Source organism: Lynx canadensis, chromosome B4 (genome assembly GCF_007474595.2).
Source record: "Lynx canadensis isolate LIC74 chromosome B4, mLynCan4.pri.v2, whole genome shotgun sequence".
NCBI lineage: Eukaryota > Metazoa > Chordata > Mammalia > Carnivora > Felidae > Lynx > Lynx canadensis.
The window spans coordinates 77,330,647-77,400,615 of NC_044309.1; the positions used below are offsets into that span (position 1 = coordinate 77,330,647).

At 48.2% G+C, this 69,969-nt stretch overlaps 3 protein-coding genes across 7 annotated transcripts in view; 1 reads left to right on the plus strand and 2 right to left on the minus strand.

The window, feature by feature from the left end:
• Positions 1-5,347: 5,347 nt before the first annotated feature.
• On the minus strand, positions 5,348-34,233 carry POU6F1 (POU class 6 homeobox 1). 4 transcript variants are annotated; one of them, XM_030322614.1, is made up of 12 exons: positions 33,945-34,233; positions 27,219-27,298; positions 21,816-21,907; positions 19,380-19,575; positions 15,157-15,278; positions 14,023-14,248; positions 13,225-13,478; positions 12,426-12,554; positions 11,605-11,808; positions 8,354-8,495; positions 7,633-7,801; positions 5,348-6,608 (listed from the first exon to the last, which is right to left on the minus strand). In XM_030322614.1, exons 3-12 carry the CDS (start codon positions 21,861-21,863, stop codon positions 6,263-6,265), a joined length of 1,836 nt encoding a protein of 611 aa, XP_030178474.1. In that variant the 5' UTR covers positions 21,864-21,907; positions 27,219-27,298; positions 33,945-34,233; the 3' UTR covers positions 5,348-6,262. The 4 variants fall into 4 exon arrangements, with proteins under 4 accessions (XP_030178474.1, XP_030178477.1, XP_030178475.1 ...); XM_030322617.1 differs by lacking the exon at positions 27,219-27,298; XM_030322615.1 differs by lacking the exon at positions 33,945-34,233 and having other exon boundaries at positions 27,219-28,151.
• Positions 34,234-50,400: 16,167 nt separating this feature from the next.
• Positions 50,401-54,433, plus strand: DAZAP2 (DAZ associated protein 2). 2 transcript variants are annotated; one of them, XM_030322621.1, is made up of 4 exons: positions 50,401-50,511; positions 51,549-51,667; positions 52,060-52,228; positions 52,983-54,433. In XM_030322621.1, the coding sequence occupies exons 1-4, from the start codon at positions 50,499-50,501 to the stop codon at positions 53,303-53,305; spliced, it is 624 nt and encodes a 207-aa protein (XP_030178481.1). In that variant the 5' UTR covers positions 50,401-50,498; the 3' UTR covers positions 53,306-54,433. The 2 variants fall into 2 exon arrangements, with proteins under 2 accessions (XP_030178481.1, XP_030178479.1); XM_030322619.2 differs by having other exon boundaries at positions 50,402-50,511; positions 52,060-52,305.
• Positions 54,434-55,829: 1,396 nt separating this feature from the next.
• LOC115518985 (small cell adhesion glycoprotein) overlaps positions 55,830-69,969 on the minus strand; it is a gene marked incomplete at its 5' end in the record, with an annotated part of 17,686 nt that continues 3,546 nt past the window's right edge. The window contains 2 exons of the mRNA XM_030322622.1: positions 55,830-56,595; positions 57,318-57,398. Coding sequence (XP_030178482.1) covers positions 56,417-56,595; positions 57,318-57,398 — 260 coding nt within the window. The remainder of the gene's footprint in view (positions 56,596-57,317; positions 57,399-69,969) is intronic.

Genomic DNA, 69,969 nt, shown 5'->3' on the forward strand with positions numbered 1-69,969 from the left:
CCCCAGGCAATTATTGGGCATTTTGCTTTAGATAACAGGAAGAAACCCATTATCCGGGCAGGCTTTGTTGAGGGACTGGCCACCTAGGTTTAACTCTTCACATCTTCCCACATCCCACCCGACAAGCCCGTGAGCTCCAGTCTGGCTTCTTGAAGGAGTGTAGTTGAGAGAAAAAGAAATCAAAAGCTTTCACAGCCATTGCAGCTCCCAACAACTTCAGGTTTGTGATCTGTATCCAGAAACCAGCGCAATCCTTCTCCAGTCCATAAAAGACCCAGTTCTCCCTTCACAGCAGTCCTTTAGCACGGTGGACAGCTGCAATATGATGATTTATAAGAAATTTACATATATATATATATATATATATATATATATATAACCAAAATATATTTCTCATACATATTTGGTCTTCATCCATAGTTCCTGGCTCACAGTCCCCAAAACCCTTGGAATTTCCTGAGCAATAGGGCTATGGGAGCACAGCATCTTTTGCGATATTTGGTCTGTCTTCAGTTCCTGAAAATGCTTCAGAGCCATGAAGGTAAAACGGGTGTCTTGTTGTTCATAACAACCTCCTTTCCCCACAACTGGGTTTGTTAACAAGGTGGCTTTGGGGGCGCCTGGGTGGCTCGGTCGGTTAAGTGTCTGACTTCCGCTCAGGTCATGATCTCGCAGTTCGTGAGTTCGAGCCCCGTGTCGGGCTCTGTGCTGACAGCTCAGAGCCTGGAGCTCACTTCAGATTCTGTGGCTCCCTCTCTCTCTGTGCCTCCCCCGCTCACACTCTCTTTCTCTCTCAAAAATAAAATAAACGTTTAAAAAAAATAAATAAATAAAAAACAAAGTTGGCCTTGGGAAAGCACTTACGGATGGGGGCTGCTTCCCAGGGTAATTAACCATGAATAGTGGGTTGGAACTTTCAGTCCACCTCTTGATTTCAGGGAAAGGGAGAGGGGCTACATTTTGAATCAATCACCAATGGCCATTGAGTTAATCAACCATGTCTATGTAATGAAGCCTCCATAAAAACACCAAAGGAAGGAGTTCAGAGAGTTTCCAGGTTGGGGAACAGAACTGTTCCATGTGCCACCATGCCAGGGTCCCAAGCTCCAAGAACACAAAAGCTCCTTTGTTCAGGACATCACCATGTGTATCTCTTCACAGGGCTGTTGATTTGTATCACTTATTCTAGTGAGTAAATGGGTTTCCCTGAGTTCTATGAGCCATTCAAGTAAATTCATTGAACTCAAAGAGAGGGTCATGGGAATGTCTAATTTACAGCCAGTTGGTCAGAAGTGTAGGTAACAACCTATACTCACAGTTGGCATCCTGAGCTGGAAGGGAGTTGTTGGAGCCTCCGATTTATAGCTGGTCATTCAGAAGCACAGGTAACAGCCTGGGCTTGTGATGGTGGTTGAAGTGGAGGGTGGTCTTGTGGAACGGAGCCTTTTACTGTGGAATCTGATGCTATCTTCAGGTGGATGAATTCTTGAGTTGAATTCTCGGATACCTTGTTGGTGTCCGAGAGTGCTCATTGGTGTGGGGAAGCCTCCACACACACATCAGAACTGGGTCCAGGAGGGGCGCCTGGGTGGCTCAGTCGGTTGAGCGACTGACTTCGGTTCAGGTCATGATCTCACGGTCTGTGAGTTTAAGCCCCGCGTCGGGCTCTGTGCTGACAGCTCGGAACCTGGAGCCTGCTTCGGATTCTGTCTCCCTCTCTCTCTGCCCCTTCCCCACTAATGCTCTGTCTCTCTCTGTCTCAGAAATAAATAAACGTATAAAAAAAAAAAAAATTAAAAAAAAAAAAAAAAGAACTGGGTCCAGGAACCCAAAAGAACATCCCAGGAATAGAAACTCCAGTCCCTCCACAAACCCACCCCTCTTCCTTGTAGGCTGTCCTGGGCCAACTGTCCGGAACCACATTCGGCTGGTTTTAAGCCAGAGATATCAGCTCCATTGACTGTTCTGGTGGTAGCTGCCTTTCCCAGGTCAAGGCCAGTTGTTGGCCAGATTCCATTCACTCCCCCATAGCACAGTCTAACCCTGCATGGCTAAGCAGAATCCTCTGTTTCTGTACCTGCTTTCTCCCAGTTGCATGAAGTCAATGACTTAGCTCTTATTATTTTCTTGAAGGAGAGGACAGGAAATACATTCAGTCATCTATCGGACATTTGTCAAGGACCTGTTGTGTGCCCCTGACCTGGATACCGAGGAATCCCAGCCTAGTGTGGACAGCTAATATTAGGGTTATGACATCTATGCAGAAGTAAGTGTTGGCTTCTATTTGACTTTTCTGCCCCATCGTTTCAGAGTGCTGTAAAGCTTCTCTGGCCCCTGAGCCTTACATCAGAGTATTGGACACCTATTGTCCCTTGGGTGGAGGTATGGTGGTAGAACACAATCTAGAATGAAGCACACTGCCTGGCTCGGGGATGTTAATTGGGTGGAATCAAAGGTGATGCTTTGCTCTCACCTGTTTCGATTATGGAGCCCAGACCTTATCCATACCAGGTAGGTGGAAGAGGAAGGAGGGAGGGCTGCAGGGGTGCATGGCATGAAGCCAACTCCTAGGAGGTAGACAAGTAAAGAGGGGAGCCCTTATTATAGCCGTGCTCTCCTTGCTCTAAGCTCAAGTGGCAGGCCCTAACATTTGTAGGCCTGAGCAACAACACAAATGAAGATCCACTTACCATGTAGCTAAATTTGTATTAAGACAAGCTAATTGCGGATGATCTAGCCTTCTATCACGACAAGCATACCTTCATCATCACCTGGAAGGCCAGGTTTGAATTTAGACTTCTAGCACTCCTTGAAGTGCTAGACTTCAAGTTCTGTGCTAGAATGTTCCCTAGTCTTGGTCCCCAGCCCACTACCTGCCTTCTCTCCCCGGGTGGCAGACGCACCTCACACTGTAAAGGGCTTTGTATATACTTATCAACACTCCAGCTTGCATATCCAAACTCCATCCCCCCAGCTCTCCAACAGAGAGCTGTCCTTGGTCATCTCTCGGGCTAGGAATGTGCACAGTCTATCGGCACTCAGAGAAGAGGGGAGGGAAGTGGGCTTTGCAGGGAATTCTGGGGTCCTACGCAGAGAAAGGGCGCATCCCCTTGACCTGCATTCCATGGGGAGGGTCATGGCTGGGCCTTCTGAAGTGATAGTCCCGGGCACTGGGTCTCGCCCTCTTGCAGTGGGATTTTCCAGGCTCTGAGCTCTGATAGCAAAGGCAGCTCCCAGATCCTTCTCTGGCCTCTCCCTATCAGCCCCACCCTGAGAGGTGAAGGATAAACGAACAGACCAGTACAAAAGAAAAATACTGTTTATTCCACACAACTACATCCCCATTTTCCCCTCCCCACCCCTCACTCCAGCCCTCAGCAGGCTTTGCCCCATGTCAGGGAATAGTCAGAACCTCAGTGTCAGAGCCTGGCTTATGAGACAGGAAGCGAATCTAGGCATAGGAAGGTGATTGGGTTTCCAAGGACACAAAAACGTCAGGGACTCTCATTCCAAATTCAAGTGTGTTCCTCAGTCCATTTGGCCAATTCTTTCCCGGGCCCCCACTAGATAAAATGCTATGGATAGTGCAGGGTCACAGACCCCAGCTGACTCACCAGGCCATAGAAATTTTGGTCTTCTCTCATTTTAAAACAAAGCAAACAATGCCACACACAGACAGTTAAATCACTTCTGCCCTTTCTCCTGCCTTTCCATGGCAAAGGAGCCACTAAGCTCTGGGTTATGTCCAGAAAGGTGCTTTCAAAACAAAATTCATATCGACACCCCTCAGAACCTGATGCTATCAGAAGCAAAACAGAAAACCCACCTCTGGTGGAGATAGCTGTTCCCCAAGGGCTCTACAGTGGGGGGGGGCGGGGGAGCGCGAGCAGAGACAGCAGGCCTGTGAGCTCTGCCTTGGGCACTCTTCAGGGACACTCTGCACCCCGTGCCTGGGGACTTCAGCCTGCAAAAATTCTGCCCCTGGTATCCTTCCTCCGAAAGACCTACTCATCCTTCCCGCAGGGGAGAAAATGGTGTCGTTCTAACCCAGCCCCGGGAAGACAGATTTAGACAAGGGAGGAGCTGAGAAAGCGTGGCCAGGCCTGATTTAGACCAGAACTTCATTATCTTCTTTTCACAGACCAGGACAGATGGTATTCTCCTGCGTATCTACTGCCACGGACACACCCTGGATTATATGCTACTCCCAGGGCTCCAGCTGTGACCCACTTGTCTCTCTCAAAAAAAGAAAGCCTATCTGAACACAAGTGTTTGCGGGCGCAAGCCTACCTCTCTCATTTATTGACATGTAAGTCACTGAATCCTTCACAGACGCCAGCAGCCTGGGTCTTCTTACTGAAAACTTGTTTACGACGCCCGTCCCGAGTGAGCCCCTCATCTCGTTGACACAGGCGGATAACCCTAAACTTGAACGTGAAGCCTCCCCCTTGGAGACGTATCCTCTCCCGGGAGGCTTGGGGCAGGCAGGGTGCCCGCCTGCTTCCTCGTTCCCACCACACTCTGGAAAGTTGGGGCGGTCCGAACGCACTGGGGCAGGAGTGTGTGCGTACGTAGGGGGTTTGGGGAAAATCTGACACACAACCGTCCTCTCACTGGCAGGGCCGCCAAGAGGGGGGCCACTCTGGCATTGTAGGGCCTGACAGGGACCAGCTGTAGGCAGGAAAGGGAACACCACAAGCCAGAGGAAGCTCGACCAGGAGGGGACTCTGTGCCGGTGACCAGTGGGGTAGGGCTGTGCCCTCGCCTGGCAGCCATTTTGTCAGGGTAGATCCTGTGAGGTGCCGTGGAGGGCAGCTGCTGATCTGGCTCTGTGACTTGTGGCCCTTGGACACGGTCTACACGGTGAGTCTAGGTTCACCTAAGCACACCTCTTAGTGCTCGCCCGACCTCCTGGAGTAACATACTGAGTTCCAGGGGCCGTCCAGCCACAGCGAGGCTGGGAAACTCACTGAGCAGCTTGGATGGGGTGCCCGCCTTCAGTGTGCCATCTTCGTCCTCTCTGTAGGCAAGACCCGTCCTGCTTCGGGGGTATTCTTGACTCAGAGGAGCTCTGGCAGGCAGGGGTGGGGAGGACTGTTTGCACAAACACGTGGTGTAAGACTCCAGACAAAACAAGATTTCTCCTCCAGTATCCAAGGCTCAAAGTCACCAAGAAAATTAGAGTTAAGTCACCTTCCACAAGAGACTTTCTTGGGCTGCCATCCATTCTTCCTGGATGGTGGCCTTTTCCCCAGGGCCTTGCTGTCTGGTTTAGGGTTTCGTGTGCCCCTCTGACAAGGCCCAGCACTGGGTTAGGGGTGAGTGGGAGGACAAGAGAAAGAGAGAGTCAGCGTTCCTTTCATTTCTCTTCGGGGTGCTGCGAGCTTGGGCAGTGGGATTTTCCAGGCTGCCCGTTCTTTAACCCTCACTGTCTAGTGAGGGAGAGAGCCACGGGCAGAGTTTAGATTAAAATCTGGAAGGATGGGTTCATCTATTAAGTTCCCAACCTGCCGTAGACCCAGGTCAACTCCAGGACGGCCAGAGTTCAAAGCTGCTTCCTTCCAACCTGGGTCACAAATGAACAGGTTCTGCTTTAGTGCAATTTCCCCCCAAAGGAAGCAGGGATCACATGTTCTGGCCCCAGGGCTGCGAGAACCTTCTGACCTCGAGGGCAAGGCAGACACTGAGCCTGACCTGCTGAGCAGCTCGTCACACTTTTCGGAACTGTGCCCCTTGGGTCCTTCCGGGGACAGGGTGCCTGCAGGCAAAGGGTGGGAGTTGAGGCTGTGGTTCCGCTGCGCGAGCTGCTGCACCTGCGACACTCCCACAGAGGAGCACAGGGGAAGGGAGGGTGGAGAGAGAATGCCATCAAAGACAAGAGCTAAGGGTCAGTGGTACTTAGGGGCTGCCGCAGACCTGCCCCAAAGACGGGGAGCTTCTGGTTCCCAACCAGAATTCACCCTTCGAAAACCACCTTCGCAAAGTGCTTCTTTAAGTGACACCACTTAATGGAAGGGTCCCTTGGCATGACTGGCCCGGAGCCTGGAGCTCTCAGGTGGGCCCCCTCTGCCCTCCCCGTGATGTGAGCTACGTGGAGGAGAGGAGGGAGGCAGTGAACGCACATGCACACAGTGGAGTCTCACGACCCCAGGACAAGCGCAGCCGCACGTGGCAGAACGACAGGTGCCGTCACGGCAGTGGCTGCAGCCAGGGGCCAAGGGAAAAGTACAAAGTGCTGGAACACAGGGCCGGGGGCGGAGCCCTAAGGGATCTGAAAGACATTCAGCTTGCTGGTGTTCTTGAGCGTCTGGCGCCGATTGCAGAACCAGACGCGCACGACCTCCCGGTCGTAGTTGAGCTCCTTAGCAATCTCGGTGATCTCCTGGCCTGTGGGCAGCGGGTTCTTCTCGAAGTAGGCATTCAGAGCCTCTATGGCCTGGGGGGTGAAGGAGGTGCGGCGTTTGCGTTTCTTGGAGGGCTCACCTCCCACGAACTCCATCAGGTTCTGCTGCCCTTCCTGGTTCCGGAGTTCGGCTTCATTCAGCCACTTTTCCAGCACTGGCTTCAGCTTCTGGGCACTCTTGGGTGTGATATCCAGCTTCTCAAACCTGTGGGTGACCCAAGCCCGGGAAGGGACAGTGAGAATGCCTTACTCCCCACCCTGGGGTGTGAGTACTCTCCACGAGGGGTTGCCCCTCTGAGGACTGGTGGGACCGTACTAAATGGTCCCCTCACCGCCCCCATCGAGACCACCCTGGCTCAGCCAAGCCCAGACTCCGCAGACTATCCCGTAAGCCAGGTCACAAAAGGGAGACCATTCCCACAGCCTCAGTTCAGTGGCGCAACGATAACAGTGCAGCTGCTGTCTGAACAACTCTTCTAGAACGTTCACACCCAAATGAGTGAGGTCCTTTGAGGAGTTATCCTAAGAGGACTTCAGAGATGGCACATGGATGTCACAAGTGCCATCTCCTCCGATTTCGTCTCACAGTAGTGACACTGAGTCAGACCGCTCTTCCTGGCCGAGCCTGGATGCGACTACAGAACTGCCAGCGTGACACCTGGTCTAGCGGTCACTCTTGTCTAATCTGGGAGCTGGCAGGCACCTTTCGGCCATCCCTGAGCCATGCACTCATTCCTGTTTGCAACGCTTTGCCCTCCTTCGATACTGGCATCAGAACCAGTCTGAACGCCGCACACAGAAAAATCAGCTACATCGCTTTATAGTCATGCCTTGGGAGGAGGGGGGATGGGAGCATAACAGCGGGGAGGGTGGGTTGAGGTGGACGGCTAAGTCAGAACGGAAGTTCCCACTTTTGTGACCAACGGCATAAGCTGTAGCCTTTCCCTGTAGGGTTCCTGAATGGATTAGGGTCTTAGGTTCCCCCCAACGAAAGACCACATACATGCTCAGGATTGAAGAACAAACTTGAGAGGGCCCTCAGACGGACTGGATCGGCCTCTGGCCACTCTAGGTGTTCCCGTCTACCCTTGGAACAACCTTCCTGGTCTGGAAGGAGGCAGGAGCAAGAGAGAATACGGAAAGGAGCCATGCACCTGGGTCCCAATGAGTGCTTAGTGCCATCAAATGCCTGAGCCGGCCTTGACCTTGTCCAGAACAGCCTTACTCACCGGCAGATGGCTGACTGGCTGTAGGCTGGGCCTTCCGTTGCAGTCAGAGCCTGGCCCACCTGAGTCTGTGTGAGGCCCAGGGACAGCCGCCGGATCTTAAAGTTCTTGGCAAACTCCCGGATCTCTTCCAAGTTGATTCCGTCCTCATCCAGACTTGGGGTATGCGGCTCTAGGTCAGAGGAAGGGACCAGGGGTGAGTGTGTAAGATGGATGACAGCCCTCCTTACCTAGCTTATTGGCCTGGCCTGGTGAAGCAGTGAGGGATGAAGACATTTGACAAAAGGCCCATATACCCTTAACACCTTCACCACCCCTGTTCCCAAAGCAAACAAAACTTGAGGAAAAGGGGCCTGGACTAACCTGTCTGGAAATAGGGGTCTCTTTTCTAGTTCTTCCAGCTCCAGTGGCTGACCCTCCCCCATTCTCCCCGCTCCTGGCCCCAAGCAGAGCTGAGCCACCCACATTCCTCAAATACTGGGTGAGAGACCAAATGAGAGACAGCCCATGGATTGGCTTCTTGAGGAAGTGGCCTCCACTGTCATCATGCCTAGAAGCCAGCTCAGCAGGAATGGGAATAAGAAAGCCAATGCCTGGTAGCGGGCCTTTGCCCTTCCCCTTTGGACGCTAGAAAGTTTATTAAGGAGAGCAGCATCTAAAGGGGCTGGGGAGTCCGAATACATGCCTTTCCTCTTCTCTGCAACCTTTTTCAGGAGTCACTTACTGGATACCAACTGGCTGACAGTAGGGGTCTCAGAGCAGGTGATTGGAATGGGAGCAGAGGCAGATGGCTTGGCCGCCGGGGCTGGGCTGGTGATGACCACCGCTGGCTGCGGCACGGCTGGCGTGGGCTGGATGGGCTGGACCTGGGAGAAGAGAGCCAATGAGACGCTACTGCCCACCTGCCTGGCTCAGGGGGTGGGAGTCCCTGCACGGGCCACATGAAAATGGGCATGAAATCCTCACTCCCCCAGCACACTCCTACCCGTGCCCCATCACAAAGCAAGACTAGAAGCTACTTATTACACCCACCCAACGACAGTGACCTCTGAAGTAAGGACAGCAACATGCCCCACCAAGCTGGAGCCTCGCAGCCACCTGTGACACAGGCAGGTCAGAGGCTCGGAAAGGTTCAGTACAGTTGTTCAAAGCCCAACAGGTGTCCACCCTTGAGATAACTGCTCTCAAACCTTTTCCCTCAGAACAGAAACCTACACTTGATTCTAGAGGCTCCCAGGCCCCAAATGTCCATTAACAGGGAACTGGCAAATGACTCTGGGGACCTTTTTACAATGAGATTCTGTGCAGCTACTAAAAAGAATACAGTGGGGCGCCCGGGTGGTTTAGTCGGTTAAGTGTCCGTGATTTCAGCTCAGGTCATGATCTCACGGTCCGTGAGTTCGAGCCCCGTGTCGGGCTCTGTGCTGACAGCTCAGGGCCTGCAGCCTGCTTCAGATTCTGTGTCTCCCTCTCTCTCTGCTCTTCTCTGCTCACGCACTGTCTTTCTCACGTATAATATTAAAAAAAAAAAAGTACACAGTTAATCTCTTAATTAACTGACATGGAAGGAGCTCTAGGTCACAGTGCTAAGTGGAAGAAAAGATAAAGTGAAAACAATTTTTATAGAATAACTCCTATAAAAAATACATATGAATTTCCAGGAAAAACAAAATCTTGAGACATATAAAGCAAGTTGTCTACATCAGCTATCTCTGGGGGTGGACTTGTAAGAGATTCTTGCTTTTTTCCATTACACATAATATTGGAATTTTTATAAAAAGTGTGTGCCAGGGCGCCTGAGTGGTTCAGTCAGTTAAGTGTCCGACTTCGGCTCAGGTCGTGATCTCAAGGCCCGTGAGTTCAAGCCCCACGTTGGGCTCTGTGCTGACAGCTCAGAGCCTGGAGCCTGCCTCGGACTGTGTCTTCCTCTCTCTGCCCCTTTCCTGCTTATGCTCTGTTTCTCAGCCTCTCAAAAATAAATACACATTAAAAAAAATTTAAGTGTGTATCATATTTATCATCAGGAGAAACTATAAATATATCAAATCAGTATTTTTAGTATGAATTTTTAAAGTAAAAACCCACAGCGTGGGGCTAGAACTCAAAACCCCGAGATCAAGAGTTGCATGCTCTACTTACTGACTGAGCCAGCCAGGCACCCCAGGATGATTGTTTTTAAAAGCTTCCTGAGGGGCGCCTGGGTGGCTCAGTCGGTGGAGCGTTTGGCTCTTGGTTTGGGCTCAGGTCATGGTCTCGCAGTTTCGTGAGTTCGAGCCCCGCGGCCAGCTCCATGCTGGCAGTGTGGAGCCTGCTTGGGCTTCTCTCTCTCCCTCTCTCTCTCTTCTCCCTTCTCTCTGCCCCTCCCCCACGCGCACTGTCCCCGTCTCTCTCAAAATAAATAAATAAATGTTAAATAATAACAATAAAAAAACAACTTCCTGGAAAGTGCACATTTCTCTAGGATGGGTCCTATTCCCTGGATTCTACCCTTTGGTAGCTCTCAAGCCCAGTCCCTCTTCCTCCCCAGGGACTTAAGTTCAGGGCTCCTGGTTTCTTGGTAGAACTGTTTCAGCTGCCTCCTAACAGGTGACAAGGACTCAAGTCTCGCCACAGTTCAGTTCTTGGCTCCACCTGGATAACAGGTAATTCTTTTTTTTAAAAAAATTTTTTTTAACGTTTATTTATTTTTGAGACAGAGAGAGACAGAGCATGAACAGGGGAGGGGCAGAGAGAGAGAGGGAGACACAGAATCTGAAACGGGCTCCAGGCTCTGAGCGGTCAGCACAGAGCCCGACGCGGGGCTCGAACTCACGGACCGTGAGGTCATGACCTGAGCCGAAGTCGGACACTTAACCGACCGAGCCACCCAGGCGCCCCGGTAATTTTTTTTTTAATACGCATCTAATTAGCCACTTCCCTTCCATGACTCTCTGCTCCATAATAACAGTGATAAAATAAAAGCACCGTTTTTTTCCAGTGCTCCCTGCGTACCAGAGTGTTACCTGTCTTACGCGTGATATATCCATTAACGTTCATAACCTTCTGAGGTTGGTACTCTGATAATCTCCATTTTACAGATGAGGCTAGGAGGTTATTCACAAGCCTGGAAGCGGCATGCTGCATTTGAGAGCCAAGGCCTCAACCTTGCCAGAGAACTTGCTAGAAATGCAAATTCTGGAGCGCCACTCCAGAACTTCTGAACAAGAAACTCCAAGGGTGGGGGGACGTGTGTGCATTGGGACTCTGCATTCCAGCTGTCCTTCAGGTGCTTCTGACACACAACTCTGGGAACCCCTGCTCTGACACCTTCTAATTCCTGCAATTACAGTAAAGGGGGGGACCCACTCTCCCGCCCATCTCATCCCTTTAGATTAGTGCCGCCTCCCTTCTCTACGAAGCTTTGCTGAATTCCCCAGTCGGTCCAGAACTCCCTTCTCGGGGTCCCTACAGCAGCTTGTCACGTCCCTGTCATAGTCTTTGTCACTCTGGCTTGCAACTGTCTCCAGCAGTGGGCCACCTAAGGCTAGGAAAGGCATCTTACTCGTCCCTAGATCTACAGCACCTGGAGTATACTAGGCACTCAAAAACTGCTCCTGGAATGAACAAATAAAGGAATAATCAAAGCCACAGTGCAAGTGAAGGGGTGAGGCGGAGGGGATGCCGAGTCACCTCCCTGGGCTTTCCTGGCAATCGGTTCACCCTGGAGCCGATCAAGGCTCAGTTTGCTTTGACTACCTCCCTGGCCCTTTCAGCATGGCACTGGCCTCTGAGGGCACATACACTTGTTTTGGGGGTGGGGGGGGGGAGTGCTCTGTCCCTGAACAGAGTATGTGGGGCCTTCTACTCTGGGATTTCCCCTCACTTCAGGGAGGTACTCTGTGTGCCAGGGGCTTCAGAAAATAGTCTTGTCCTGCCCTGCAGTCTTGAGGGAGGCACCCCCCCACCCCTGCCCTCATCCCAGCCCGGCCCTTGTACCTCACTCTTAGCAGGGGACTCAGGCGTGCTTGCCTTCCGGACAGCCACGGGCGGAGGCAGGGGGCTGCTGGCCAGGGTCGCGATCACCTGGCCCTGGGCATTCAACAACAGCTGGGGTGTCACAGCCTGGACCTGCAGGCTTTGGGCTGGTGCTGGGGCTGCCACACTAGCCGAGTTCACTACCCACGGAAGTGCTCCAATAACCTGGAGGAAACAAGGCAGGGACCCCAGGTGTGAGGCCAGCGTCCAGTTCTACCCCCCAACCCAAATCCCCACGTGGGCAGGGGAAGGGACCGCAACAAATCGTTGAACCCTTCCGGACCTCAGTTCCCTCATCGATAAAGCTGTTTCCTTTATTCTATCCCCGGAGCTGAGGTGCAGGAAGAATAGGTCTGCATGTGATTCACACAGCCCTGGATGTGAAGCCCTGCCCTGCCCTGCCACATTTTATTGGGTGGCTTACTTTCTCTGAACCTCGGCCTTCTCCCCCCGGAAAAATGGGAATGAAAATCTCCACCTAACAGACCTGTACTCAAAATGAGGTGAGATAATGTGAGAGAGCACCTAACACAGAGCCTGGTCACAAAGTGGGTGCTCCACGAAGGAAAACCCCAGAGTAGAGTGAGCACCTATAGGCTGGGGTGGAGGTGAGGCCCCTGCCGGTGCTCAGCATCAGCAGAGAGCTGCCACACGAGAGATGAACGGCAGCGTGGCACCCTGTCCGAGTTTCTAGGACCCTCAGCCCAAGTCCCGGCCCCCCCCCCCCCCCCAGGCAGCCTCACCGCAGCCCTCAACCCTCAGCCCTGGCTTCGACCACTTGCCTGTCCCTGAGCGTTGGTGAGGATCTGACTGCTGATCCCTGGCATGCTGGGAATGGCGTTGGCAATGACCGGAGTGGTAGTGAGGGAGCCTAGGATCTGGGTCTGTCCCCCGAGGGAAGCAGCACTGATCTGTGGGTGGAGAAAGAGCCTTGCTCAGAGGCCACGGGGTGAGAAAGAGCCCAAGGCAGAGAGGAAAAGGCTGAGCGCTTTGGGGTGGGGAGATACGGATGCTGGGCAGGTGTGAATGTGGGCTGCAGGCCTATGTCCACCAGCTGAATAGCATCGAGGGCCAGGGGCTGCGGGGAAGGCGGAGGGGCACCACCACGGAAGAGTAACTCCGGCTAATCTTTCAGGCCAGGCCCAGGAGGACAGAAGGCCAGACTGGAGGGGCCGATGTGAATCTAGTCACATCCAACAGCTCCACTGCCCGAGCCGGGAGCCACACCGGACAGACACGGGCACGGGGCTGTGAGCCTCCAGCTCCACCTTAGTTACAGCTCACGAATTTGCAATCCCCAGACATCATCCCACCCTCCAAGGCCGGTCCAGTGGTTCAGGTTCTGGAGAATTTGCCCAGCCCTCTTGGCGGAGATTGTCTGCTCTTGTCTGGGATGGATGGGTTGGCAGATGCAAGGAGAAGGCCTCAGAGGGAGCCATCTCTGCGGATGTGTTGGAAAAGAGCCGTTTTCGGGGGGGCTGGTCCTCCACCTCCTTCCTCCCCTGTGGGAAGGGCCAGTTCCACCCTTGGCCCGAGATTCGGTCCATCCCTGGTCAGCCCTGGGTGAGGGCAGCAGCTTACAATTCCTGGACTCAGTGCGAAGCCTGCAGGCTGGACGGTGATCTGTGGGGGGGTGTCCACTGGCTTGGGGACGGGGGCAGTAGCGGTGGCAGCGGTGGGCTGCGGTAGAATGGCCGGCGTGGTCTGCAGCAGCGGCTGGGTCTGGAACAGCGTCTGGGGCTGGGCCGCTGGCCGGGGCTGCGTGGGCGAGGAGGCCTGTACCGGCGGGACAGCTTGTACGGGTGTCGGGAGAGCGGCGTTCAGCACGGCAGCTGCTACGGAGCAAGGCAGAGACAGAGGCGCTCAAATGCCTAGCCGCAGCCCAGAGCGGCTCCAATCCCAAGGGATCTGGCCCAAGAATGAGAGGGGGGTTGGGACAGCGGGGCAGAGGGGGCAGGCAGCCGTGATTCCCTTGATCCTTGCAGGGGCAGCGCGTGGCAGCATCTCTCATCCCCCCCTCCCTCAGGCCTGCTGGAGACGTGTAGGTTCCAAAGCAGAAGCGGAATCTTCTTGCGGTGGTCCTTCTTAGGAGGCTGGTCGTGGGGCGAACTCTGGCACGGTGGGTGGGGGGGGGGGAGGGGGGCAGTCTCGGTTGGCTGGAGTGAGAGAGGCCCGCTGGGCCGGCTCGGTGTCATGGCCTAGAGTCCCGAGGTGGTGCAGCAGCTCTGTGGCTGGGTGCCTGGGACACCGGATCCGGACTCCAGGGCTGTTGCCCCGGTGGGCCGCGTGTTCTGAGTCCAGCATGGCAAGCACACGTGCAGGGACAGTAGTGTAGGGTGGTGGGGGGCCTGGTGCAGTCCTGGGGAGAGTTGCCGTTACCTTGCAGACCGGCTAAAGGTGGCTTGAAAATTCCCCCCGTAGGAGAAGCAGCTGTCAGTCCTGGGAGGGCAGCCACGGTTGCTGTAGGAATTGTCCACACGGCCAGCCCCTGCTGACCAGCCACTTGACCTGCAATACTGATGGGGATAAGAAGAGGTTGAGTAACTGCCCCTGCTGGAACCATAACTCCTGTCAGAACTGTGGCTAAGTTTTCCTGAGTCAAGACCTGCAAAAGCAAACAAGATTTCAAAAAGAAAAGAAAAAATAAAAAATCAACATTGACAGCGCAAACACCAGGTCTCTCAGACCCAGTTGAGCACAAACAAAGCATTCTGAGGGCGGTGGGGAAAAGGCCGGTGAGGGTGGGGAAGAGACCAGCCCTAGCCGGAGGCCTGACCCCGAGGGGGTGCCTGGACCAGACTATCCTGCCTTCAGAGAAGCTGCCTGAACCGGAGACGGGGCCTGGCCCCACTCAGGGGACAGCAGAGGGTGTGCGGCCTCCTCCACCACAGTCTGCTGCCTCCCAGGCCTTCCCTGGGCCCTGGCCCACACGACCAATGCTTTGTGGCCGTCGGGAAGCAGGGGGCGGGGGCTGGTGGAACCAGGAGATCAAGGGCCTACAGAGGCTTCTGGGAAGCTCTGACTGGAGGATACCCCGCGGGATGCCTTGCAGATCTGTGCATGTAGCAAAAGGTCACAGGGAACTCAGCACAGCCGGGGACCCGGGAGGCAGCTTCTCGAGGCGCTGGGGCGGCCCCCTGGCTCTAAATGAGGACTCTGAACGATCCATTAACTCTTCCAGGCATCTCCTGGAGGGGCTAACAAGGCTATTCACTCATTTAGTCATTAGATAAACAGAGATGCCTGTGGCATGAAAGAGTTAACGTTATCTCTACAATCTTTGCTGGACCCAAGAATATTAGTTGGCAAAGACAGATCTAATCTTCCCAGTGGGCCTGATCTGGGGTAGGGGAGAGGCCAGGGGTGCCCAGGAAGGGATTCCCTCCTTCAAGCCACAGCCCCTTCCCTGTTCTGCCCCGAGAAATCCCCAGATCCCACGGCCACCCCACACTGGCTGTCCCATGCTTTGCTCCCGCCCAGGGCCCTCTGTTCAGCTCCCCGGGGGGCCCTTACCTGGGGGGCAGCTTGTACAGCCAGTGGCGTCAGGGTCTGCGATGCCTGAGGCTGGCTTGGGGCTTGGCTGAAGGTGGCAACCGCAGGGGCAGGGCTCGGAGGGATCCCCGGGAGAGACTTCACTTCATGTGGCATTGAGAGAAAGGACAAGGAGTGAGCCCGGTGTGAGTGGAGGGGTCACTGGAGTAGAACATCTGGTTGCAGTTTGGAGTGCTAAATTCTCAGGCCTACATTGTTTTTCTGCATAACCCAAGGCCAATCACCAGCCTTCCCTGGCCCAGGAGGCAGCTTCCCAAATGCTACCGGTAGTGAGAATGGAAGGATGGGGGACCCTGTGCCAGACCTGAAAGGTGGGCTACCCTCTTCCCACATCTAGTTGAAGAAGATGCAGGCCTATGCACAGTTGCCTATCAAGTCTCCCATTTCCTGGCTCCAGAGGACATGGTGACCTATCACATAATCAGTAAAGGGGCCCTAAGCAAACGTGAGTCAGGGAAGGAAGGAGCTAGAATTGATGGGAGCAACTTCCCTTGACTCATCCAGCAATTGAATCATTGTTACACCACCTGCAGGTGACTTTGTGGATGCAGGTGCTAGCTTGGGGAAGGGGCAAAGATTCCTGTCGGGTGAGGTCCTTGAAGTGACAGTCCCTGAAAACTGGACAGGTCTTTGCCACACTCCAGAACACAGGGGCATTCCAGGCCAGGCAGCTTTTCTCTGCCAGGGCCTGCGGTCCGAAGTCCAGCTGAGAAGCCTCACTGAGCTTCCAAAAGAACTTCTTTCCCGTGAAAGGGTGCTTTTCACCCAGCTGATAGCTTCCTCTTGCTACCTTGATTTAGTCTGGTATTGGAGAACCCCACCAGGAAACCTCTTCAAAGCCACACAACAATGAGGAGAAGGGTTATTATTTAATACACAGTAAAACTTGAAAAGGAATCTACATATTGGGTGATGGACGTTAGACCAGATTGGTGGCCTCTTAATATTGGCTGGGTGTAGATTTCCAGGCCCTAATCTAAGCCTACTTAATTGGATGTCTGGGAATGGAGGTCAGTAACCTCTCCTCTCTCTCTTTTTCCTTTTAAACCCACTTGTGATACATCATGCAGCCAGAGGAGGAACCACGGAATTAGACAGCCTTTCCACCTTGCATTCCCAGCCCACATTTTCATCTGGAAAGGCAGTAACCTAACTCAGGACTATAAAGTTCACAGTATATAATGAAAAAAAAAAAAATCCAACTCTTTAAGGAATCAAAGAGAAAACAGGCAGCAACAAAAGTCTTCTAAAATACAAACAGAAAACAAAACGACAGGTTTATGTCCACTGTGGAGGGGAAATACAGTTCTAACTACTGAAAAAAAAAAATCAGAAACATCACGATACTCTGAACCCACAAAAACTTAAAAAATATTTTGCTTGACAAAATGTTATGAAATATAAAAAAAAAGCAAAGTGGGAAAATGGGAATGTGATAAACATGAATGAGAAAAGCTTATCATCTAAAGAAACGAAATGTTCATTTTATTAGGATTTATTTTCAAAGTAGGACTAAGGGTCCAAGGGTTTGCATACATTTAGGGCTTTTATCACTTCCTGCTAGACTGCTTTTCAGAAAGACTGAACCAATTCACAGAACCATCAATAATGTGCCCATTTCTCCACAGTGCCACCCAACCTAGGTTTTATCACTGTTTATTTATTTTTCTGGCTTAACAGCCATGTGGTACCTTGTAGCCAATTACTGGTCCTCTCATTGATAGATTTTGTACTTTTCCAGGTGATAACTTCCTCCTAGGTACACAACTGATTTCTTTTCGAAAGGAATTTGAGGGGCGCCTGGGTGGCTCAGCCGGTTAGGCGTCCAACTCTTGATTTAGGCTCACGTCATGATCTCACGGTATGTGGGTTTGAGCCCCACCTCCGGTTCTGCATTGATAGCACAGAGCCTGCTTGGGCTTCTCGCTCTCGCTCTTGCTCTCTTTCTGTCCCTCCCCCACTCTCCCTCAAAAAATTAATTAATTTTTTAAAAAAGGAGTTTGAGGGGCGCCTGGGTGGCTCGGTCGGTTGAGCGTCCGACTTCCGCTCAGGTCATGATCTCTCAGTTTGTGAGTTTGAGCCCCACATCGGGCTCTGTGCTGACAGCTCAGAGCCTGGAACCTGCTTCGGATTCTGTGTCTCCCCTCTGTGCCCCTCCCTCACTCAGGCTCGGTCTCTCTCTGTCTCTCAATAATAAATAAACGTCAAAAAATTTTTTAATAAAAAAAATTTTAAAAATACACACATGGACAAGGACTGGGTAGTAATTTAGAGTGATATAAATCACTAGATGTTTCTCATCCTGAAAGTTTCCCATTACTTAGTTTCATTTTAAGAGGAAACTGTTTTTTTGTTTTTTTGTTTTTTTTTACTTTTTTAATGTTGATTCATTTTTGAGAGAGAGACAGAGCATAAGTGGGGGAGGACAGAGAGAGGACGACACAGAATCTGAGGCAGCCTCCAGGCTCTGAGCTGTCAGCACAGAGCCCGACGCGGGGCTCGAACTCACGAGCAGTGAGATCATAACCCGAGCTGAAGTCGTATGCTTAACCGACTGAGCCACCCAGGCGCCCAAGAGGAAACTCTTCTTAGCCTCTGCTCTGCAATAGCATTATCAAGAAAGGTTCCATCAAGGCCACAGTCTAAGTTGGCGGCTTCTTGGGAGGTACCATCAAAATACCTCCCTTACCTACCCGATGATCACTACAATGCCTTTACAGAGAAAAGGACTTTCGTGAAGAGGCTTAAATGTACAAACCCCTGGAAGAAGATGCACAGTACCATAAACACTGATGCTAAGGTATAAAGAGTTGACTTAGCATCCATTTTCGAGAGCAGGTTTGAACAAGAAACAGAATTAAGGCACCAGACAAAATGAGATATGGAAGCTCGTTAAAAGAATAAAAAGGGAAATTGCCGACCCTGTGGGTAAACCTGGGAAATCTCCTGAATTTTCTGGAAAAGAGCCCCATCCCCACCATGGAAAGGAGTGGGAAGATCGGTCAGACGTGGAATCCTGGTCTTTGCTGCCTGCTCTCTGGGGCGCTGCCCTGTGGAGCACGTGACACCCCACCCTGGTCTCAACATGGAGCAGAGCATTTCCAGGCTAGGGGAAAACGGTCAAGCCTCTTGCCGTTCCTTTATTCAAAAGGAGAAAAAATAACCTAGGTCACTAGGGTGCCAACTGAATCTGCGTGCTGATTTGCAGGCAGAGTGAGGGATGTGAGGTCTCACAGTTTTCTTATTAAGGAGTTGCTATTTCCCTAAAGCCTGTCTGTTCTCATTTGCTCTCTTCTTGGCTCCTCTTCTTAGCCCACCCCCACCAGACCAGATCTCCAATCCGGGGAAGGGAAGATATGCAGAAGGCTAGGGGAGATGAATCGTGGAGTTCTGGGGGTACTAACTGGGGATCCCCAGGTTTCCAGCAAAAGATGTCTACTCTGAAAGGTGTCAATGAGGGAAGTCCATGAAAGGGTGCCCCACAACCAGACAGCCATGCCTGGCACCTCAGTCCCAGCCTCTAGAACAGCCCTGGCCGTCTCGCAGCTATACTACAGGGTAATTAGGAGAGATGGTGTGGGTGGATCGTCCCTATCCATTCCCCTTACAGGGGAATCAAGTTCTTGCCCAAAAGTCGTCTTTGGAGACAGCATGAATAAGACACCAGGCTTGACTCACGCCAGCCCAGCTAGGAGTAAGGAGCTGGGATTCTGCAAGGTCCTACCTAACCTACATCTTTAGTGTGGGGTAGGTAACATGCCCTCCTATCCCCAGCCGCTGGAACCTCCCAGATTCACCACAGAAGGTACTGGGTTAGAAAGGCTGTCGGGATCCTGAAGGTCTAGTCCTTTCTGCACTCGGCCTTTCTGGGTTGTACGTACAGCCCTCTCGGAGGTTAATTCGATCCCCTCAACTGAGCCCAGCTGCTCTCCTCCTACCTCACCCGGACCCATCCCAGTTTACATGTGGAAGTGAATGAAACCAGAACTAAAGTTCCAGGGACATGGAGGGCAGGACGGCCCTAGCAGCTGAGCAGAAGTACAGCTGTGGCCAGAGGTCGTCCAGTGGACCGGAAGACAAGACCCCGAGGCCACCCTGGCCCTAGGGACTCACGCTGGCTCTCCAAGGAGCCAGAAAGAGGGACTCGGGTGGACCAATGCCAAATGGGAGCAATGGCCTCGTACCAGTTGCCTCTGCAGAGGAGTCTGGGTTGTCTGGCCCAGCTTCACCAGCAGGTTCACTGGCTTCAGCCGGGCCTCTGCTCTGGGAGCCCTCGGCAGCGACACCCTCCAGTCCTTTGCCCTCCTCCTCAGCAGAGATTTGGGCATCCACTCCAACTTCCAGCACGCGGATGGTCTCGTGGCCTGACATCACGATGACCTGAAAACAGAGGACAGGGGACATTGCTGGTGGGGAGTGGCCAGTAGGCTTCTGGCTGGGGGAGAGAGGAGAGGGCACTTGGAGATGCAGACCGCTTGCCTGAGGGCTGTGTGCTGTGACAATTCCACAGCCTGGGGCAGGCTGTAGCTCCCCATCCCAGGAAAGAAACTAGGGCCTGGTGACACGGGAAGGGCTTGACACACGCTAGTAAAAGCCCCACAGAGCCAAACCACTTGGAGATATTTCTATTTGCTCCCCGTCCTGGACTCAGTTCAGGGAGTGGTTAAGTGGCCTATCCCACAGCCCTGCAAGGGCGTCCTCTTAGCTGCTAGGATACTGGAGGCCCCTAACTAACACAGCATCCAGCCTTAGGCTGGGCCAAGAAGCAGATCCCTCTTCACTTCTCTTGAAACCTTACAGGAGTTTCCTCAAAGACAAAGGGATGGACATGAATGCTCCACAATGCTGAGTAACTTTTTAGGCTCATGATTCCAAAACTCTGGGGTACAGGCCAAGGTTTCCAGGCAAGCTAACTTCCTGAAATGCAGGTCAGGAATACTGTAGAAGCAGCCACTGGCCCCACCTCCCAAGACTAAAGCCCCACCTCTCTGGACTGGAGCCCCACCTCTCCAACTGAAGCCCCACCTCTCCGACTGGAGCCCCACCTCCCCAAGACTGCAGCCCCACCTCTCCGGACTGAAGCCCCACCTCCCAAGACTAAAGCCCCACCTCTCTGGACTGGAGCCCCACCTCTCCGACTGGAGCCCCACCTCTCCGACTGGAGCCCCACCTCCCAAGACTGAAGCCCCACCTCTCCGGACTGGAGCCCCACCTCCCCGGACTGGAGCCTTGCACCCTGTGGAGCGGTGGGGCCAGCCCTGCCATCTGCAGGCATGCTCCGACCTCGAGGGGGCCTTCCATGTCCTCAGAACACTTGGTCTTCTTCCCCTGCTCAAACAGCCAGCCCCTCAGCTCTTCACCTCCAGCACTGGCATGCTTTGAATTAGACCAATCAAGAATCAGGGACACGCTGTATGTTCAAAATCTGTGTCGAGCCTCCCCTGCACTTGGCCTGTACCCGAAGGCACTCCCACAACACAGTCCTCAAAATTGAACCCAGCCAGAGATTGCTGGAAAAAGTGGCAATGTGACCTCTCAGGGGAGTATGAGTGAAATACACCTCCAAAAGCAGTTCCTTTTCAGATTTAAATTTGATATGAGGGACTTCAGTCCAATTACCTTTTAAGAAATGTTAACCTTTTTTTTTTCCTTTAAAAAATTATGTAATGAATGTTCACTGCAAAAAAATTATAAAATATATTTAGGAAAAAATAGAGTAAATTACCTGATGTCCAAATCTTTTCTTTATGTAAACTTATACATATTTGTATATATATTTAAACTTTTTATTATTTTTTTAAGTAGACTCTACCCCCAACGTGGGGCTTGAACTCATGACCCTGATATCAAGTGTCACATGCTCTACTAAGTCAGCTAGGCATCCCATACAATTTTTTATATTTTAATTTCACTTCTTTTTTTAAGTTTATTTATTTTGAGACAGAGAGAGAGAGAGCATGAATAGGGTAGGGGCTGAGAGAGAGAGGGAGAGAGAGAAACCGAAGCAGGCTCTGCACTGTCAGCACAGAGCCCAACAAGGGGCTTGATCTCATGAACTTCGAGATCATGACCTGAGCCAGAACCAAGAGTCAACTGCTGAACCGACTAAGCCACTCAGGTGCCCCTAAGCTGTGACTTTAAAAAGTGAAATTAAGGGGTGCCTGGGTGGCTCAGTCGGTTAAGTATCTGACTCTTGATTTCAGGTCAGGTCATGATCTCGTGGTTTGTGAGTTCGAGCCCCAAGTCAGGGTCTGTGCTGATGGCGTGGAGCCTGCTTGGGATTCACTCTCTCTCTCTCTCTCTCTCTCTCTCTCTCTCTCTCTCTCTCTCTGCCCCTCCCTTGCTTGGGCATGCACGCACATGCACCTCTGTTCTCTCTCTCTCTCTCTAAAAATAAATAAAATAAACTTAAAATAAATAAATAAATAATAAAATCACAGCTTAAATCCCCGATCTCAGCCCCTGAGAAATCCTAGCTGGTAACTACATCTGGATGGGTGAAGTCGGCATGAATTTTGGTTAAGAAACAGATACTGACAGGCTCTGTGGAGGGTTCCTCCTGGCCACGCCCCAGGGTCCATCACCCTCACTCCCCCACCTCGTCCTGCCCCAGAACATACCTGCTCATTGACGGTCAGTGATGACTCTGGGCCGGCTCCAGGATCCATGGTCACTTAGGGTGGGGTGGGGGCCGGCCCACACCTAGCACAGCCTGTGGGATGACATGGGACGGGAAAAGCAAAGGCTGATGTGACACAGTAATACAATTTCTATACCATCTTGGAGAGTCAGGAGTAGAATGGTAGGATGGGAGAAAAATCTAAGTTCTCCCAAGTATCTGTACAAGTAAAGGAAACAGGATTCAAAGGACCTGAAAACGGAAGTGTCTTGCTTCCTACAGCACCCCAAGAGATCCTACACTCAGGAAGAACCAGGGTGACAAGAGGAAAGAGAGGGCCAGGCATCCGTCCCTGGGCGTTCCCCAGTCTGCAGGGAGAGAGCAGACCCAGCAGAACCCAAGCTGACTTTGACCCAGACATTCAGAGCCTCCAGAGCCTCAGACACAGGAAAGGAGCACTCTGGCCATCAGAGGGCTTCTCAGGGGAGGAGTCTGAGCAGACTTCCTGGAAGAGATGGTAAAGCCCCGAATAAATTGAAACAGTAGTCCCAAACCTGAATGTGCGTGATCACCACTTGGAGCGCTTATTAAAAATGCAGACCCCAGGTTCCCCTGAGAGTCTGATTCAGCCGACGGGTCCCACAGAAGCAGCTCTTAAGTGATTCTGTGGCAGTGGCCTAAGGACCATCCTGGCCTTTAACACGGGAGCCAGGACAACATCCCAGATGGTAGAGCAGCCTGCCAAATGCAGGGAGAGGGAGTGGGAGGAGCCCTCGTGAAGAACAGATTCACAGACCATAGAGTCGTAAGAAATAAAGGTATAAAGCGGACAAATAGGTTTCGATACTTATACAGAAAAGAAGGCAATTAACATTGACGTTGAGCGCCTATAGGGCTAAGTATTTCTATAACACTTACTCAAGCTCATTACTCATGCCCGCTGGGGGATGGGAGAATTACCACCACCACGGTCCAGATGAGGGACCTAAGCTCAGAGAAATGCGCTAGCTTCCCCCTCTTTCGCCTTCCTCCTCCTCTTTCAACCCTGGGTTGGCTGACAGGTTCTCCTTCTTCGGTTATTTTATGGATTGAGGTAAAATCCACGTAACATAAAATTCACCATTTTAACCATTTTAAAGCGCAAAACTCCGCGGAATTGAATGCATTTATAATGTTGTGCAACCACCGCCACTGTTTAGTTCCAGAACATTTTCATCATCCCCAAAGGGAACCCCATACCCATTAGCAATTCCTCCCTTTCTCTGCCACCACCGGCCCCTGGCAGCCGCCAGTCGGCCTTTTCTCTATGGATGGGTCTATTCTCCATATTTCATAAAAACGGATGCATACAGTAAGTGGCCTTTGTGTCTGGCTTCTTTTAGCAAAAACGTTGTCAAGGCACGTGTCAGGACTTTGATCCTTTTTATAGCTATGGAATAACGGATAATATCGGGTGGGCTTTCTCTCTGGGGAGGGCTGAGAAAGAGGCAAACTGAGGTTCCATTTCCAAGATGGAAAGCTCATCACGCTCAGCTGTGACTCGACCAGCCCTCCACAGGTGTGTGCCAATCCACCACCTCCCCACACAAGCAGTTCAAGAAAAAACCCTGTATGGGGCGCCTGGGTGGCTCAGTCGGTTAAGCATCTGACTTGGGCTCAGGTCATGATCTCACGGTTCGTGGGTTCGAGCCCCATGTTGGGCTCTGTGCTGACAGCTCGGAGCCCAGAGCCTGTTTCAGACTCTGTGACTGACTCCCTCTCTCTCTGCCTCTCCCTCACTCACGCTCTGTCTCCCTCTGTCTCAAAAATAAACATGAAAAAAAAAATAGGGTGCCTGGGTGACTCAGTCGGTTAAGCGTCCGACTTCGGCTCATGTCATGATCTCTCAGTCCGTGAGTTCGAGCCCCGCATCGGGCTCTGTGCTGACAGCTCAGAGCCTGGAGCCTGTTTCAGATTCTGTGTCTCCCTCTCTCTGCCCCTCCCCTGCTCATGCTCTGTCTCTCCCTGTCTCAAAAATAAATAAAACGTTAAAAAAAATTTTTTTAATAAAAATAAAAAAATAAAAATAATAAAAAACCCTGTAAGTACAACACTTAGACAATGACTGAGGAACGGAAGATTTTCATGTAATCCCTGTTACAGCATGGTAAAATACCTCAAAGCAGAGAATGAAGAAAACTATCGAACCTTTTCAAAGAAACCGGCATCTTCTCCAGAAGAAAACTGTTTGGAATCTCAGAACTCTTTTTTTTTTTTTTTTTTGAAGGTTACTTATTTATTAATCTCTACACCCAACACAGGGCTTGAACGCACGACCTCAAGACCAAGAGTCACGCGCACTACTGACGGAGCCCGCCAGGTGGCCCTGGAACTTTTGGGACCATTTTAAACACACAGATGGTAAAGCTGAAGGAAGGAAGCATTTGGAAAATACCTTCAAGAATTATCAGCGCATGTGAATCTAATGACTTGATACTGTGTCGTGCAATGGTCCTCAAAAGCGATTTGGCGAATGAGAATTCCCAAACGAGGATCTGGGGGATGAAACTAGCAGAACATATAGATCAAAGAATGATTTGTGTTAGTTACCCTTGTCTGAAAAAGAGGCGGAGAAGCCTGTAGTCAGTTGCTTTACGAGGTGCAGTCAGCTGCATCTGAGAACAAGACTCAGCCTTGCTCAGCTGATAGACCACCATGGGTTAGAGGACCAATTGCTACACTGCAACAGAAATGAAGAACTGGGGCACCTGGGTGGCTCAGCCGGTTAAGCTTCTGACTCTTGATTTCTGCTTGGGTCATGACCTCACGGTTCACGGGTTTGAGCCCAGCATTGGTCTCTGCATTGGCAGTGCAGAGCCTGCTTGGGATTCTCATTCTCTCTCTCTGCCCCTACGCTGCTTCTTCTCTTTCTCTCAATATAAATAAACTTAATTTTTTAAAAAAGCATCTGACTCTTGATCTCGGCTCAGGTCACGATCTCAGTTCATGAGTTCAAGCCCCAAGTCGGGCTCTGCACTGACAGTGGGATGCCTGCTTAGGATTCTCTCTCTCTTTCTCTCTCTCTCTCTCTCTCTCTCTCCATCTGTGCTCCTCCCCTGCTTGTGCTCTCTGTGTCTCTCTTTCTCTCAAAATAAATAAACTTTAAAAAAAAAAATGAAGAACTTACAGGTGTTTAATTCATATGTTTTCTCTAGACTATCTTTGAAAATGATAAAATAATTAAAAGATACACATTTTTTTGATACACACTTTAAAGGGAAGATATAAGCCATTAGGGCTTAGAGAACAGTATTCTGATGAACATCAATTTAGGGCACCCTGTTATATAAATATAAACTAAATTATACAATGAAAATTTATGTTTTTGGATAAATTTGCCAAAGAAAACTTGACATTTAAAGAAATGTGGAAAAAAAGTAATCATGATTAAAAAAATCATTTGGACAATTCTGGAATTCCGTTTTAATATATTGTTTTTTCACTGCGGTAAAAAATTTTATTTTAAGAGGTGCCCTGCTGGCTCAATTGGTGGAGCATGCGACTTTTAATCTCAGCGTTGTGAGTTCAAGTCCCATGCTGGGTGTAGAGCCTACTTAAAAATAAAATCTTACGAAAGTATTTGTTTTAAATGTTTTTGTTTTTTTTTAAGGTCCAACCTGGTGAACATCTAAACCTAAACTGCTCTAAAAATGCCTGCCTTTCTCCTAATTTTATGACCCTTGTTTCCATTCATTTACCACATATTTCCATCTGGATGGTCTAGTAGGTAATTAAACTCGTAGGTCTTGAAAAAAAAATCCATTGTATGGATATACCACATTTTGTCTCTCCATTCCTCGGCTGATGTTTGGGTTGTTTCTCCCTTTTGACCATGTGAATAGTGCTTCAATGAATTTTTGTGTACAAGTTTTTGTTTGAAGATTTGTTTTCAGTTCTTTGGTATATATGCCTAAGAGTGTTGTTGCTGGCTCACCTAAGAGGCTTTAGGGTCTTCACCCTTTGGTAGAATGTACCCTGGCCAAAGAGGCAAGGAGAACCATGAGGTTCCCTTTCTCCATTTCCTTCTCTAACCACCTACAGTAGGGATGAAAGTGAGGGCAAGAAATTCAAGACACCTAGCAATTTGAAAAAAGAGGAAATAAGGCCTCCCTTTTTAGGTACAAAGGGGTACAGGAGGGGCAGAGGAATTTGCTGGAAGAGGTAGTAGGCATCTTCCAACCTCACTGGGACTCTAGCCTCATTCCTGGGTGATGTCCTCCTCCAGATTTTGTACATGGGAGCCTTCTATGAGTTTTGCCAAGAACTTGACAATTTACCACCACTTCTGGATGGGAATGGGATGAGCCATGAAATTTGTTACATAAAGAAGTCTGGGGCACTTGGGTGGCTCAGTCGGTTAAGCGTCCGACTCTTGACCTCAGCTTAGGTCATGATCTCATGGTTCATGGGTTTGAGCCTCGAGTTGGGCTCTACACTGACAGTGCAGAGGCTGCTGGGGATTCTCGCTCTTCCCCCCAAAATAAATAAATAAACTTAAAAAAAGAATGTCAATTAGCAAGTCATTTGCAAATTCAAATAAAAGGCAGACACCAAACTGAGAAGAAAGGTATGCAAGGTAAATCTGGGTCCATTATAGCTTGATATGTACATTTCATGGAGGAAGAATTTCCTAATCCCAAAGGCCTTTAGGTGGGAGGCATTGGTAGCCAGTCATTGTGGGGCAAGGGGCATCTGCTCAAGAGGGGTTCAAAGTCTGCTCATAGTCTTGTTGTGGTCACTGGCTCCTTTCGGCCAACCATGGCCACTCACGGGGAGTTGTTAGGTAACTATCCACTTTTGTGGCCGTGTTATTAGGGAGATTCAAGTAGTAGAGAAGGCTCAGGTGATTCTAAGATCCCTTCTGCCCTTGAGATTCTATGAGCTTATGTGGGGTGGGCCTGGTTTCTCAATGTCTAGTCCTTTGTGTCAAGGGCAAAGTCAGTCCTGGCTCAGAGCCTCTGGCGACACACAGGCCCACTCTAACCCACCAACCAGGCTTCAGCACACCAGAAACACAGGCAGAACAGAGACAAAGGCCTCCCTCATTTCAGACGCTAGAACACACTTGGCTTTAGTCTTGGCCTTACATGACTCTTTAGCCTTGGCTCTACAGGACGCCTATCAGATATATGCATGGGGCATAAACACATCGCTGAGAAGTAGACACTCAGCATTTTGACTCTGAGCTGTGTCCTGTGTGTTCCCCTAGTTCAGCATCTGTGCAGACTTACTCCTGGACCTAGCCCCACCCCCTTGCCAGGAACTTTCCACATTCCTCAAGCCTTAGGCTGTGGCTTGGTCTCACTGACCAGACCGCCATCTTTAGTTTGCTTTTTGACCAGTTCCCTAATGACTGGGTACATACATTTGAATGGCCTCCTTTGAGCTCATGATGCCATGCAGGGTCCACAGCCTGACAGCCAGGGAGGAGAGATGATCCACAGTCTGTTTTAAGAGAAGGGACTCCTGTGATCACTTTGGCAGTAGAACACTACACACACAGATCACGGCAGAGCTGCTCTGGGTAAAGCTGGGATGGGAGCCAGCGCCCACCCAGAGCCTCCTCCTTTGTCTTCTTTCTCCAGTGAGTGGCGTGAAAAACACCTGAATCGAACCTGGCAAAGCACCACGGCTGCTTACCAGATGGCTCATTTATCCCTCACTTTCCTGTGCTAACATCTAAAAACACAGGTAGCCTCGGGGAGAGAATGAACTGTGTGTGCTCAAGCATTTGCTCACAATCCGAAAATCCAGAGCTCCAGGACCATCAAGGAGTTCCTGGGGAGGGGAATGAGTTAGGGGACCGGGTTCTATGTATCACTCTCCTTTGGCAACTGCTCTGGGCTCGCTTAGGGCAACATTCTAAGACACCGGGGAGGAGCGTTAGGAAATCTCAGACAAATCCGAACCCCCTAGAGTAGCCGGAGATCCTATTGGGAAAAATTCTGAAATGTTTCATCCCTTATTTATTCAACAAATATTTCAGTGGCTACTACTATGTGCTGGGTGTTGGGGCTACAACGAGGGAAAAAAGCATTTGCCAGCTTTGTTGAGAAGCCTTCAGTCTGACGTGGGAGTCAAGGAAATAAAAAGATAACTACGTTACAGTATGTTTAAATGTCATGGTGGATAAATAGAAGGTAGTAGAGGGTCCACAGAAGGGATACCTAATACAATCTGGTGTGGTCCCTTTCCCCTTGTTCCACGAGAGTGTGTGTTTCAGACACGAAATTTTACGTATGAAGATGGGGTGCCTGGGTGGCTCAGTCTGCTGAGTGGCCGACTCTTGATATCGGCTCAGGTCATGATCTTGTGGTCACAGGATCGAGCCCCACGTCGAGGACCCCCTCCAACCCCCCCCCCCCCCCCCCACTGGGCATGGAGCCTGCTTAAGATTCTCTCCCTCAGCCCCCTCCCCCACTAGTGCTCTCTCTCTCTCTCTCTCTCTCTCTCTCTCTCAAAAATAAACTTGAAAAAAAAATCTTACACCATATAGAGGAAAATGGAAGTTATTATATGGGGTTCAGACTTTTAACTCAGACGCATTTCTGTGTTTTGTTGTTGTTGCTGTCATTGTTGTTTTAGAGAGAGAGAGAGAGAGTGTGTGCGTGCATGTGAATCTTAAGCAGGCTCCACGCTGAGTAGGGAGGCTGACATGGGGTTTGATCCCATGACCCTCAAATCGTTGTCTGAGCTGAAATCAAGAGTCAGATGCCTCACCAAGTGAGCCACCCAGGCGCCCCTTCATTTCTGTGGGTTTAATCCCTCCCTTAACACTTAATGTGGTTGAGGTTTTCAAGGTGTAAAATGCCTTCTCATTATCCAGTCATTCGGAGGGGCAGGATACGCTGCGTGAAGTTACTGGACTCTGAGGAATGGTCGATTAAGCTGAAATTAGTTTTCTGTATTCAATGGAAAGAAAGTCACATTTGTTGTGACACAGGACGCCTGGGTGGCTCAGTTGGTTAAGCATCCAACTCTTGATTTCGGCTCACGTCGTGATCTCACGGTTCATGGGATCGAGACTTGAGTCCAGCCCCGTGCTGACAGCACAGAGCTTGGGATTCTCTCTCTCCTTCTCCCTCTGACCCTCTCCCACTCACTCTCTCTCTCTCTCTCTCTCTCTCTCTCTCAAAATAAGCAAATAAACTTAAAAAAAAATGTTTTTGACATAATTTCCTCAGGCTAGGTTGTTTGTGGGCATTCTACACTGCTTTTATGTTTCAGCTGTATACCCACTTACCTCTTGCAAAGCTGCCATCCAAAAAGGCCACAATGACAGGAAGCAGGGGATTGGCAGATTAGCCAAGACTGGTAACTGGGGCCGAGCTGAATGGTGCCATGAACTCCTCACTTCCTCCCCAGGCGCGCTCACTCGGCCACACAAGGACCAAATCTCAATCTCTGGCCGGGACCTCCTCAGGGAACTTCAGCCTCATATATCCAAATGCCTACTGATTGTTCATATCCTCTCATATTCCACCTGTTCAAAACCAAACTCTAGATTTCCACCTCAAACCTGTTCCACCTGCATGCAGCCTTCCCCACGCCAGCCAATGGGCAACTACCTCGTTCCACAGATGCTCAGGCCAAAAACCTTGCCATCATCCTTGCCTTCTCTCTTTTTTTTTTTTTTTTTTTTTATTTATTTTTGGGACAGAGAGAGACAGAGCATGAACGGGGGAGGGGCAGAGAGAGAGGGAGACACAGAATCGGAAACAGGCTCCAGGCTCTGAGCCATCAGCCCAGAGCCCGACGCGGGGCTCGAACTCACGGAGCGCGAGATCGTGACCTGGCTGAAGTCGGGGACGCTTAACCGACTGCGCCACCCAGGCGCCCCCCTTGCCTTCTCTCTTACTGGTCACATTCACTCCTTCACCGAATCCCATTGGCTCTCCCTTCCAATATGGGTTGGGTTCACAATCTCAGCCTTGATATTTACTAGCTGTGGGCCTCAGAACAAATGGTTTAACTTTTGTGCCTCAGTTTCTTCATCTGAAAAAAAAATGAGAGAAACAGCACCTACTTCATAGGGTTATAGTGAGGACTGAATAAATTAACGCGTGTAATTAACGCCTGGCACATAGTAAGGGCTCAGAAAATGGTAGTTATTATAAAAATTTACATACATTATCTCATGCCACTTTAGCATAGCAGTTGAGAGCCTAGATTCACCTCTCAGTTTTAAGAGTTCTTCACTGTGATGGGGCGCCCGGGTGGCTCAGTCGGTTAAGCGTCAAATTTCGGTTTTGGCTCAGGTCATGATCTCATGGCTTCAGGGGTTTGAGCCCCGCATCGGGCTCTGCGCTGACAGTGTGGAGCCTGTTTAGGATTCTCTCTCTTCCTCTCGCTCTCTGCCCCTCCCCCACTTGCAGTGTCTCTGTCTCTCTCGAAACAAATTTTTAAAAAAATTATAAAAGATTTCTTCACTGTGAGAACCTTGGACAAGGACCTAACCTCTCTGTGCCTCAGTTACCATATTTGAAACAGGGCTAGGGTTGTAGTAAATTGCAAAAGGGTTCAATATATATTAACTATTATTATTCAATTCTGATGCCAGCCCCCGCCAGGCCATAGAGCAAATACACACCGAAGCCTGACCAATTGTGTGACCTTCCACAGAGGGGCAGGTTACTTCTCTGTTTTCTCAGGTATAAATAATAAGAGACCTCACCTTGCACTTACTATGTAAAACACTAAGAACAGTTAGCTATTATTGCTCTCACTTTTACAGATAGAAAGTTGAGGGTTAAAGAGAAGTAAGCATATAGGCTTTGGGAGGAAACCTAGACTCAAATCCCAGCTTGGCCGTGAAATAGCTGTGTGATCTTGGACAACTGACTTACTCTCTCTGAAACTCAAGTTCCTTACTTTAACATGGTGATTAAATGGAAAGACCTTATGGGGGTTGTTGTAACGGTGATATGAGATCATGTAAGTAAAATGCTTAGCATGGTGCTCTTTTTTTTTTTTTTTTTTTAATTTTTTTTTTCAACATTTATTTATTTTTGGGACAGAGAGAGACAGAGCATGAACGGGGGAGGGGCAGAGAGAGAGGGAGACACAGAATCGGAAACAGGCTCCAGGCTCTGAGCCATCAGCCCAGAGCCTGACGCGGGGCTCGAACTCACGGACCGCGAGATCGCGACCTGGCTGAAGTCGGACGCTTAACCGACTGCGCCACCCAGGCGCCCCACTTAGCATGGTGCTCTTATTACGATTCTCGGTTTTATCGACAGGGAAATGGAGGTAGAGAAAAGTCCGGTGATTTGCCCAAGGGCACAGGAAAGTCCATGGAAGGTTCGAAATTGAAGTCAGTGTCCACCTGCCCCAGATCCCTATCCTCCTAACACAATACCAAGCCTCCTCTCCGGAAATGGAAAGGGCCTGTTCTGGCCCCAAAGGATCAGGACACATTGGAAAATGGAAGCTCTCAGTTCTCCTCCAGAGCCACGCCCCGCCCTCCCCCACCCCCAATGTCATGAGCAGAGATAAATGGCTTGGCAAGCCATTGGTAAACCAGCTAGGTATACACATGGGCCAGAAGAAAGGGAAGAGTAAAAAGATAGGAAAGTAGTGAATGACTTTAATTCCCCTTTTCCAAATTACCATTTATAATCTTAGACATATATAAGCGAACAGTAAACCTAGTTTATAAGGACACATTTAGATTTAGTTTCTCCTCCTGTACCCTTTCCTTTGTGCCCAAACATGATTCATCCTAGGCAGGGTGAAAGGAGGGGGCAAATGAAATGTGAAAAATAAAAAGTAGTTATATTCCGGGGCACCTGGGTGGCTCAGTCGGTTGAGCGGCCGACTTCGGCTCAGGTCATGATCTCACGGTCCGTGGGTTCGAGCCCCGCGTCGGGCTCTGTGCTGACAGCTCAGAGCCCGGAGCCTGTTTCGGATTCTGCATCTCCCTCTCTCTGACCCTCCCCCGTTCATGCTCTGTCTCTCTCTGTCTCAAAAATAAATAAATGTTAAAAAAAAAAAAAAAATTAAAAAAAAAAAAGTAGTTATATTCCCCCACCAGACTGTAAGCTCCAAGACCTGTCCACTTATTAACATACCCCAGTGCCTAGTACAATACCTCATACATGACAGGGGGTCAATGACTATAAGCCAAAAACATAAACTAAGAAATCAGGTCATATCATTTGGCTTCCTCATATTTCCTTCTCCCTCAAAACACAGATCCTATTTCAAATTTTTTTTGCCCCCATTTGCAGTACTAAGACTACTTAAAAATTATTTCAAAGAAGTAGCAACAGGGGCACCTGCGTGGCTCAGTCGGTTAAGCAGCAGCCTTCGCCTCAGGTCATGACCTTGCGGTTCATGGGTTCGAGCCCCACATCAGGCTCTCTGCTGTCTCGCTTCAGATCCTCTGTCCCCCTTTCTCTCTGCCCCTTCCCCGCTTGTTCTCTCTCTCTCTTTCAAAAATAAATAAAAATTTAAAAAAAAAGAGAGAGAAGTAGCAATAAGTTCTGGAGAACCCTGACCACACCAACTCTTTCCTACTGTGGCAATCCAGTTTCCCTCCCATTCCCTCTGTGGCCTCACTGACCCACCTTTTGACACAGAAAGAGCTTGGGGCTTAAAGGCAGAAGACCCAGGTTGAGTACTGCTTCTCCTCAAGTAATCTCTCTAAGCCTCAGTTTTCTTATCTGTAAAATGGGGCTAAATTACAGTACCCACCTCATGGGTCATTGTAAGGATTAAACTGACAACACTTAGGTAAGGCATTTAGAACAGGGCCTGGCACACAGCCAACACTATGTAACTGTTTGTGACTATTATTTTTATTTTTCATCGAAATAAAGCACGATATAAAAATGTTTTCAATTGCAAAGTGTTAAAAAATGTAAAAGATTACTATTATGATTTTATAGCCAGCAAACTGAAATGAAAACTCCATGACAAGGTCAATTCTGTCTGTACTGTTCAGAACTTGGCACATACTGGGTATTTTTGTTGGACCAATAAACAAAATGAAGTTCTATGGCACATATGCAAAACAACAACAACAAACCAGGTCACAGAAATATCACCCTGAGCACCAGGACTTCAATCAAAAGGGAATATATGGAATTATTCCTCATTAGGCCCTGCTCGTCGATGTTGGCTGCCTTAAAATACCAAGATAAGGAGAGGAGGGATAGATGGCTATGAACAATTGAAGATCAACCTCTACTTTTGGAACAAGGAATCGGGAAAACTAGATGAGGCTCAAATCTTTGCAAAGAACTTCTTTTCGTTTGCCCAGAAAGGCTTCCTGACAGTGTTTTATTTCTCCTTGCCCTGCAGCCAAGGCTATTCTGTGGTTTCAGGCTTCCAATTATAGCTGAGTGGGGGATCCCAACGCTAAAGTGGGGATTAGAAGACACCCTGGGGCTCCCTTGGCCTGGCCAGGTGAGAATGGCCAGGAAGCACCTAACGGGCCCATTATTATGACTATTTATTAATAATAATATTGTTATTAAATATTTATGAAGCGCTCATGCTCTGCTCGATGGTGACCCTCCCACATTCCCCCACCCTTCCAGCAACGCCTGGGTTCCTAACCCTGAGTCCCACCAGTGTACTGCGGCTGGGGAGAATTATGACAGGTCGCCTAGGCCGCCTCAGTTGGCCTTAACCGCCAGGAACCCAGGCGTCCAGGTTCTCTTGCGGGGCAAGAATCGGCTTCTGGTCGCCACCGGGTCTGTGTACGTAACGTCCGCTCTGGTCCGTACCCCACCAGGGCTCCAGGGGCAGAAACGGGGAGGGGCCAGGTCCAAGCACCCCACGGGGTCCACCTGGCGGCCGCCCCCTCCCCTCCCCGGGTCCCCGCCGGCCCGCGGGCGGACCAGGGCGCGGCCCCGGGGTCTCCGGCCCCAGGCGGGCGGCCGCGCGCTGTCCCACTCCTGGAGCTCCCCGCCGCCCCGGCCCGGCATCCCGGCACCCCGGCCCCGCGGCATTTTTTTCTCTTTATCATAAATATATAAATTATGCTAATTACGGGCATTGCATATTAACCAAACCCGAAACCTCCCCTGCCCGGCCCCCTCCCCGTCCGTGCAAACCCCTCCCCGCCCCGGACCCCGCTACTTACCGGAGCCCGAGCCCGAGCCGCCTCCGCCCCGGGTGCCCGGCGGCCACCGATTACAGATTCATCTCACAGCCCGGGCCAGGGGGCCGGGGCCGGGGCCGGGGCCGGGGCCAGGCGGCCGCCGCCCGCAGACAAAGAAGCCAGTGCGGCTTGGCTGGGCTCGGCTCGGCCCGGGAGCCGGTCGGGACCCGCCGCCGCCCCCGGGCCCCCAGGCCGGGCTGGGCAGAGCCGAAGGGGACTCCGCGGGCTGCGCTGGGCGGAGGGGGGGCGGCCGGGAAGCGGGGTGGGGGAGCTGGGGGGGGCGGGCAGGTATATATATTTTTCTTCTTTTACCCCTTCCACGGCCCCCCCTCTCCCTCCCCCCCCTTTTTTTCCCTCCTTCTGCTACTTGGATTTTTTTAGCTGCTGCGTCATGAGCATAATTTATGCAAAGAGCTTTGCCGCATGCTGCACCGCGCGCGCCAGCCGCCGGGGGCGGCGGGCTGGGCGGGTGGTGGAGGAAGGGAGGGGATCTGGGGAGCGGGGAACGAGGGGTGGGGGTGGGGAGGGCAGCACCCTTAGCCCCTGGCCACGCCAGGAGGCCCCAAGGGCTCCCTTCCTGGACTGGAATGGAGGGTCCGTGGGGCGGGTCACGCAGCCCCCTCGGAGGTGCTGCTCGAGGTGCTTTCATTTTGGAAGGTGCGAGAGAGGGAGCACGGGAGTCTGAAGTGGAGACCCTGTGCCACGGTCCCTTCAGCCTGGGGTTGGGGCGGTGACTCCCCGTCGCCGCCGCCTTTCCACTCTAGGTTAGTCAGCTGTGCCCCTCCTCGTCCGGAAAGTCAAGTTCAGGTCCATTCCCAAGCCCCAGGCCGGAACCCCACCGCGACAGAGGAGGGGGAACTCGTGGGCGCTCAGCCAGCTCCATTTCAGGGAGGGAACTCAGGTCCCGAATGCACCCTCCACCCTCACCCCAGTGGTGGTTGGTTGTGGGCTGTCTTGTCTAAAGACGACTTCCCTGTCTTCTTGTCCAAGTGGACAAGAAATGTAAAAAAAAAAAAAAAAAAAAAGACAAAGTTCGGTAAAATGGAGACAAACAACGTTGTGCCTTGCTGGTGATGGTGGTGTGGAGGATTTGGTTTCCTAGGAGCTTTTGAAGGTAGGGGAAGGGATGGGAAAAGGCAGAGTTGGGGGCTGAGGGAAAGCAGGTTGGAGAAGTAGTTGCAAGTGGAAGAGGAAGGAGTTGGAAGTCCCAAGGGGGAAGAGAAGGAATGAGGGGAGAATAATTTAGGGAGGCTCTAAATTCAGCGAATATGGATCCCTCAATGTAGGCGGCCTGCTGTTGGCCTGGATTGCACACCTACTGCCCGCCCCACCCCCACCCCCAATTTGGTGGATTTCGGGGAGAGCGGGAGATAGAGGAGTGACAGGTAGCAAGGGGAGAATCTGGAGTCCTCAGCCCTCCCCCCGACCGTTCTTTAAGCCCCTTAGGGGAAGACCCTGCAGGGGAGGGGTAGAGAAGGGAAGCCGCACCAGTGGCTCCACAGGCTTTTCCAGAATGTCACCGGGAGCCTGCTCGCACCCAGAGGTCCTGCTCACAGAAGCTTCCCCCTTGAGGCCTGACGTCATCATCTGCTGGGCCAGCAGGGCTCAGGTGCTATCCGTTTGCTGTTTCCGTGTGGGGGTGAGGAGTTCCTGCTGGTGGATTAGGAGTCAGATCGTTTAGGTTTTAGTCCCAACTCTTCTGCTTGCAGTCCAGGCGAGTAGTTGAACTTCTTCATTACTTAGAAAATGAAGGTAATATCTATAGGCACTACTGCCTAGGGTTAAGAAGTTTAATAGCGGGGGCGCCTGGGTGGCGCAGTCGGTTAAGCGTCCGACTTCAGCCAGGTCACGATCTCGCGGTCCGTGAGTTCGAGCCCCGCGTCAGGCTCCGGGCTGATGGCTCGGAGCCTGGAGCCTGTTTCCGATTCTGTGTCTCCCTCTCACTCTGCCCCTCCCCCGTTCATGCTCTGTCTCTCTCTGTCCCAAAAATAAATAAACATTGAAAAAAAAAATTAAAAAAAAAATGAAAAAAAAAAAGAAGTTTAATAGCGGGGCTGTGTGTGAAAAAACTTCAAAAACTGTAAGCTCTATACAGATGTATCATTACGTGTACAATAGTCTTATATCCACTTTAATGGCCTTGTGAAACTCTGATACATATCATGGTATTCTATCTCTTGGGAGTTCAAAAAAATTTTTTTTAAGTTTATTTATTTATTTTTGAGAGAGAGAGTAGAGGAGGGGCAGAGACAGGGAGAGAGGGAATCCCAGGCAGGCTCTGCACTGTCAGTGTGGAGCCGGATGTGGGGCTTGAACGCACAAACCGCGAGATCATGACCTGAGCTGAAACCAGGAGTGGGATGTTTAACCAACTGAGACACCCAAGTGCCCCTCTTGGGAGTTTTGTTTGGTCTGTAGTCTCTGTGGTCTTTCCCCTCTGACTGTAAATTCCTTAAGAGCACAGGCTGTGACTTACTCATTTTTGTATTTCCCATCACTCTGTGAAGAAGGGGCATGTTCTTACTCTTGAACGTTATCACACGAAGGCAGAAACTCTTAGTCTATGTGACTTGGTTTGGTACCAGACACAGATCAAATGTTTTGAATGTAAATATGAAGGATGATAGTTTGAAGAAAGAAATGGACGTGATGGAAGGGGTTGGGGGGAGACATACATCAAAATGTTAATTGTGGTTTTCTCTGGAAAAAGGAAACCTCTAATTTGTATTGTGTATGCTTCTGCATTGCTTAAATTTTTGATGATGAGCATATATTACTTCTTTGTTTGTTTAATTTTTTTTAATTCAGGTTTGACATGTGCACCCAGTAAAGTACCTAAGTCTTAAATGTACAACTTGAAGTTTTACATAATTATCATCACCATTCCAAACGAGATATAGAGCATTTCCAGGACACCTGGCTGGCTCAGTCAGTAGAACATGCAGTTCTTGATTTCAGGGTTTTGAGTTCAAGCCCTACGTTGGGCATGGAGCCTACTTTAAAAAAAAAAAAAAAAAAGAGCATTTCCAACACCCAGGAAGACTCAACTGTTACCACTATTCTGAATTCTATCACCATAGATTAGCTTTGCTGGTTCTTGAACTTCATATAAATGGAATCAAGACAGTATGTGCTCTTGGGTCTGCCTTCTGTCACTGAACATATGTTCCTGAGATTCATCCATGTTGTTGTGCCTAGCAGTATTGTTTGCTCTTTTTTTGTTGCTGTATATATATTCCATTGCATAATTATGCCACAATATATCCATTCTACTACGGATGGGCATTCGGGTTATTCTTGTTTTTGTCCCTTATGGATAAAGCTGCTATGAACAGGGGCACCTGGGTGGCTCAGTTTGGTTAGGCATCCGACTCCTGATTTTGGCTCAGGTCATGATCTTGCAGTTTGGGAGTTTGAGCCCCACATCAGGTTCTGCACTGACAGTGCAGACAGAGCCTGCTTGGGATTCACTCTCTCTCTCCCTCTCTCTCTGCCCCTCCCCTGCTCATGCTCTTTCTCTCTCTCAAAATCAATCAATCAATCAATCAATAAAAAGAAGGAAAACAACGTGATGTGAAAGAGAATAACACGGGGGGGGGGGGGCAGGGCAGGGGAGACCTTTCTGAAGAAGTGAAATGTAAGACAAACTTTAAAAGACAGGATAGGCAGGAGGCAGAAGGAACAGCAGAGGCAGAGGCCGGGCAGAGGCCATCTGGCAGGAAAGAACTTGGCATTCGAGACACTGAAAGAGGATCAACATGTGCTGCTGGAGCACAGCAGTGAAAATTGCACAAAATGGGGCTGGGAAGATTGGCAGGGCCCACATCAGGAAGGCCTGGCCATATATACCTCTAATCTTTCAGTTTAATTGCGTCTTTCTTCCTTTGTAAACTCCACTCGAGGTTTATCTCCTGCAAAAAGCTTTCTTGAATAATACCATGTTGTTCTAATTAGTATTATTTTAGCTACATCATTGTTCCAATAACTTCATTATCTAATTTGTAGTTTATAGGCCATTCATTCTTTTTCTGGAGAACATATTGGTTTCCCCACCAGATGTGGGGCAGGGCCTTCTGTTTCCTTTTTTGTCTGGTCTCCACCAAGCACTCAGCACATCAGGGGGATAGCAAGAGTCTGTTGACGGCTCCCTTGGCTTGGTACTCCAGTCCTAGAAAGCTCTGGGAATCGAAGCAGATAGTCCCTGGTGTCCTATCTTCCCTGGCTTGAGAACTCACCCAGTTTCAGGTTTTCAGAATTGTGGTAGAACAACCAAATTTCCCCAGGATCCATGCCTGTTTTCCCAAACACCTTCCTCGTGTCCATAGTTAATCTTGCCCCTCCCCCCCCTCTCATCACCAGATTAAAGGCATCACTGCTGTTGCTAAGGGAATGAGGTTTGGGCAGGTGGGAGTGAGTTGGAGGATGATACAGCAGGGAGTCAGGTTGGTCAGCAGGAAAAAAAAAACCCTCAATTGGGAGGAGACAAAAGACAGCAATGCATTTTCAAGTGCTTCTCCACCAGTTTTTCCCCTCTGTGTGCTACCTGTTTGTTCTCTCTGAAAGCTTTTAGAATTTTTTTAAAAAAACGTCTCTGGAATCTTAGATTTTGCCATGTTATGGCCTGTCGCGGTTGGCCAGTTTTCACGAAACCAGGAAGCTGCCGTCCATCTTGACTGGTCATGCGGAAGCCCTTGGGAAGAGAATAGGTGGGAGAGGGGAAGGTCGCTGAGTACTGTTAACAATGCAGGGATATTTTAAGGTGAGAAGCCAGAGGTATTTTGCTGTCATTGTTTGCTTGTTTTCTGAGAAGCCAGAGTTTTTGAAAACTTGTATGTGACAGAGTGTGGCTTGCAAACTCCAGTTTTTACAGACCTCCCACCCTGAAATGCATGTATTTTATTCTGTTTACTGTAATCTTAGCAATGATGTAGGACTGTATTACTAAGCTTCTGTCACTCTGACGGATCACCCTACCAGCTCAAAGGGTAAATATGTTTTTTTTCCCATAATTTTTGTACAGTAACAAGGTGAGGAACATTTTAGCTCATAAATTATTTACCAAACCTCACAGGCATAATAGGCTGTGTGCATATTCATCAGGCCATCATCCATTATTCATAAGAAGTTCACTTCAACTGTTAGAAGAAAATGAGGTTGTTGATTGAAATGCAGAAGAAATGTGGTCTTTTGTTCTCCTCCCCCCCCTTCTCCCATCTGAGTAAGTCTAGAAGTTTCCATCAAAAAAATGATATTGTAGGAAACAGAAATTTATTTCTGACATGCAGATGTGTAGATAAGAGGGAAAGAAAGCCTGGAGTAGGAAATAAATTGGCAGAATCAACCACCATTCATTTAACTTGGCTAAAGGCCCCCGATTCCTGCTTGCACAGAGATTGTGCCCAGGAAGTGACCAGAGGGGGGTATCCTTCCTTGCAATTAAAGAGCAGCTTCAGTAAATCTGATAGAGTTAATACTTAGATTAACTAAGATACAGGCTGATTTCTATAGCTCCAGAAGTATTTATCGTTTATCTTCTTATTTGACCTTCACACCAAATCTGTGAGGTAGGAATAATATTCAAGATGAGGAAAACTGAGGCTCAGAGAGGTCAAGTGACTTGTCTAAGGCCAAATAGCTGGTAAGGAGCAGACCAGGAGTAGAGCCTAAATTTTCTTTTGTGTTTCATGTTCTTCATATTCTGTCTTCCTAAGTCCTCTGGGTGATAACAACCACCAGTCCCAAGATAGAGGCATTTTACAATGTTTTCCGCAAACCATTGATTTGATTATGCCCCCCCCCTTTTAAAATATTTTTATTATTTCTGTGAACTACAGAAGCAATATAGGTTTGAAAGCATAGAATAATACCAAGTTCTATAGAACAGAGAATAACGAATGTCTCTGGGACATGGACAGGCAGCCAACCCCCATTGCCACAGGAACAAGTAGGAGACATTATAATCCAATCAGATGCATAGATTTGTGTTCAGATGTGACCATGGTCACTTACTAGCTGTGTAACCTTGGACAGGTCTTTAAGCCATAGCTTCCCATTTGTAAAATGGGAATAACATTCACTCCTAGGGTTTTTTTAAGTGTTAAAGGAGATAATGTATATAAATCCAAGTGTCAGCATTTTCCTCCTCCCCCCCCCCCCCCAAATCCTTCCATTTTAAGGGTCACCTGTCTCTCTCTAGAGTATTTGGGGAAGTGGAATGAAAGGCAAGGTTTGTCTCATGCCTGTCTCCCAAGTTTTCTGCTTGACCTTCTGTTCCATTCGGTCCTGGGCCCTTCACCTGGCTGCTGGCCATGGTCTAAAACTCCTGGTGTGGTTCCTCTGGATGAAATGCAACCATATTCACAGTGGAGCAGAGCTGTAAGTTCTCCTCAACATAACTGTGCAAAGTGTTCTTTGCCGAAGGGTTGGGGGAAGACTAAAGAGAATTGCAATGAATAAGGGAAAACACTAAAAATTTGCCTTTGGGGGGGTACCTGGGTGGCTCAGTTGGTTGAGTATATGACTCTTGACTTCAGCTCAGGTCATGATCTCATGGTTTATGGGATCGAGTCCTGTGTTGGGCTCTGTGCTGATGGTGCAGAGCCTGCTTAGAATTCTCTCTCCCTCTCTCTGTGCCCCTCCCCCACTCCTGCTCTCTCTTGCACGCTCTCTCTCTCTCAAAATAAAAATAAACTTCTTAAAAAATTTTGCTTTCGGGTGCCTGGGTGGCTCAGTCGGTTGAATGTCCAACTCTTGATTTTGGCTCAGGTCATGATCCCAGAGTCTTGGGATTGAGCCCCACATCAGGCTCTGAGCTGAGCGTGGAGCCTTCTTAAGGTTCTCTCTCTCTCCCTCTGCCCCTGTCCCCCACTCACACTCTCTCTAAAATAAAATAAAATAAAATAAAATAAAATAAAATAAAATAAAATAAAATAAAATAGGGGCGCCTGGGTGGCGCAGTCGGTTAAGCGTCCGACTTCAGCCAGGTCACGATCTCGCGCTCCGTGAGTTCGAGCCCCGCGTCGGGCTCTGGGCTGATGGCTCAGAGCCTGGAGCCTGTTTCTGATACTGTGACTCCCTCTCTCTCTGCCCCTCCCCCGTTCATGCTCTGTCTCTCTCTGTCCCAAAAATAAATAAACGTTGAAAAAAAAAAAAAAATTAAAAAAAAAAATAATAATAAAATAAAATAAAATAAAATAAAATAAAATAAAATAAAATAAATAAGTTTGCCTTTAACTTTCCCTATAATCCAAGTGAAAAATAGCTAAGAAATTCAATCTTTATTAAAGGGTCTGTACCTTTCATGGATGTACCCCAGATACTAACCTGGCTCCCTGTCCTCAGGTCTGCTTCCCTCCCTAGAAACTCTTTCAAACCTGCACTTCTGGGGCACCTGGGTGGCTCAGTTGGGTAAGCATCCGGCTCTTGGTTTCGGTTCAGGTCGTGATCTCGCGGTTTTCATGAGTTCGAGCCCCGCTTCGCGTCGGGCTCTGTGCTGACAGTACAGAGTTGCTTGGGATTCTTGGTCTCCCTCTCTCTCTGCCCCTCCCCCACTCAAGTTGTCTCTGTCTCTCTCAAAATAAATAAAGTTAAAAAAAATTTTTTTTTTTAAAAACCTCCACTTCTTTCTGGGAAGCCCCAGGGCCTTCCTCCCTCATGTTCCTCAGCTACTGCCAGCAAATTTCCCCAAATCTGACAAATCCAGTCTGGAAGAGGTGAGTGTTGCGGGGAGGAGGGTGCATGGTGCTATGAGATGGACCAGGGGAAAGGCGCCACAGAGCATGTGTCCCAGTGAGCTCTGGCACACAGAGTTCACCCAGCAGAACTGTCTAGGGGCCGCTGGCACCTGAGTCCAGAACCCTTCCAGTCTCTTGGCCAGACTGAGATGCAGATGAGGCTTTATTCTTCTGACTGTCCTTTGGGAAGTAAGTAACCTTCGTGACACATACCCGTACCTCGAAGAATAAAATGAGATCTCAACCCCCAAACAGGCGAATGTGTGTTAGTATCACTGCATTACTTTGCACTTTTAATAAGCACGGAATGATTCTGGTGCAGGTGGTTTGGGATTTCATACTGAGAAAAATTGGTCAAAACCCCCAAAGAAGAGCCGCTGCCCCGCCACGGTGGAATTAGCCCTTTGCATTATTATGCAGAGCGGTGTTAGTGCCTCTCCTACAAAGGCTTGCCTGGAATAAGAAAGGAGGGTCCATTTCTGAGTCATATATCTTGTAATCCTTGTTCCCTTAGTTACACAAAAACCAGCCAAAGCTTTGAAAAGGCTGCTTCAAAGAGCCTGATTGGATTCTTCCACAAACCACTACCCTCCTTCTTTGGGCTGGGAAATAGGAGGTGGTTTTGTTCTTCCAGTTACATAAGTCAAGAGCACAACACATAGTAGGTGTTCAATTAAGGTACATAAAAAGGGGCGCCTGGGTGGCTCAGTCAGTTAAGCGTCCAACTCTTGACTTAGGCCCAGGTCATGATCTCACAGCTCTTGGGTTTAAGCCCCGTGTTGGGCTCTGCACTCACAGTGCAGAGCCTGGTTGGGATTCCCTCTCTCTGCCTCTCCCCGACTCATGCTTGCTCTCTTGCTCTCTCTCAAAATAAATAAACTTTTAAAAAAAGTTAAAAAAAAAAAAAGGTACATAAAAAAGCTCTACTCGGCCTGATTAATTGGAAGCAGGGACCCAGCAGGAAGAGGCAAGGCCATTCTCTGAACCCTCAGACCACAGCTTACCCATCTGTACTCTAGCATTTGCTAACTTCTGCCCTAATTTTGCTCCACACCCAGCTCGGAGCCTGATGTGAGGCTTGATCTTACGACCTTGAGATCATGACCTCAGCCAAAATCAAGAGTCCAATGCTTAACCAACTGAGCCACTAAGGCACCCCTAACATACCTTTACTGAGGTATAATGACACACAATAAACTGGACATTTAAGATGTACAATTTGATAAATTTTGACACACATATACACCCATGAAAACCATGATCACAATCAAGATAATTAACATATCCATTACCCGCCAAAATTTTCCTGGAATCCATCTTTCCTTCCTGTCCCTCCCCCTCCCCCAGGCAACCACTGATCTGCTTTTTGTCACCGTAGATTAACTTGTATTTTCCAAAATGTTATATAAACAGAATCCTACAGTATGCATTTTTTAGTTTTTATTTTTCTTTGGTCTGGTTCCTTTCACTCAGCATAATTGAGATTATCCAGTTTGTGTGCATCCAGAGTTCCTTTTTTTTTTTATGTTAAAAAAACTTTTTTCATGTTTATTGAGAGATGGAGGTTGAGTGAGGGAGGGGCAGAGAGAGGGAGATCCAGAATCCGAAGCAGGCTCCAGGCTCCGAGCTGTCAGCGCAGAGCCCGACGCGGGGCTCGAACTCACGGACTGTGAGTTCCTGACCTGAGCCCGAAGTTGGACGCTTAACCGACTGAGCCACCCGGGCACTTCTATAGTTCATTCCTTTTTACTGTATAGCAATACTACAATTTGTTTACCCATTGGCCTGTTGACAGTCATTTGTGTTGTTTCCAACTGGGGGCTGTTACAAATAAAGCTGTTATAAATATCCTTGTTAAGTCTGTGTGTGCCCATACGCCTTCATTTCTCTTGGGTTAACAGGATTGGAATAGCTGGATCATATGGTATGAACTTTAAAAAAAATTGTTTTGTTTATTGTTTATTTATTTCAAGTTTTTGTTTAAATGCCAGTTTGTCAACATATAGCGCAGTATTAGTTTCAGGAGTAGCATCTAGTGATTCATCACCTACACACAACACCTAGTGCTCATCACAAGTGCCCTCCTTAATACCCATCACCCGTTTAACCCATCCCCCCCCCCCAGCAACCCTCAGTTCTAATTAAGAGTTTGTTGGGGCGCCTGGGTGACGCAGTCGGTTAAGCGTCCGACTTCAGCCAGGTCACGATCTCGCAGTCCGTGGGTTCGAGCCCCGCGTCGGGCTCTGGGCTGATGGCTCAGAGCCTGGAGCCTGTTTCCGATTCTGTGTCTCCCTCTCTCTCTGCCCCTCCCCCGTTCATGCTCTGTCTCTCTCTGTCCCAAAAATAAATAAAAAAAAACATTGAAAAAAAAAAAAGAGTTTGTTTTATGGGTTTGCCTCTCTTTTTCTCTCCCTATGTTCATCTGTTCTTTTTCTTAAATTCCATATATGAGTGAAATGACAGGGTATTTGTCTTTCTCCGACTGACTTATTTCGCTTAGCATGATACATTCTAGCTCTATCCACATCATTGCAAATGGCAAGATTTCATTCTTTTTTATGGCTGAATAATATTCCATTGTATGTATATGTGTGTGTATGTATATATATTTAATTTAATATATACACATGTATATATTAAATTAAATATATATACATACACACACACATATATATACACACACACACATATACATACAATGGTAACAATTTCTTTATCCATTCATCAGTTGATCGACATTTGGGATCTTTTCATAATTTGGCTACTGTTGATAGATGCTGCTATAAACAATCAGTTTTTGTATCCTTTGGGTAAATACTTAGTAGTGCGATTGCTGGATTGTAGGGTAGTTCTATGTGTATGTTTAACTTTTAAAGATCCTGCCATACTGTTTCCAAAGTGGTTGGACCATTTTATACTCTTACTAGCAGCATATGAGAGTTCTAATAGCTATACATTCTAACACTTGAAATAGTCAGGCTTTTTATATTAGCCATTTTATTGTATTTATTTAAAAAAATTTTTTTTAAGTTTAGCCATTTTCATAGGTGTGCCAACATTGCTTTAATTTTTTGACTTGGTAAACATTCATATGGTTCAAAAATTTTTATTTATTTATTATTTGTTTATTTTGAGAGAGAGAGAGAGAGAGAGAGCAGAGAGGGGCAGAGAGGGACAGAGAAAGAGAATCCCGAGCAGGCTCTGCACAGTCAGCATGGAGCCCAATGTGGGGCTCAAACCCATGAACTGTGAAATCATGACCTGAGCCGAAATCAAGAGTTAGACACTTAACTAACTGAGCCACCCAGGTGCCCCAATTTTTAAAAATTTTAGAGGTTATACAGTGAAAAGTCTCACTTTTCCTTCTGTTTCCCCATGCCAACCAGTAGCCACTTTTTGTAGGTAGCTTGTATGTTCTGTCAGAATTTCTTTACTCAAATACTAGAGTATTCTTGGTTTTCCTGCTCTTTTACCAAAGGCATCATGCTAACCACACTGTGATGAAGCTTTCTTTTTCTTTCCTTCTTCTTTCTTTCTTTCTTTTTTTTTAATTTAAAAATATTTTGGAGAGTTTTCTCATTCTTTGTTACAGCCACGGAATATTTAGCTGTATGGCTGTACTAGGATTTGTTTTACTGCTTCCCTATTATTGGACATATGGGTTATTCCTAATCTTTTGCTATTACAATGCTACGGTGAACACTTTATACACAGTGTTTCTCATGAGTGCAAATATTATCTGTAGGAATCATTCCTAGAAATGGGGATGGTATGTGTATTGATAGATAGATATCGTGTATCAATAGATATTGCCAAATTAACCCAGTAGGAGTTATACCAATTTACATTCCCACCAGCAAGAGAGTGTAGTCAGAGAAAGACAAATACTGTTATGATTTCACTCATGTGGGATTTAAGAAACAAAACAAACAAGCAAAATGAAAAAATAAGGGAGAGCAAGACAAATCAAGGAGCAGACTTAATTATGGAGAACTAATGGTTACCACAGGGGAGGGGGGCTGGGTGAAATAGGCGATGGGGATTAAGGACTTGTGCACTTGTGGTGAGCACCTAGGGTCATAGGGAAGGCTTGAATCACTGTATCATACACCTGAGACTAATATTACACTGTATGTTAAGTGAAATTAAAATAACAGCTTAGGAAAATAAAAACAAATAAATTAGAGTGTCTGTTTGGTCACGGCCCTGCAAATAGAGCGAAGTTAGCAAATGTTTGGATTTTACCAATCTGATAATGGTGTCTGCACGGTTTTCGTTTGCCTTTTTCTTATTAAATAGAATGAAGTTGAGGGGTGCCTGGGTGGCTCAGTCAGGCGTCTCTTGGTTTTAGCTCAGGTCATGATCTCAGGGGTCATGGGTTCGAGCCCACATCAGGGTCTGTGCTGACAAGCGTGGAGCCTGCTTGGGGTCCTCCCTCTCCCTTCCTCTCTCTGTCCCTCCCCCACACTCACTGTCTCAAAATAAATAAACTTACACAAAAAAAGTGAAACTGAACATCATCTCATATGTTTAAAAACCATTTATTTATATTTACTTTTCTCTGAACTGTCTGTAAATGTCATTTGCTACTTTTTCTAGTGGCTTACTGATCTCCGTGAGTTCTAGGACAGGGAGCTTAGCCGCTTGTGATACAAACTGCAAATATCTTTTCTCCAATTTGTCATTTGTCTTTTCACTTTTTGTAGTTTTCATCCCTCACAGTATTTCTCTTAACTAATCCTGGACGTTAATCCTGAGTATTAGCCTGCTTGTTTCTGCCTCGTAAAGAGTTCTGGAACGCCCTCCCCCCACCCCTGACTTCTTTCTACCCCACCACTATTTCTGCGGGCAGTCTGCTATCATCACTCACTTAAATTACTACATTGGTATTCTGACTGCTCTCCCAGACACACTTCGACTCTTGTCCCTTTCTAATCTAGTCTACATTTTGGAGGCAGAAAGCTATTTCTAAAATTAAAACAGGATCATGTCACTTTTCTCTGAAAGCTCTTCAGTGGCTAACTGGTGCCCTTAGATAGAATCCAATGTCTTAAGATAGGATCCTCTGTGAGCTCCAAGGTCCCTTGAGTGGTCTGGTTCCTGTTGACCTCTTCAGCATCACGTCTTACCAGTTCTCACCTCCCATTCCACGTTCCCGCCATACTGAACTGTTTTCGTGTCCTCCCTCTCTGTAAGCTCTCTCACTTCCCAGGCCTTTGCATAAGCTGTTCCTTTGAGGAACTTCCTTAACTTCCGCTCACCCTTCAATCTCAAACATCACTGCCAGCAGGAAGCCCTACTTGACCCCAGTAGAGGAGATTAGGTACCTAATCTATGTGCTCTCCTAACACCCCATACTGTCCTTATGTCAGCGCTAGTCACACTGCATTATGATTATCTGTTTACTTCTCTGTCACTCCCATTAGTTAGACTAAGTTCTGGGAAGGTAGGGACTAAGCCTGCTTCTCCACTATTGTGTCCCTAGTGCCTATCACAGGGCCTGGCGCATAATAGGTGCTCCATAAATAGTTGTTAAATTAATTCAAGAAAGGATGTTTGATAAATGACCAAATGAACATTTCATCTTGGTTGGGGGACCCTGGAGAATGAAGAAGACAGAAAACCTCTTGACTCTTGTCTAAGAAAGTAGCCACTTTCTCCTTAGGCCCACCTGCCAGAGAAGCTGTGCTTGTACCCTTCCCTTTCTCTTGGGAATCTCATTTGGCTCTGCCCTAGCTTGCTCTATGCGCAGGTCCCAGAGTGGTAAGCAAAATACCTAACATCTTGTAGAGGCAGCACTGACCAATCTGAGGGCAGCTTGCCTTCGCTGGAGGTAGGGCCTGGAGGCTTCCTGGGTGTCATAGTTTACCTTTTCATCACTGGACCATGGAGAGATCCTGGGCAGGAGATGGATTCCAGTGGGGGTCAGAGCAGACAGGTGTGCTTGGGGAGACAACTTAGGACAATGGCTGTTTACCATCCAGTAGAAGTATCTGTGTGTGTGTGTGTTTTAATGTTTATTCATTTTTGAGAGACAGAGAGAGAGTACAAGTGGGGGAGGATCACAGAGAGAGGGAGACATAGAACCCGAAGCAGGCTCTAGGCTCTTAGCTATCAGCACAGAGTCCGATGCAGGGCTTGAACCCATGATCCATGAAATCATGACCTGAGCCAAAGCCGGATGCTCAACTGACTGAGCCAGCCAGGCTCCCCTGTGGTTTTGTTTGTTTGTTTGTTTTTGTTTTTTAAAGTAGGCTTCATGCCCAGCACAGAGCCCAACATGGGGCTTGAACTCATGACCCTGAGACTGAGCCTGAGCTGAGATCAAGAGTCGGACGCTTACCTGACTGGGCCACCCAGGCGCCCCAGTGTTTGAGTTTTTAACACTGGTAGGGCCTGACCAAAATGTACAACCTGATTATCAGTTCTGCCCACTTCCCCTCTGTCTTCTCAGGCTTCCCTTTGTTCACGTCCTTCCCTAAAACAGTCTAGAGCTGGAGGTGACACAAGGATTGTGTGACCTTTTTGGCAGATGATAAAACTGAGACTCTTGGGAGGCGATGGAATTTAAAACAATGTAAACAGGTTAAACAGTGTAAATAAATTAAAAACGACGTTGGACGGTCACACAAACCTGAGTAGGACTACTGGCTTTGCAGCTGTGTAACTTAGTTCAGCTACTTAACCTGAGATACTGTTTCCTGACCTGCAGCTTTCTTCAGTCTGCTAAAGGCCTTCAATGGATTACACCTGTAAGGTCACCGGTGCAGGATCTGATTAAGAAATAGTAGGGAAGGGCGCCTGGATGGCTCAGTTGGTTAAGTGTCCATCTCTCGGTCTCGGCTCAGGTCATGATCTCGGGTTTCAAGAGTTCGAGGCCCGCGTCAGGCTCCAGGCTGGCAGCGTGGAGCCTGCTTGGGATTCTGTCTCTCTTCCTCTTTTTCTGCCCCTCCCCCCACTCATGCTATCTCTTTCTCAAAATAAATAAACTTTAAAAAAATTAAAAATAAGTAAGTCGTGGAGAATAAGTGGGAGCTGAGTAGAAGAGGACTAAAGTCAGCGGGTGACAGAGTGAGAACAGAACTAGTGTCTTGATTTAGGGACCACCTCTTATACTCTCATTGACAGACTGCTACAGTCAACACACTTTTAGGGTCTCTGAGAGCCCACAGAGAGAAATAAGGGAAGTTCCCTTTCCTAGGTTCAGTTCTGTATTTTCTGACACCTTGAACGTGAGTGGGGGTTGGGATAGATTAGTGACTTCTCCAGTTTCAGGCTCTGGGGTGGAATCAGGTTAGGATCTGATTTGGAAAAGTTAGGGCACAGGGAAGGTGTGATCCGACCTTCAAGGATTTATTCACTCCTTGACTTCCCAATTACTGATCGCAAACTTCAGCCTAAAAAAAGGTGCGAGGCTCTGGAGATAAAAGTCTACTAAAAAAGGTGTTTTTCAAACTGTGGGTCCTGACTTGTTAATGGGATGGGAAATTGCGACCAGATTTGAAAAAAATAAATAGAATATAAAATACCACAGTGCAGTTGTACATACAAGGATAAGTACGAGGTCAAAAAATTTTGTTGTAAACATGTGTGTGTGCTGAGTCATGATTTAAAGCATGTTATTGTGGATTTGTGGCCAAAAATTTTGCAAGCCCCTGCATAGGAAGGTGAGCTTCAAGAGTGCAAAGGCCTTGTTTTGTTTTAGAACAGTGCCTGGCATTTGTTAAGCGTTTCACAAAGAGGCTGAAGGAGTGAATGTCTAACACCACGCTGCCTTCAAGATTAGAGGCAGACATACAGGAAAAGGTAAATATAGGCTTTTCGATACTCGTCTTAATCTGAACATTAAAAATGTCTTGCTCAGTTCCATCTCTGTACTTGCACATTGTTGGCATATTTTAAAATGAAAGATGGAAGGAAAACTTTAATTGCTGTCCTGAAGGATGGCATCTTTGCTCACCAGGAAAATGAGGTTAGAGGCGAAACACCGATATGGAGAAAATACAGACAAAGCACCATACAGGTCACCTGTAATAAGTGCCGAAGTTAAGGGCAGGGCCACAAGCACTCCTTGGGGACCGCGGGCGTGCCAGTTTTAGTGCTAGCTGCTGTGGGGGACGCACGGCAGAGCCTGCATGCCCTGCCTTTTAGTAACAAAGAAAGGACACAGAAGTAAATACTGACAGCCTGTCGGTGGAACAGACAAGGCAGCGAAGACTGGCCTGAGAGTCTACCACAGAAAAGGCTAGATGACGGCTGGACTGGCAAAATACATCTTGACCCAGCTGAAGCTTAAGCTGGGTTTCCTAAGAGGGAAACTGCGCGATAGGCTAAGGTTTGGGGAGCACATTTCAGGCCGGTAGAGAAGTAAGTAGCAATCTATGCCCTTTATGGAAAGGCTGTTAAGGTGAGGTGACCTTGAGTTGCTGCGCGTAGGTGGAAAAAAGTTCCGGGGAACAGTTTCATGGTCCTGCCTCCGAGCGCCCAAAAGAGAAAAAAAAAAAATCCTGTTTTGAGACAATACCTGTATTTGGTTTTCTTCGCGTCTTGGGACGCGGGTGGGGGTTGGAAGACAAGACACAAGGGGCGGAGCCAACGCGCGCGACGGGCGGGACCACGCGAGCCCTCCCTCTAGCTACTGGAGGCCGGGCAAAGGGGCGGAGTTTCCGGTAGCAGCGGCACTCAGGCGTCGGGTGACGCTAGGCGGACGAGTCGTCACGTGACACGGAAGTGACTACGAACAGGAAGAGGACGAAAAAAATAACCGTCCGCGACGCCGAGCCGAACCGGACCAGCAGCCACCATGAACAGCAAAGGCAAGGACAGGGGGCGGCTGGGGCCGTCGCGGGGAACAGCGCTAGCCTGGAGCGAGCGGGCCCGGACCCCAGGGTCGCCAAACGCCAAGCTTGGGGCGAGCTGAGCCTCGCTCCTGGGCCGGCTGCAGTTCCGGGGGCTGCGCCAGAAGCCTTCGTCATCCCCGAACTACGGCTGCTCGCTCCTTCCCGGCCCTTTCCCCCTTAAACTCTGTGGCGCAGTTTGGAGCTGCGGGCTCGGGTGGAGGGGTGGGGGGTGGGGGGGAAGGCTTGTCATGATAGGCATGTGCAGGAGCAAATGGGGAGCTAGAGCAGGGATTTGGGCAGGCCAATGGAGAGCCAGCGGAGGCGGGGCGCCGCGCTCCGGAACCAGAGGCTGGCGCCCGGGCTTAACTAGTGAGGTGCCGGCGCTGGTGGGCGGGCCAGGGGGCCAGAAAGGTTTCTTTCGCCTTTCCCTCCGATGGAGGCCTGGACTTCTCCCGGCTCCTGTGATTGCCCTAGTGTTTATCAGAATACGATCCTTTGTTGTTCCTCAGGACATTTACCTTCTCTCGGGTCTGAAGGTTCACTTCCACCACTCACTTTATTTGGAAGTCGACCTTGAGTAGGAAATCGATGGGGTAAATAATCGTAGCCACTGTGACTCAACGAGGTCTTGGCCAGTTACAACCAGGCCTATGAAGACCACCTAGAGCAGAGGCAGGATAGACCGTTGGTACATTGGCACGCACGGGTGCCCAGACCTGCCCTGCATTGTGAAAGAAACTTGGGCCCAGCTAGACTTTCCCTTACACCAGTGTATGCTAACGGGAAGAGCGCCTTCCTGTCAATTTAGAATCCAGCATCTTCGGGTATAGGCCGGGAAGAGGGTGCAAAGAGAATGCTTATTTTCCTGGTTCCGGAAATCAGGCCCTCCAGAGCAGTCTGTTCCCACATCTCCTGCTTGTTGCCGCTAGGTTAGCTACCCAGTATGCTCTGCCCCATTTTGGTGGTTCTGTGTGATAGGCAACATGCATTTTCCCCCACCCCTTGTCTTCCAGGTCAATATCCGACACAGCCAACCTACCCTGTGCAGCCTCCTGGGAATCCAGTGTACCCTCAGACCTTGCATCTTCCTCAGGCTCCACCCTACACTGATGCCCCGCCTGCCTACTCAGAGGTGCTCCCAGTTTACTCGACTTGAACTGAATACTCTTCGGATCACATTTTCAGCCCTGAGCTAAGCCTGACTTCACATATTTATTTACTCTCCACACACAGGAGAGAGTGCTGCCACGAATAATCTGAAACCCTGTATACTTCAGCAGTTTCTTTTGGGGTTGAGAATGCATTATCTGATTATATCTTTTGGCACAGGCTGAGGTTAAGAAGATGAGTGTGTGTTCCTTGAGTCTAACATTAGCTATGGCAGGAAGCGATCCAGGAGAATATTGAGTGGCAATGGAAAGGCAGCCTGTGTAACTTAGAGTGTAATCTACCTAAGGAGAATTAAGAGCTCTAAAATTGGAATGTCATGAAGTAACATGTGGCCTTCTCTTCTGCCTCTTGTAGCTCTATCGTCCGAGCTTTGTGCACCCAGGGGCTGCCACAGTCCCCACCATGTCGGCTGCGTTTCCTGGAGCCTCCCTGTATCTTCCCATGGCCCAATCTGTGGCTGTTGGACCTTTAGGTTCCACAATCCCTATGGCTTATTATCCAGTTGGTCCCATCTATCCACCTGGTTCAGCAGTGCTGGTGGAAGGAGGGTACGATGCAGGTGCCAGATTTGGAGCTGGGGCTGCTGCTGGCAACATTCCTGTGAGTATGACCTTATCAGAAAAACTCAGCTCTTGTGTCTTCTAACTTTCTGAAAAGATTACATATTCATCCTTTCGCCACGCCTGGGCAGTAGCTGTGGTACTGGTGTGAGCACTGATATCCAGGAGTCAGGTGTGAGGGGGCAGGAGAACTGTGGCAAGTCAGTAGCATCAGGCACATTCCCTGGGGTCTCCGTTAACCAGATTCCTTTGTTTTCCTGTCTTAGGAGTGCTGTCTGCTGCTCTTTCTGCTCCATTCTGGTACCGGGCTAGTAATACTTCTTATTCATTCCATAAGCATTTACTTCGAATTTGCCATAATCCCTATTAAGTAGCATTTGGAAAGATACTAGAGATTTTAGTTATGTTTCCTGCTTCGCTCCCCCTTGCATAAGAATTAGAGCCCAAATGGCTCTTGCTGGGGCCAGCCACTCAAAACCATATACTAGAAATGAGGTGGGAATGCCTTTGGATGAGTGGTAGGCTCTTTCCTGTTTGCATCTTTGGGTTCACAGAAAATCCAGACCTGCTTTACAATCCAAATTGGTGGCAGAACTAGCTCTAAGATGTGATTGGTCAGCATACTGCCGTCTTCTTAACGGATCCCGTTTTCACCTGTGCCCACTTCCCTCCTCTCAGCTGCCCTATGCCCAGTCAACCTTTGTGTTTTCCTTTCAGCCTCCACCCCCTGGATGCCCTCCCAATGCTGCTCAGCTTGCAGTCATGCAGGGAGCCAATGTCCTCGTAACTCAGCGGAAGGGAAACTTCTTCATGGGTGGCTCAGATGGTGGCTACACCATCTGGTGAAGAACCAAGGCCACCTCTGTGCCGAGAAAGACATCACATACCTTCAGCACTTCTCACAATGTAACTGCTTTAGTCATATTAACCTGAAGTTGCAGTTTAGACACATGTTGTTGGGGTGTCTTTCTGGTGCCCAAACTTTCAGGCACTTTTCAAACTTAATAAGGAACCATGTAATGGTAGCAGTACCTCCTTAAAGCATTTTGAGGTAGGGGAGGCATCCATTCATAAAATGAATGTGGGTGAAGCAGCCCTAAGGATCTTCCTTGAATTCCTCTGGAGTAATACTGTACCATACTGGTCTTTGCTCTTAGTAATAAAACATCAAATTAGGTTTGGAGGGAACTTTGATCTTCCTAAGAATTAAAGTTGCCAAATTATTCTGATTGGTCTTTAATCTCCTTTAAGTCTTTGATTTCTATTACTTGTTATAAATGAAACGCATTAGTTGTCTGCCTTTCCCTTTCCATCCTTTGCCCCACGTCCCACCCTCAACCCTAGTTTTCCAGTTCCTTCCCGCCAATCTCCATTGAATCAATGGTGCAGGACAGAAAGCCAGTCAGACTAACTTCCTTCTCTCCTTGCACTTCTCCCCACTTGCCATCTTTTAACTAGTCTTTCACAAGGATCCTCTGAAACCCCTTCTGTGCCCCAAGCACGGACCCCATCACTTCTGTTTTTTGCGTCTCCTCAGGCAAAAGTGGAGGGTGCCTCTCGGACCTTCCTCGTAGGCTGTCTCTTCATCCGTGAACTAAACCCAAATTTGCTTCGGTGCCAGAAAACCTGAGAGCTGTATTTGAACAAAGGGTATCAATGCAAACTGTACTGTAAACAAGTTTGTTTAAAATGTCGGGGCAGGGAGGGGGATGCATTTCAAAAGCCTGATGACGTTAGAGCCAAATTAGGGGACGTTTTCCCATCCAAAAATTGGTCACCATTTATCGTCAGAGTATCTGATGTAGGCACTCACGGCTCCCAAGAACTCCTAAGCTGGGTTAATGGGGTCATATTAGGAATCCCTCACTACAAAATGACTTGAGTCCAGTGAAATCTCATTAGGGTTAAGAATATTTCAGGGATCCTTAATATTTTGATTTTTGTTTTCTGAAATTGGATTTTATTTTATTTTATAATTTCAGTTCATCTAAATTTTGTGTTCTGTACATGTGATGTTTGACTGTACCATTGACTGTTATGGAAGTTCAGCGTTGTATGTCTCTCTCTACACTGTGGTGCACTTAACTTGTGGATTTTTTATACTAAAAATGTAGAATAAAGACTATTTTGAAGATTTGAATAAAGTGATGAAGTTGCATTACACCTCACTTCAAGGATTCTTTACTCAGCTTGTTTTTAGGTTTCTTCTCTATATATCTTATATTCCACCTAAAATTCAAATAGGTACTGTTGTCATTCTGTTGGGTTTTGTTTTGTTTTTTAACGAAGCCTTTGAAATAAATGCAGGAGTGTAAGGCCAAGATTTGACCATTTTCATGAGTTCCGTTCTAGATGTTTTCCTTTTCTTTATTTCCTAAGCTCTTTCAGATTTTTAGAAGCCTGTTATGCCAGAGGTATTCAGAACATAAACTTAAGGGGACGCCTGGGTGGCTTAGTCAGTTAAGCATCCCACTCTTGGTTTTGGCTCAGGTCATGATCTCATGGTTCTGGAGACTGAGCCCCAAGTCAGGAGCCTCGCTGACAGCAAGAAGCCTGCTTGGGATTCTCTCTCCTCACTCCCTCTCTCTCTGTTCCTCCCCTTCTTGCTCGCTTTCAAAACGGGCTTGAGCTCACCTGATGTAGAACTCGAACTCATGAACTATGAGATCATGACCTGAGCCAAAGGCAGATGCTTAATGCCTGAGCCACCCAGGCGCCCCTGAGAAAAATGTTTTAGTATAACAGTTTTTGTTAAGTTCGGGGTGACCTTTCGATTTCACCAAAGTTCTGTGTGGAGAAATACTGAAAGCAGATTATCAAGACTGATTCCTCAGCTCCTGGGTCTTAACCGTGGGAGGAACAGAGTTTGGATGATAGAAGCAATACAATTTATAGACTTCAAAGGAGATTTAGCTTAATTCCAACTAAACAGTACCTGGGGAGCCAGGATTCCTACTGAAACACTGTTATCTTTTAAACACCTCTAATTTTGGGGACTAAGATCCAAGAAGCTTCTCTGGGCTTGATTCAAAGGACATTGGTGGGTAAAGTGGTAGAGAGGTAGTTCCTGGTGCCCTCCCTGTATACATAGAATGGGTCTGGGAAATTCTGGCCCTTTCCAGGATGGAAGGTAAACCAACTCATCACCCCAGGGATGTTTCTAATGACACTCCTCTGGGACAAGCTTCCCACCACCATTTTTGTTTCAATCTCGTGAGATGGTTCTGGAACTTCTGAAACTTCCCTGGGGTTCTTACTGCTTGGGAGAGAACATAGGCAAAAGAGTTAAATAAGCAAAAAAAAAAAAAAAAAGCCTGGGGGTACCTGGGTGGCTGGGTTAAGCGTCAGACTTCGGCTCAGGTCACAATCTCGCAGTTCATGGGTTTAATTAAGTAAGCCCTGCATGGGGCTCTCTGCTGTCAGCACGGAGCCCACTTCAGATCCCCTGTCTCCCTTTCTCTCTGCCCATCCCCACTCTCTCTCTCTCAAAAATAAGTAAACATTAAAAAAATTTAAGTCTGGATAAGTCAAAATATAAAGGTAGTTATTTCTTGCACACGAGAATTGGATTTCTATTATCAATAAACATTTTTAATTGTGAAAAAAATAGTAGCATCAGTGTAAGGTTGTTGGGGAATATGGAAAGGAAGAAGGCTCAGGAGATGGAGCACATTCATCAGGAGGTGAGGTCTCCATAGTCTGTCCCTCCTGGTCTGGCCTTTTACTGTGGTATCCAGCACCTGGCAAGAACTAGTATGACTAGACACTATCTCTGCTCAGGCTGTCAACTAGTTGACCAGGTAAGGGATAGGGGAGCAGCCAGCGACTCTTAACCGTCCTTCCCTTCGACCTTGAAAACACTGAAGATGATTGGGCACATACTCATGTTGTCTGGTACAGCACCACCTTCTTGGGCAGCCACAGAAACCCACCATATTAGAAAGGCCTGGCTAACGACAGCATGAGCAGTTTCCTCTGTGTCCCTGGTGTCAGTGACGCTGGCATTCATTTGGGCCTGTGTCCTAGAAAGAGCTCAGGTTTGCCTATATCGATCAGTGCTTCTCACTGGTTTCAGATAAAACTTGCGCCTAATAAATTAAATAGTGTGTGAACACCGGAGCCTGGATAAGCTCCTTGGGGCCTGGGAGTCATTAGATGAAATATTCCTCCTTCTCCCTGCCCTTGGCTGAGTCACTCTCCATTTGGAGGATGGCGCTGGGCTCGCCTTCTGCAGGTTCGTAGGTGACGTAGCTGCCTTTGTTCTTGTACAGGTAAAAGAAGATCAAGATCACGACCGAGAGCAGGGTGAGGAAGACCACGGTGATAACAACTTGGAAAGGAGAGGGAAAATGCAGACATGTTTCAGGACTGAGGATGTCTCAGCAATTCATGGGGCCCCCTGAATTCGGCGATTCCCTCACTATTTATAAGCACTGTCACTATTTCTAAGAACCAGGGTTCTAATTAACCGGTGGCCACTTGCAAATCCATATTCCCCAAGTCCAACTTCCATGGTGCATGACCCCCGGAGTACCTTGGTACTTAAGCTAAGGACACAAGGCTTTTGATTTCTGACAAAACAACTCCCTCTCAACCGGTTCCTGATGATTAGGATAGAAACAGGAAGGAGGGAAACAGGAAATACCTTATCCCAAGAGGAAGGCATTTTAAAACCCACAGCCTCCTGCAGGGATTTCTCTGATCCCTCCCATCCTCTTCCTCACCCACTTGACAAACCACACACATCCTCATCTCTCCCCGCATAGTGGAGTGTAGCTCCCGTACGCACTTACATCTGTTTGTGGCCGCTTCCCACATTTACCGGCAGTGTCTCTGGCACAAAGCCTCTAAGAGTCTTTTACAGCCTTGCGTGTGTGCGTGTGTAAGATAACCTATGTGCCCAAACGAGCCCATTACTGGATTTGGTCTCCAATCTGTGGTGCTTTCCTGCATAGGGAAAATCCTAGTTCAGCCACTGGGTTCCCCATCTGTGGAGTGAGATAGCCGTGGAATTCAAGAGGTCTCTTGGATTTGGCTCAGGGCGTTTGTTACCTGCTATGAGTGCTGTGCTGGCCTCGGCTTTGGGGGACAGGGCTTCAGTGGCCTGCAGGATTGGGGTGGTCATCGGCTCTTCTGGAAAATTTAGAAAAGTGAAAAGGGAAATGGGGTGAATTCTTCTGTCCTAAAACATACATCCGTCCTTCAAATTTTACCACCCCACCTCTTCCCTAATAAAGAAGTTATCATTCAGTTCCTGTAGTAAATCCGTATAGAAAAACCTGGAGAATAGAAGAGAAAATAAACTACCATCCAAAGACCATGAACAAGTTGATGGGTTTCTCTCTGCCTAATATAGTGGTTAAGAGTATGGGCTCTAGAGCCTAAATGATGAGGTTCGAATCTGAGCTCTGTCCTTTACTGGCTGTTACCTTCAGAAAATTACCTACCCCCCCCCCCCCCCCCCCCGCATGTGTCAGCTTCCTCACCTGCAAAATGGAGATAAAAGTATCTACTTTATAGGCTTGTTGTGCCAGGTAGTAAGTAACTCAATAACGGTAAGCTATTGTAGGGCACGTGGGTGGCTTAGTTAAGGGTTCAACTTTGGCTCAGGTCATGATCTCACAGTTCATGAGTTCGAGCCCCGCATCGGGCTCTGTGCTGACAGCTCGGAGCCTGGAGCCTGCTTCGGATTCTGTGTCTCCCTCACTCTCTGCCCCTCCCACACTTGTGCTCTGTCTGTCTGTCTCTCTCAAAAATAAATGAGTGTTAATACATGGTCTTACAAACTCTTTGTAAACATTATTTTAAAATAATGAAACGAATGCTCCTCTCTTATTAAAACCCTTTCCTACACTTCCAGAGTAGGCCCTGTAATTTAAAAGGTTCCGAAACAAGGCCTCTCCTACCCTAAAATACATCTCCTACCTCCTCCTGCTATTGTTCTATCCGTCCTTTAGAGCCTGAAAGTCCCGCCACTAAGGTCATTACCTAGGATGGGAACACTCAGAACTATAGGTCTCCAGAAGTCCCTTTTAAGTGTTTATGCGGGCAGTCAGGGAGACGGAGCCCGTTTAGTTCTTGCCCCAGTTAGCATTTTCATGTAGGGATTTGAAGAGGCACCAGGTTCAGTTAACTGCAGGACAGAGGTATCCTGGGGAAAACAGGGGGCATTATTCAATATTCATTCAATAAATAATAGCAGCACTCATTAACTGCCTACCCTTTGCCAGGCACTGTGCCAGGCACACTGGAGATGTAATGGTGAGCAAAATGGTGTCCCTTCTCGGAGCCTACCCTCCACCATGCCATGGTTCACAGTTAATAACCACGATACATGAAACAAAGGAAATCGCCGGGCACTCGGGAAAGCATGTGACTTGGGCTTGATCTAGTCTTCCAGCCGGCGCAGCCTCCACAGGAAGTAAGATTTGAGGTGGGAGCCGAAGCAGGGGTAGGTGTTTACAGGGGAAGAGGGACAAGAGGTGGGGCACATTCTAGGCAGAGAAAAGAGCCCGGGTCAAAGCTCTGAGACAAGAGCCAGTGAGGCTGGACCACAGGGCAAGAGCGTGACTCCTGTCTAATGCCTGACACCTGCAGGTTTCCATTTAGGGCAAGTGAAATGAAGTCACCAGTGGTGGGCCTGGGAGCCTGGGAGCAGTGTTGAAAGGGGCCAATGGTGGTGAGGGGTCTTTTTTTTACACAGGCCAAGAAGAGGCCTGATGAACCTGGTCTTGCAACAAAGCAGAGGTGAGCCGCCTACAGCACCCGCCCTCCCCACGCCAGGCCAAACCCTTCTCCACTATTCTCCACTCTTTCTTTAGGAATGGATAGCTCAGCCACTCCATGGCCTTGGGCAAATGGTTACATCCCTCCCATTCACTCAAGTGCTCTAGTGTTGCTGATGGGGGGTGACATTAACCAACTTTGCAGGGTGAGGGTGAAGCCTGAAAGAGCTCTGAAGCATCACAGAATGCTTACTACTCAATATATTATTTAAGGTGACTTTGTTTATGTGCTCAGTGATTAAAAGCTGCTCTCGGTTGGAACCCTGCACCGACAAATTACTAGGTGACCCTGAAGTAAGTTACTAAATCTCTCTGAGCTTCAGTTTCTTGATTTCCAAAATGGGATCATGGTGGGCAGCTGGTGAGATGGCTCCAGACGATCCTTGCCACCTGGTATTTACACCTTTGTGTAAACCCCTCTCCCTGTGCGTGGGCTGGACCCAGCGACTTCTAACAAACAGAATACAGCAAAAGCGATGGGATGTCATTTCTGATAGATGCCCTGAACTTACCCTCCTGGTCAGACTCTGACTGCTGCCTCTTAACACATACACTTTCCTCCCCCAAACGTCCCAGGGCTGGCTGCACTCCTTTGCACTCCACCTTCTAGAATTCTGTACAGATGCTCTTAGTTTTGACTTTTTCTTTCTTTCTTTCTTTCTCTTTCTTTCTTTCTTTCTTTCTTTCTTTCTTTCTTTCTTTCTTTCTTTTTCTTTCTTCCTTTCTTCTTCTTTCTCCTTCCTTCCTTCCTTTTTCTTCTCTCTCACTCTCTTTCTCTCTTTCTTTTAAGTAGGTTTCACGCCCAGCGTGGAGCCCAATGTGGGGCTTGAACCCATGACCCTGAGATCAAGGCCTGAGCTGAGATCGAGTTGGACCCTTAACTGACTGAGCCACCCAAGCATCCCAGTTTTGCCTTTCCTAAACATGAGAAAACATAAGACATACAAAAAGCCCTGAGAAGAACAGTTTATGTACAGAATCTTAAGTATAAAAATTAAGAGGATTTGTTCAATCCACCAACAGCAATTTACTTTGCACCTACTGGGTACCTGAGGCAGAGTCATAGATGCTGGGAAAGGTGACAGTGATGAGGTCAACCAGGGACCGGACCATGGAGCTCAATCTCAGTGAGGGTTCAGTGTACAGATACATATGACTCCCTGGAAAGAGTCTGGGGCGGAAGATGATTCCTATTTGGGAAATTCTGCAGACGATCCCGATTATGACAGCTGCTATTTCCTAAGTCCCTGCTTTGTGCTGGGTGCTTTATATACATGCTTATTAATCCTTACAACATCAATCACTTCCAAGCAGGTGTTTTTATTTGCTAATGTGGACCCGGAGGCCCTGGGGGAGTTAAGTGACATGAGTCACGTCACACATGAAGGAACAGTGCATGGAGCCAAGCTCTGAATCCAGGACTACCCGCTCCAAAGCCCGAGCAAGGTATTTACACTAACGCTTCCTACTACCCTCCTTTCCTCTTTTTTCCAATAGTGAAGGAGAGGAGGAGATCATGAAAGGTAACCATGAGGCAGCACAAGAAACTTTCCAGAAAGTTCAAGGGTTTAAAAGATACGGATAAAGGCGGAGGAAGAACCAGCTGGCCACAATCAACGACACACTGTGGTGCCACAAAGAGTGCATCCTTAAGGGCAACTGGTAAGCGGGGAGTGAAGTCAGCGTGATGTGGGAGCCACATGCCACATGTGGTTGCTTCATATGCAACCTCCCTGACTTTAATGTTGGATGTGATCAGAGGCAAGCTGGCTACAACTAAAGGGTACATTTCAGCAATAGACCTTCACAGACAGAAGATTCAACAGAAGTGCCTTCCTTGGATGCCGTTCTTGGTTGGTTTCCATTTACGCAAAGCCATCTGGTGAGGCAGGAAGTACGAATGAAGGAGGTACAAAGAAATTTACCTCTCTATGAAGACAATGGATTAATGAAGAAGGCAGACCCAACATCAGATTTTTACTTCTGATGCAAATGGTCTCTTTTGGAAGTGAAGGCTCTTGGGAATCTACTTCTAAAAGGAGGAAGCACACCTCTCAGGAACAAAGGCTCATCCATTTTGTTGCACGTGTCGGAATTTCCTTCGTTTTAGGGCTGAATAATGGGACACAGGAAATTCTGACACATGTTACAAAATGGATTCCACTTATAGGAGGTACCTAGAACAGTCAAGTTCATAGGGACGGGAAGTAGAATGGTGGTTGTCAGGAGCTGGGCAGAGGAGGGATGGGGAGTTGTTGTTTAGTGGGTACAAGAGTGTCAGTCTGAGAAGACGAGAAATTTCTGGAGATGGATGGTGGTGATGGTTGCACAACAATGTGAATATACTTAATATACACAATATTGTAAATGTTGTGTATAATTTTATGATAGTTAAAAAAAAACCTTTTCTTTATACAGTTTACATTCTGAGAAGGGAAAGATGGACAATAAACTAAGTAAGTTAAAGATATACTGTATTAGATGATGATTGGTGCTATGTAGAAAAAAAGAGCAGGAAGGGGGTTGGGGCATGGCCTGTGGATAGGGGTAGACGGAGAGTCTTCCTGATGAAGTGACTGGAGTAAAGACCTATGGAAGGCGAGGAAGTCAGCCAGGCAGAGATCTGGGCAGAGGGAACAGCAGGTGTGAGGTGAGGGTATCCACAATATTGGAAAGCACTGGGGCTGTAGAACGCTTGGCATGCGTTAAGGCATGGCATGGAGGTCATGGTGGAGGGGAGGGTGCCAGCAAGAGGAGATGGAATTAAAGGGGCTGTATATTTTGGCTTTTTCAGTGACTGAAATGAGAACCTTTTAGAGGTTTTTGAGCAGGGACTGGATTTATATCTCAAAGCAGTGCTTTTCAGCCTCTGTGGTGCATAAGAATCTCTTGAGGATCTTGTTAAAATGCAGATTCTGATTTGGTGGGTCTGGGGACGGCAGGGGGGTGGGGTGGGGCTGAAATTCCTAAGACCACACTTCTCCTTCTTCTTCTTTCCTTTTCCTTCTCCTTCTTCTTTTTTAATGTTTATTCGTTTTTGAGAGAGAGCGCTCAAGGGGAGGGGCAGAGAGAGAGGGGGAGACAGTGGATCTGAAGCGGGTTCTGCACTGACAACAGAGAGCCTGACTCCCGGGGGCTCGAATTCGTGACATGAACTGAGCTCATGAACACGATTACATGACCTGAGCCAAAGTCTGTCGCTTAACCAACCGAGCCAGCCAGGCGTCCCCAAAGACCACACTTTTGAAACGATGAGACCACCATGTTGTGAAGAAGCCCGATGTAGCCCACAGGAGGATGAGAGGCTCCACGTGGGGAAACTGAGGCACCCCACGCTCAGCTGACAGCTAGCAGCAGCTGCTAGATGTGTGAGGGAGCCTGTTTTGGACCTTCCAGCCTGGCAGACCTTCCAGCCAACTGAAGCTGCGGGAATGGGCACAGACGAAACCAGCAGAAGTGTGCCAGCAGTCCCACAGAATTGTAAGAAATAATAAAATTGTTCTTATTGTAAGCCACTGGTTGTTGAGGTTTGTGATGCAGCAATGGGTAACTGAAACAGAAGCTGATTTTTTTTTTAGAGCCCCAATGTGGGGCTTGTACCCACAACCCTGAGATCAAGGCTTGAGCTGAGATCAAGGCTTGAGCTGAGATCAAGAGCCAGACCCTTAACCAACTGAATCCCGACCCTGCAGGTGCCCCCAAACAGAAACTGATTTTAAAGGATCCCTTTGACTGCCGTGTGGACAAGGGGCTGTGGGAAGATAGGACAGGGGTAGAAGCAGGTTGTTGTACCCTCCCCAAGGCCACAGCTGCATCCACCCAAAAGGGGTGACTTTTTCTACTGGCTTGAAAGCACTGACTGGGTCTAGCGGCAGCCCAGTGAGAAAGTGGTGGGATTCTGGCAAGGGTGACGGCAAGGTTTTGGGACTGAGTAACTGGAGGGATGGAGGGCATGGTGTCACCCGAGATGGGAAGCCTGCAGGAGGAACAGATGTGGAAGGGAAGATCAGAATTCAATTCTGGACACGACTGCTTATTAGACATCCAAGTGTAGATGTTAAGACTGGAATTTTGGGAAGAGGTCTGGACTGGAGGTTTAAAAAGTCAGCATATTGAAGCCCATGAGAGTGTGTGAGATCACCAAGGGAGCAAGTACCAATATGCAGGCCCAAGGGCTGAGCCCACAAAGGAAAGAGCAAAGGAGACTGAGGAGTAACAGCCAAACAGATCAGGTACTAGCATTACTGGGTTTGACCACGCAGGGCTCACATGTTGTCATGACCCGGACAACACAAGCTGTGGTGAAATCCGGCGTCAAAGGCCCTGGTTTACAGTGGATTCAAGGAAAAAAAAAAAAAAAAAAAATGGAAGAGAAGGAACTGGGAGCAGAATATAGATAAACTTTTTCCTGTAAATATGAGCAGAGCAATGGGGCTGTAGTGGGAGGGGGATGGGAGTTCAGGGTTTTTGTTTATTTTTTTAAGGATGGGAGAAATGACAGCATGTTTATTTATGGATAGGAATAACTCAGAGAGGGAACAGCTGGTGATACGTGAGGGAGGAGAGTGGCTCCAACCATGTCCTTGACGGGGACGGGACCCAGTGCACAGAGAGACTGGCTGGCTGCGGGAGGAGCAGAGATCTGGCGTCACTGACACGCACAGGGGCATGGGGGCAGGTGGCAGGTGCGCGGGGGCGGTGGGAGCCTCTGGCAGTTCTTTCTGAGAAGTTTAATTTGCTCAAGAAAATAGAACGCAAGGTCATCAACTGAGAGTGAGGATGGGGACTGGAGTTTAAGGAGAGTTGAAAGGTGCGGTAGGAGCAAATAGCCTCTTATCACAGAGCGTGGGTAAGACTGTTTCTAACGTCCTGCGGAGCAGTACAGGCTGGCTCTAAGGCCTAAGTGGAAAAGTGATTGGCCATCGAGGAACGAAGTGATGCACGTGTAACCACAGGGCCTTCCGCTGGGATCTGACCTCGGTTCTTTCTGAATTGATACTATTATGTCAAACCACGCCGGTTCTAAATTTAAGGTCCCTCTGTAATTCAAAATAAAGATCTTATGTCGTAAGATAGGTATAAGAAAGTTCAATATCATTTTTCCCTTCTGATAGTAATTCTGCCTTTTTTGCTTGCCTTGTAAGACACTGCACAGTAAATCCTTTGCAAGATCTTTAGGATCTTTTTTTGGTGATCCGCGTTACTGGTGCCTTCTACACGAGCTTAGTGTGGAAGGGCTCAGTGCCCTTTGGGTAAAGGCAGACTCCTGCAGGCCCAGGGAAGGTTCCACAAATTTGTGCAAGTCTCCAAGCAAGAGGGGCAACCAGTAAACTGATGAACAGAGAGATTTCAACTGACTGCAGAAATGGGCCAAATTGAACAAGATGAGAATTCGACAAGAGTCCTCGGTCTTAGGTTCAGCAAACCAACTACTCACGAAGAAAGAAGGGGGGCGCCATGGCTTAGCAGTAGCATATATAAAGACTTAGAGTGAGATCAGTGGAAAGCAACTGGTACTAGAAGGACATACCCCAAAATGGCAACAAGAGTGATAGCTAGGTGGGGGAATTTTCGATGATTTGTAATTTCTTCTACATGCTTTCCTTTATCTTCTCAATCTCTTACGGTGATAACTACAGTTGACCCTTGAACAACACAGCTTTCAACTGCGTGGATCTACTTTTCAGGAGGATTACCCCCCCAAAATACAATATAGTACTGTAAATGTATTTTCTCTTCCTCATGATTTTCCTAATAACATTTTCTTTCGTCTAGCTTACTTTACTGTAAGAATACAGTGTATAGTATGCATAACATACAGAATATATGTTCTGTGTGTGTGTGTGTGTGTGTGTGTATATATATATATATACACACATATATACATATGTTATATGTATATACAATGGACTGTTATTGGTAAGGCTTTTGGTCAACAGTAGGCTATTAGTAATTAAGTTTGGGGGGGGGAGTCAAAAGTTATACATGGATTTTTGACTGTGTGGAGGTTGGTGTCCGTAATCGCCATGTTGTTCAAAGGTCACCTGTTCTTCTACAATCTTAAAAAAAGTTAGGGGCGCCTGGGTGGCTCAGTTGGTTAAGCATCCGGCTTCAGCCCAGGTCATGATCTCACAGTTCATGAGTTCGAGCCCCGCACTGGGCTCTCTCTCTGCTGTCAGCAAGAGCCTACTTTGGATCCTCTGTCCCCCTCTGTCTCTCTTCCCCTTCCCTGTTCATGTATTTTTTTTCTCTCTCTCTCAAAAATAAAAAAAATAAATAAAAAAAAATTTTTTTTAACTTGCTGTCATCTTAGGCCCCCGTTAATATAAATATGGTCTCTAATAATGGAGGTAACAATGTGGACCTACTTTGTGCCACTCTTAGACTGCAGAGCTGCATCAGGGTGTGACAATTATGTGGTGAGCAGCCAAAATAATGAAAGGCTTGGAAACTGTATCAGATAAGGAAAGCCTGTAAGACAAAGTCCAGACAGAACCCTTAGGGAGAGCCCAGAATTTGAATGCTATCTTCAAATATGCCGACGGATGGCCTGTGCAAGAGGACCACTGGCGGAAACTAATGGGAGAGAGAGGTCTCCCCTCCGGGCAGGAAGAGCAAAACGGGTCACATGCTTCATGGGGTACTGGAGAGAGAATTTTAGCACAGAACGGGTGGGTGAACTAGCTGACCCGCAGGAACTTTCTCAGCCTTAATTTTGGAATTTAAAAAAAAAAAAATTTTTTTTTTCCAAGTTTTTTTTTTTTTTTTTTTTTTTTTTTTTTATTTATTTTTGGGACAGAGAGAGACAGAGCATGAACGGGGGAGGGGCAGAGAGAGAGGGAGACACAGAATCGGAAACAGGCTCCAGGCTCTGAGCCATCAGCCCAGAGCCTGACGCGGGGCTCGAACTCACGGACCGCGAGATCGTGACCTGGCTGAAGTCGGACGCTTAACCGACTGCGCCACCCAGGCGCCCCCAAAAAAAATTTTTTTAATGTTTATTTATTTTTGAAAGAGACAGAGCACAAGCAGGGGAGGGGCAGGGAGAGAGGGAGACACAGAATCCGAAGCAGGCTCCAGGCTCTGAGCTGTCACACAGAGCCCGACGCGGGGCTCGAACTCACAAACCTTGAGATCTGTGACCTGAGCCGAAGTTGGGACACTTAACTGAGCCACCCACCCAGGCGCCCCAATTTTGGAATTTTTATAAAGTGAAAGTGTTCCTTTAGAATTTTCTTTGAAATCAAATTTCTGAACTGGTGAAATCGCAGTGAAGTCTCTAGTTTAGTTATCAGGATTATACCGATGTTGATGTGTTGGTTTTCGCAACGTGCCATGGTCGTGTAAGATACTGACATTAGGAAAACCGGCTGAAGAGTACATGGGAACTCTCTGTATTATTTTTGCAACTTTTCTACAAATCTAAATTCCTCCAAAATAAAATGTTTACTTTTTTTTTTTTTTAAATCAAATTTTTGAACTCCACTCCACTAAAGGTCACGGGGTATCCTAGGTGCTAATGAGCTAGGGTCTTCAGGCTTCAAGTGTCACAACTGTAACCTATGGGGGTGCCTGGCTGGCTCAGTTGGTAGAGCCTGTGACTCTTAATCTCAGGGTTTTGAGAGAGATAGGGAGCAAGCGGGGGAGGAGCAGAGAGAGAGGGAGAGAGAATTCCAAGCAGGCTCCGGCCTATCACTGCAGAGCCCAAAGACGATGTGGGGCTCAACCTCACAAACCTCGCGATCATGACCTGAGCCCAAGTCCAAGAGTCAGAAGCTTAACCGACTGAGCCACCCAGGTGCCCCTTAACCTCAGGGTTGTGAGTTTAAGCCCCATGTGGGGCATGGAGCCTACATAAAATTAAAAAAACAAAACTGTAGTCTATATTTGCAATTCATAAAACATACATTATTTTCTCTCCACCCCACGGTGGTGATGTAAGCAGGGTTGGTGTTATCATTATGTACGAGCTCAGCAAACTGCATCAAGCAGCCCAGAGTTACTCGGCAGTTGGCTGAGTTGGGCTTCAAATCTATCTCCTTATTTCAAGGTTCTTTCCACCGCACAGTACCAGCTCTCCAGGTTCTGGAAACATCTCCGCTCTGCTCCCAGCTAACCATTTTGTTTACATGTCCACTGGGTTTGGTTCCCGGAGTTTTACTGCAGAACGGAAAGGGTGTTCACTATAGCACTGTTCGCAAGAGTTGACACGTATCTGAATGTCTATCAGCAGGGGGATGATTAAATAAATTACAGGCCATTCATTCTGGAAACACTATACAGTTGTTAAAAGGAATGTGGTTAGATCTGCTATTACTGACACAGGATATACGGTTAGATGAAAGAAGCAAATTGCTAGGGCAGTAATGTGTAATATGATTACATGTTTGAAAAAAAGTAAATTAAAATGAAACTATAAACGTACACACACACACACATACACATATGTCTGCGTATACACAGAAAAGGTCTAGAAGGCTACTCCTTAAGTGGCATGGCACAGCTTTTTTTAAAAAAATAATTTTTAAAATTGTTTATTTATTTATTTGGAGAGAGAGAGAGACAGACAGACAGACAGAGCGAGCACCAGCAGGGGAGGGGCAGAGAGGGAGAGGGAGAGAGGAGAATCCCAAGCCGACTCTGTGCTGTTGCCGGGATGCGGGGCTCCATCCCACGAACCGTGAGATCACGACCTGAGCTGAAACCAAGAGGTGGACGCTTAACCAACTGAGCCACCCAGGAGTCTTGCATGTAGTAGCTTTTTAATGAAAAAATAAACAACAGGGGCACCTGGGTGGCTCAGGCGGTTAAGCGTCTGACTTTGGCTCAGGTCTTGATCTCAAGGTTTGTGGGTTCGAGCCCCGCATCGGGCTCTGTGCTGACAGCTCGGAGCCTGGAGCCTGCTTCGGATTCTGTGTCTTCCTCTCTCTCTGCCCCACCCCTGCTTGCACTCTGTCTCTCTCTGTCTCAAAAATGAATAAACATTAAAAAAAAAAAATTAAAAGAAAAAGGAAACAACAACCAAGTAAACTTAAGTTCAGGAAGCCTGGCAAAAAAAGGGGGTAAATGGCTTACAGCTTTCCCACCATCATCTCCTGTTCCTACCCTGCTTCTCTCCTGTCTCCCTGTCCAAATAGAGGAATAATGATGTTACTCTCTTCCTTCCCTTCTCAGACATGAAGGACTGTAACACCATTTTTCGTTCAGGCGGGAGGCTTAGGGTACAGGACCACAGTAAGATTTGAGGCTCCACCCAAATCCTAACCAACAGCAAATGAACTTCAAGATCTATTTTGCCTATTTACCCTTTTTTGGTTCTTGTTAACCCAGATACCTGTCGGTTTCTTTGTGACCCCTGTTTCCAGGCTAAATCTCTTATCACTGAGGCATCAGATCCTTTGCCACTTCAGTCTGCCAACCTACTTATTTGCTCTAAGCTTGCCCAACAAAGGGCGGCTCCCCCAGTTCTCCTTTCTACGGGAACCCGTCCTGGAAGTCTGCTCCCTTTCTCCTTCCTTCTCTTTCATGTGCCTGGGCCAACGGGGTGGAGTGAGACTCTGAGAGCGATGTACGATGGCAGAAAAAACACAGGCTTTGGGGGGCGCCTGGGTGGCGCAGTCGGTTAAGCGTCCGACTTCAGCCAGGTCACGATCTCGCGGTCCGTGAGTTCGAGCCCCGCGTCGGGCTCTGGGCTGATGGCTCAGAGCCTGGAGCCTGTTTCCGATTCTGTGTCTCCCTCTCTCTCTGCCCCTCCCCTGTTCATGCTCTGTTTCTCTCTGTCCCTCTCTGTCCCAAAAATAAATAAATGTTGAAACAAACAAACAAACAAACAAACAAACAAAAAAACACAGGCTTTGGAGTAAACCAGACCTGGCACAAAATCCTGCCTCGGCCTTTATTAGGCACACGACCTTGGGAGAATTTAATCTCTGTACATTTCTTGATTGCCTCGAACGTCAGTTTTTGCTTCTCTAAAATGAGAATAAAACCTGGTCACAGGGCTGTGAGTAGGAATAAGCAAGATGAAAAAGGTGGGGGGTTCTGATTCAGAGTGAAGACAACCTAGGATGTGGCTGTGTAATTAGGTGGCAAAAGAGATGGGCTTGACCTGGCGAGGGGCAGGGGGAGACACAGCCCACAATGCCAGTTTCCACTCCACCCTGCTTTCAATAGGGCGGCCTGTGTGCTGGGCACAGCAGGCACAATGCCTAGGGTCTACAGTACTTTAGGGGCCCATCAAAGTGTTTTCTGAGGATTTTAATCGTAGCGATTTAAATTTCTTTTAAAATCAGAAGAAAAAAATGGAATGTTAGGTCAAGGAAACTGTCATATTGTTATATCAATCAATTATTAATTATAAATATAAAATAATGGTTTCATTATATCAATATTATGTTCTTCTTTATACCAACACGGTTGTAAAACAATTTTTCAATTAGCAATAGTCACACCTTCAACATCATAGCGTTGGCTGTGATACAGCCACTATGCAAGCTTAAAAAGTACAATTTTATGTAAATGTATTTTTTTTTTTAATTTTTTTTTCAATGTTTTTATTTATTTTTGGGACAGAGAGAGACAGAGCATGAACGGGAGAGGAGCAGAGAGAGAGGGAGACACAGAATCGGAAACAGGCTCCAGGCTCTGAGCCATCAGCCCAGAGCCTGACGCGGGGCTCGAACTCCCGGACCACGAGATCGTGACCTGGCTGAAGTCGGACGCTTAACCGACTGCACCACCCAGGCGCCCCTGTAAATGTATTTTTTAATGGAGGAATGGGCTCACAAAGGCAAAAGTACCAAGGGCCTCTGAAAGCCATAACGTGTCCTCACTTTCAACACTCCCAAAGGATCTCCTTTAGGACATCTTTATAGATTAGGGAAAAGGGATGTGAGGCGGCATAGGTGTGGAGGCGGGGA

What these genes read in the sequence shown, in the direction of transcription:
- POU6F1 (XM_030322617.1), bottom strand. Translation starts at nt 21,863, where the DNA reads ATGGATCCTGGAGCCGGCCCAGAGTCATCACTGACCGTCAATGAGCAG. An exon ending in CTCCTCTGCAGAGGCAACTG is followed by an intron (nt 15,279 to 19,379) that starts GTACGAGGCCAT and finishes TGCCACATGAAG; the next exon opens with TGAAGTCTCTCCCGGGGATC. An exon ending in AGCCAGTCAGCCATCTGCCG is followed by an intron (nt 6,609 to 7,632) that starts GTGAGTAAGGCT and finishes GGTCACCCACAG; the next exon opens with GTTTGAGAAGCTGGATATCA.
- DAZAP2 (XM_030322621.1), top strand. An exon ending in CCCCGCCTGCCTACTCAGAG is followed by an intron (nt 51,668 to 52,059) that starts GTGCTCCCAGTT and finishes TGCCTCTTGTAG; the next exon opens with CTCTATCGTCCGAGCTTTGT. An exon ending in TGGTCCCATCTATCCACCTG is followed by an intron (nt 52,229 to 52,982) that starts GTTCAGCAGTGC and finishes TTTTCCTTTCAG; the next exon opens with CCTCCACCCCCTGGATGCCC.